Source organism: Odocoileus virginianus, chromosome 16 (genome assembly GCF_023699985.2).
Source record: "Odocoileus virginianus isolate 20LAN1187 ecotype Illinois chromosome 16, Ovbor_1.2, whole genome shotgun sequence".
Classification (NCBI taxonomy): Eukaryota; Metazoa; Chordata; class Mammalia; order Artiodactyla; family Cervidae; genus Odocoileus; species Odocoileus virginianus.
In genome coordinates this window covers 15658076-15729456 of record NC_069689.1, presented here as the reverse complement: position 1 = coordinate 15729456, position 71381 = coordinate 15658076, and the positions used below count along the sequence as shown (strand labels likewise).

The 71381-nt window shown below is 49.3% G+C and overlaps 1 protein-coding gene across 1 annotated transcript; it reads left to right on the top strand.

Moving 5' to 3' along the window:
* Positions 1 to 14950: 14950 nt before the first annotated feature.
* C16H14orf132 (chromosome 16 C14orf132 homolog) lies at positions 14951 to 67001 on the top strand. The gene is made up of 2 exons (XM_070477878.1): positions 14951 to 15219; positions 58912 to 67001. The coding sequence occupies exons 1-2, from the start codon at positions 15193 to 15195 to the stop codon at positions 59134 to 59136; spliced, it is 252 nt and encodes an 83-aa protein (XP_070333979.1). The 5' UTR covers positions 14951 to 15192; the 3' UTR covers positions 59137 to 67001.
* Positions 67002 to 71381: the final 4380 nt, after the last annotated feature.

The window sequence follows — 71381 nt, the reverse complement described above, 5'->3', positions numbered from 1 at the left end:
TCTGGTGCCAATTTCAATATTGAGTCAGATATTTCTGTTTCAAGGGATAGAACTCCAGTTTATTTTCTACAGGGACTGAAAAGTCCAGAGGTAGATGTGCCTTCAGGCACCTCTGGATCCAGGTGCTCAAATGATGATATTGGGGACTTTCTCTCTTCGTCTCTCCATTCTGCTTCCCTATGGGTTGGCTTTGGTAGGAAGATGGCTACTAGCAAATGCAGAGTCACATTCTACCATTTTAGTGACCTCACTGAAAGACAGCTTCTCTTTCCACTTAAAATTCCAAGAATAACGCTCCCTGAGCCAACTTGGGATTCCACATCCTCCTCTGAATCAAATTTCTTCATAGTGGGAAGTAGAAACAGCTCCAGCTGAGTCACATGGATAGAGAGCTGAGACTAGGGGTCGTCCAAGGACACCTGGACACTGTCACCAGGGGAAGGAGAAGGGATGATGGCAAGGGACAGAGAACACACACGCACTCTCAGTTTCCAGGCTTAAAGGCAGCTATTTCAGAAAAAACGAAGAAAAAAGGAATGGACAGTTCTGAGACACTACTGTGTGTCTTTCATCTGCTTATTTTTCCTACATCAATTCTGAACACCTGTTATTATAAATAATAATAGCTAATCCTTGTTATGAACCTTTTATTATTTGAATGTATTATTTTTTACTGGAGTATAATTGCTTTACAAGGCTGCGTTAATTTCTGCTGTACAAAAGTGAACCAGCCGTAAGTATACATACATCCCCCCGTTGAGCCTCCCTCCCACACCCTCATCCTACCCCTCTAACATCTAATTCTTGTATAACATCTGTTGTTTTCCAGGGTTCACCCTTAAATCATTCAAATCTCACAATTCTAGAAAGTAAGTACTATAATTATATCCCCATTTTACGAAACTGGAGCAGATGATTTAGTTAGGTATAAAGCTGGGTGTCTGGATTAATTTCCTAAGGGTGCTGTCACAAAGAACCCCAAACTGGGTGGCTTAAAACTGCAGAAATTTATTCTGTTAGTTCTAGAAGCTGAAAGTCTGACATCAAGGCATCAGGAGGGCCCTGCTCCCTTGAGACTCTGGAGAGAGCACTTCCTTGTCTCTTCCTGGCTCGTGGTGTGGTTGGCAATCCCTGTCTTTCCCTGGCTTGTAGTTGCCCCCCTCCAGTCTCTGCCCCCATCACCACGTGACCATCCTCTTCCTATGTGTTTCTCTTCTCTATGTGTCTCTTCTCCTCTCCTTATAAAGACACCAATCCCATTGGATTAGGGCCCAATGACCTTATTTTAATGTAAAACATCTTCAAGACTCTACTTTTAACTAAAGTCACATCATAGGTACTGGGGGTTAAACTTGAGCCTACCTTTGAAAGGGACACCTTTCAACCCACAACGGCCTCCAAGCCAGGCCTGGCTCCCGAGTCCCTGCTCTCTCTAGCTTCAGGTCCAGGACACAGTTCCTGGGGTCACAGTGGTGGGGAAGACGGATGTGTACACCCCAGGGGCTTTGCAGTGTAGGGAGACATGGTCAGTGTGGTGATCAGTGAAGGTGCTCATGAGGTTGATCACCGAAAGTCAGCACTACCCTGGCAGGGGCAGGCTCCTGGGGAAGCAGATGAGAGCATGGGGCCGTGAGGGATCATGGGGACGCAGGCAGGAGGGCAGGGACGGGAAGGGAGGAGTGTGTCCCAGGCAGAAGGAGATGCTGGGCAGAGACACGAGAGAGAGAGGGGATGTGGCATGTTTGGATCTGGCAGAAGAGTTCAGCGTGGCCAGGACAGTGATGTCAAGGCAGGGAGCTGGAAGAGAAAGCTGAAGAAGCTGGGGGCAGGAGTGGGAGGGTGGGGGAGCCAGGATGAGGAGTCCACGCTCTGTCTCCAGCACCACCAGGAGCTGTGGGAGGACAAGGGTGGGGTTCCAACGGAGCAATTGATGGAATCTTTGGAATCTTTGGAAATTGATGGAATCTTCACTGTCCTGTGAAGTTGGTGATAATAAGATTTCACCTTCCAGTACAGGGCACCCGGGTTCTATCCCTGGTCGGGAGCTAAGATGCCACATGCCTCTAGGCCAAAAAACCAAAACATAAAACAGAAGCAGTATTGTGACAAATTTAATAAAGACTTTAAAAATGGTCCACAATCAAATTTAAAAAAACATTTTATACAATATAGAAACCAGGGTTCTCAGAGATCAAGTGAGCTAGAAGAAGGCAGCCGGGTTCTGAATCCCCTCGTTGCTCATTTGCTAAGTTGTGCCCGATTCTTTGTGACCCCATGGACTGCAGCACACCAGGCTTCCCTGTCCATCACCAACTCCCAGAGTTTGCTCAAACTCATGTCCATCGAGTCGGTGATGCCATCCAACCATCTCATCTTCAGTTGTCCCCTTCTCCTCCTGCCCTCAATCTTTCCCATCATCAGGGTCTTTTCCAGTGAGTCTTCTCTTTCCATCAGATGGCCAAAATATTGGAGCTTCAGCTTCAGCATCAGTCCTTCCAATGAATATTCAAGATTGATTTCCTTTAGGATGGACTGGTTTGATCTCCTTGCTGCCAGGGACTCTCTAGAGTCTTCTCCAGCATCACAATGAAAGCATCACTTCTTCGGTGCTCAGCCTTCTTTATGGTCCAACTCTCACATCCGTGATTTGGGATGTGATACTGATTTTTCTGTGATACCCAGGATCACATAACTTTGACCATATGAACATTTGTCCATAGGAAGTCCCCTAGGGACCCTTGTACTCCTGGGACTTGGGATATGAGGCAGTGACAGAGGACAGATCACCAGGCCAGATGCTGAGTTCAAGTCCTGCCCTTCCGCTCATTAGCTCCTGACTTGAGGGAAGTTGCAGGTCTCTGAACGGTGACTCTAACACGCATGGCCCTGGCGGGGCTGCTATTGAAAGTGGCCAAGAAGTGGGCACAAAAGGATTTGGGAAATCAGCGTGCAGGACAACCAGAGCTGCCTGGCAACCACGAGATGACTATCACCAGTGTCATCATTACTGCATTTGTTACAGGCAGACCAGTGGACATGGCTGACCTGGGCAGGCAGAGCTGGAGGAGGAAGGCCCTCCCGGCGTCATAGCCCTGCCGCCCTCCCCAGCAGACCTGCACAGAAAACACCCCCAACTGTTCCCACTGATGCCGTCAGTGTTTTAATTAAAATGAGTTCATCAGACTCTGGAGGAGCAGCCAACAAAAGAACCAAAAATAGCAATTACCTTCTGGGGACCAGGCCTGGAGCCTTGGAAGTTTCCTATGAAGAGAAGCAAGTGTGGGTGGCGGTGGAAGAATTCAGCTCGGCGTTTGGGGAGAGGGACATACTTTCCTCAGTGTATGGGAGATGCAGGCAGGTGGGCGTGGATTTCTGGGGGCAGGGGGGAGCATGGGATTTCTGAGGCTGAGCCATCCACACCCCAGCTCCCTGTCAAGGTCCCTGGTCTGAGCAGCGTGGAGCAGGCTGTTATCTTCCCCAGATCATGAAACGCCTCTCTGCTTTTCTGCTTGGGAAACAGGAGAATGATTTAAAACTGTCCCCTGGCTGGCGCACTTTGTCTCCTTTCCTGCCTATGCGTGTGTTAGTTTCAGCTGTGCCCTCCTCTTTGTGACCCGATGGACTGTAGCCCTCCAGAGCCCTCCCAGCCCTCTGTCCATGGGATTCTCCAGGCAAGAATACTGGAGAGAGTTGTTATGCCCTCCTCCAGGGGATCTTGCCAACCCAGGGATCGAACCCGTGTCTCTTATGTCTCCTGCATTGCCAGGCGAGTTCTTCACCACTAGCGCCACCTGGGAAGCCCCAGTATAGCATAAAACAGCCACAATATTGTCATTTCAACATGTAATCAATATAAAAATCATTACTTTGTTTAATACTAAGTCCCCCAAATCCTGTATTTTATACTTATAGCTCAGTTCATATTGGCCATATTTTAAATGTTTCGTAGCCACATGTGGTCAGTAGCTACCATATTAGACAGTGCAAGTCTGTACTGTGTTCCACTGGGTGATAGTCTTGTCTCCATTTACAGACTTGGTACATTTTCCTCCCATGGAACTAAGGCCCAGTGAGGCTGTGGTTCACCCCTTCAGGGAGACTTGCATAGACCTGGCTCTTGGTAGGAAATTAGGAATTGTTTGAGAGTGGGTGAGTGAATGTAGGAAGGTCTCTCTGCTTTTGTATTAAGAAGTGATGCTGGGGGAATTCCCTGGCTGTCCAGGGGTTAGGACTTGGCACTTTCACAGCTGCGACCCCTGGTTCAATCTCTGATCGGGAACAAAAATTCTGCAAGCCGCAAGAAAGGGCAAAAAAAACCCCAACGAAACAAAACAAAAAATAAAACCAGAAGTGACGCTAGAGGAGTGTTGCTAGTGGGCCTCTAGCTCTCTGTGGAGTGGCAATGGCCCAGGAATCCAGCTCCAGGTTTTCCTTCCATGCCGTAGGAGCCCCTGGCAGCTGAGCTTCTAGGTCTGGCCATCACTCATTTCATATATCGGCCCTGATGTATGTGCATGGGCAAAGGAAAGCAGGTGAGGGGATATGGGGTGACGTTTTACTTCCTACCTCCTCCTCCTAAATTTCATCCATTCATTTATTCAACCATAAGTGCTTATTAGCACATTAGTTTATTCATTTGGGAAACATTCCCAAAGCACTTTGTTTAAGCCAGGCAATTGCTAGGTGCTGGTGCATTTCGTGGATAAGTAAGAAACCATTCTTCCTCTCTCTCCTTCTCTGTAATCCCCTGGAGTACTTGTTCTAGCAGAACATGTGTTTAACTAGAATAAACATAAGCAAACGCACAATCTCTGTATCAAACCAACACTCTCCCCTCTCCCCATGGACTTGAACTAACTTTCCTTCCCTCCTTCCATGGACAGAACACCTACTGTCTGCAGGTTCAGTGCTAGGCACTCCTTCCATGATCTCAGTCAGCACCCCACTTTTAGAGGAGAAAAAACTCTGGCTCAGAGGAACCTGGCCGGCCACAGTCCACAGGGTCGCAAGAGTCGGACACCACGTAGTGACTTATTCACTAGTGACTATGCCAGCAGCCTCAGGTGGTGCCTGAGGTGGTAAAGAACCTGCCTGCTAATGCAGGAGACTTAAGAGACGTGGTTCATCCCCTGGGTCAGGAAGATCCCCTGGGGGAGGGCAAGGCAACCCACTCCAGCCTTCTTGCCTGGAGAATCCCATGGGCAAAGGAGCCTGGCAGGCTACATTCTATAGGGTCGTAAAGAATGGGATATGACTGAAGTAACTTAGCACCCACGCACATAAAATAGGGAACTAATGAGAACCTACTGTCTAGCACAGGGAACTCAACTCGATGCTCGGTGGTGAATTAGATGGGAAGGAAATCCAAAAAAAGAGGAGATACATGTAACCATGTCACCCAATCACTTTGCAGCACAGCAGAAACTAGCATAACATTGTAAAGCATCAATACTCTAATGAACATTTTTTAAATAATAAAAATAAATAAAGAGGTGGGTCCTGGGCCATATTCACCCCTGTGATGTGCTGTAAATAATTTATCAGGTGGCTTAGTGAGAAGTTCATGAATTCTTAAATCATTTGTAACGGCCTCCCAGGAAAAACAGCATCTGCTCCAGGGTCTCCTGGCCCCTCCCAATCCATCTGGGTCCCAGATGAAGCAAAATGACTTCAAGTTGAGAGTCTTTTAAGGAATGGAATGTTCCTCCCCCACGGGATCCCAAGTTCTCTGTGCTCATGAATTATGCATTCAGTACTTGGCAGAACAGCAGTCAGGAGACTATTCCTGGAGCCCAAATCCTCTAAGTGTTCTGTGCAAAGACTCATCCCCTAGCCTTATTCCCATGCCAAGCTTCCAGGACCAAGAGCAGGCAGGTGGCCTGAGGCTCAGGACTCTCAGAGCCCATGGTAGACTGCCTCTCTAAGCAAGTTGTTGTTCAGCTTCTAAGTCGTTTCTAACTCTTTGCAAGATGGACTGCAGCACGCCAGGCTCCCCTATCCTTCACCATCTTCTGAAGCTTGCTCAGACTCATGTCCATTGAGTTGCTGATGCCATCCAACCATCTCATCCTCTGTCATCCCCTTCTCCTCCTGCCTTCAGTCTTTCCCAGCATCAGTCTTTTCCAGTAAGTCAGCTCTTCACACCAGGTGGCCAAAGTATTAGAGTTTCTGCTTCAGCATCAGTCCTTCCAATGAGTATTCAGGACTGATTTCCTTTAGGATGAACTGGTTTGATCTCCTTGCTATCCAAGGGGCATTCAACAGTCTTCTTCAACACCACAGTTTGAAATCATCAATTCGTCAGTGCTCAGCCTTCTTTAAGGTCCAACTTTCACATCTGTACATGACTACTGGAAAATCCATAGCTTTAACTATACGGACCTTTGCTAGCAAAGTGATGTCTCTGCTTCTTAATATGCTGTCTAGGTTTGTCATAACTTTTCTTCCAAGGAGCAAGTGTCTTTTAATTTTGTGACTACAGTCACCATCTGCAGTGATTTTGGGGCCCAAGAAAATAAAATCTATCACTGTTTCCACTTTTTATCCATCTATCTGCTATGAAGTAATGCAAATGAATGCATTCAAAAAGGGAGAGATGCTATAAGGGAAAAGAGCTGTTTTTATTTTAAGGGTGAGTTACTTAAGGTTGGCAAGGCTTCCCAGAGGAGTTGATTTTTGAAATGAACCCTGAACCATCAAAAGAAAGATCTGGAGAAAAAGAGTTCCAAGCAGAAGGAATGGCAAAGTCTGTGTCTGGGAAATGTACTTGGTGTGTTGCTGAGACAGAAATACAAAAAGGCCCGTGTGGCCAGAGCACAGTGAAAAAGAGGGTTGGGGGGTTGAGACTGAAATACAAGGAAGAGAGGACTGAAGGACAACTCCTGCATCTACTAGGAGGCCTTTGGGGGAATTAGCAAAGGCACGCCTTCCTTGGGACAGATGTGGCCTCTAACCCATGCACAGGATTCCACAAGAGAAATGTGACTGGGTTTTACCCCACCTGCCTCTCTGCTTGGCACTCTTGTGCAGTGTGCAACATGCACAACAGTACATGGAGGACCTGGGTAGAGCCATTACCTGCTTGTGATGGAGCCCTGTGGAAATCAGAGCTCAGTGATGGCAAGGTTAAATCTGAGATGCCATTAGCCACCCAGGGGGCTTCCCTGATAGCTCAGTTGGTAAAGAATTCGCCTGCAATGCAGGAGACCCTGATTCAACTCCCGTGTCAGGAAGATCTACTAGAAAAGGGATAGGCTACCCAGTCCAGTATCCTTGGGCTTCCCTTGCAGATCAGCTGGTAAAGAATCCACCTGCAATGAGGGAGACCTGGGTTCAATCACTGGGTTGGGAAGATTCCCTGGAGAAGGAAGAGGCTACCCACTCCAGCATTCTGGACTGGAGAATTCTATGGATAGAGGACTGGGTAGGCTACAGTCCATGGGATTGCAGAGTTGGACATGACTGCATGACTAACTTTCAACTTTCAGAGGTCGTGGAACAGACAGTTGGATGGGCCCATCTGGAGCTCAGGACAGAAGTCTGGGAGTTCTCACTGGATCATTACAAGCCTGCATGTATTCGCCCAGGGAGAGCTATAGAGTGTTACTTCTAACGTGCAGATCTACCTGCAAGGTGCTTAATCAGTGGGTGAAGCCAGCAAACTGCCTAGGAATTAAAATTTAAGGAGACCAACTTAAGGTCCCACAAGTACAAAGCTGACACATGCCACTTTCAATTTTGTGTCTTCTTTAATCTATTCCTGGCCTGGGGTAATTCAACAGTGAAAGGATAGTTGGTGGTGCTGGCACAAATGAAAATTCATTTGGGAACAAAATAAAAAATATCCTCAACCTTTATTTCACATCATACATAAAAACAGAAACTAGATCATAGATCTAAACACAAAAGCTTTAACTATAAAACCTTTGGTGGCGGGGGCGGGGGGTGGGGAATGGAGAAAATCTTCATGACCTTGAAATAGGCAAAGATTTCTTAAATAGGGCACAAAAAGTATAAACCATAATTGAGAAAAAAAAAGACCAAGTGGATTTTATCAAAACTCAGAATTTTTCTTTGAAAAACAGCATTAAGAAAATTTAACAAATCACAGGCTGGGAGAAACCATGTGTAGTACATACATCTGACATAGGACTTGTACTCGAAACACATAAGGAACTCTTACTATTCAGTAGTAAAAAGACTCAGTGGACATGAGTTTGAGCAAACTCCCAAAGACAGTGAAGGACAGGGAGGCCTGGCGCACTGCAGTCCATGGGGTCGCAAAGAGACAGACACGACTTAGAGACTGAATAACGACAACAGTAAAAAGACAATTGATTCGATTTTTTAAAGCAGAGATTAGAATAGACCCTCCCTTCATAAAAGAAAATACACAATGGCCAGTAACAAGCAAGTAAGAGAGGGTCAACATTACCGAGGAAATTCAAATTTAGACTGTAATAAAGTACCACTTTATATCTGGTAGAACAGCTTAAGTTAAAAAGGATGGAAATATCAAGTATCATGACTTCCCTAGTGGTCCAGTGGCTAAGACTCCCAATGCAGGGGGCCTAAAGTTCAATCCCTGGTCAGGGAACTAGATCTCACATGCCACAACTAAGTGCTCCCATGCCACAGCTAAAGATCCTGCATGCCACGACAAAGATCGAAGACCCTGTGTGTCTCAACTAAGACTCAGTGCTGCCAAATAAATAAAGAAACAAAAATAAATATTTCTTTAGAAAAGAAAATAGCAAGTGTTGGTGACAATATGAAGCAACTGGAATTCTCATACACTATTGGTGGGAATAAAAATGTGTGAAACACTTGGTAAAACAGTTTGGCAGCTAATTATAAACATACAACTAAGCAGTTCCAGTCTCAGGTTTTTACCCAAGAAAATGAAAACAAAATGTCTATACAGCGACTTGCGCACAAATGTTCACAGGTGCTTTATTCATAACAGCTCACAGCTCAGCCAAGAAGAATGGATAAACAAGCTGGGGTACATCCATACATAAGATGCTTTTCAGCAAAAAAATGGAACTACCAATCCATGCAACACTATGGGTGAGTCTCAGAAACGAAGGAAGTCCAATAAAGAAAAAGAGTACGATCTGTGAGATACCATCTGTAGAAAAATCTAGAAAAGACAAATCTGACCTGCAATTATGGAAACATGATCAGTGTTTGCCTGAGGCTGGAGTTGGGGGCTGGGGGTTGACCGCAAAGAGACAAGAAGGAACTTCTAGGGGAAAGTGGAATGTTCTGCTTCTTGATCATCATTGTGGTTACACGGGTGTGTATCAAGATTCATCAACCTGTGTATATAAATCAGGTACTTTCATGTAAGTTACACATCAATAGAGTGTCTTAAAAACACTTTTATAAGCCTGACTTAAAAGTTCAGGCTTTTCAATCTATAGATTCAATGAAATCCCTATCAAGCTACCAACAGTATTCTTCACAGAACTAGAACAAATAATCTCACAATTTGTATGGAAATACAAAAAACCTTGAATAGCCAAAGCAATCTTGTGAAAGAAGAATGGAACTGGAGGAATCGACCTGCCTGACTTCAGGCTCTACTACAAAACCACAGTCATCAAGACAGTATGGTACTGGCACAAAGACAGAAATATAGATCAATGGAACAGAACAGAAAGCCCAGAGATAAATCCACGTACCTATGGACACCTTATCTTCGACAAAGGAGGCAAGAATATACAATGGAAAAAGATAACCTCTTTAACAAGTGGTGCTGGTAAAACTGGTCACCACTTGTAAAAGAATGAAACTAGAACACTTTCTAACACCATACACAAAAATAAACTCAAAATGGATTAAAGATCTAAATGTAAGACCAGAAACTATAAAACTCCTAGAGGAGAACATAGGCAAAACACTCTCCGTCATAAATCACAGCAAGATCCTCTATGACCCACCTCCCAGAATATTGGAAATAAAAGCAAAAATAAACAAATGGGACCTAATGAAACTTAAAAGCTTTTGCACAACAAAGGAAACATTAACCAAGGTGAAAAGACAGCCTTCAGAATGGGAGAAAGTAATAGCAAACGAAGAAACAGACAAAGAATTAATCTCAAAAATATACAAGCAACTCCTGAAGCTCAATTCCAGAAAAATAAATGACCCAATCAAAAAATGGGCCAAAGAACTAAACAGACATTTCTCCAAAGAAGACATACAGATGGCTAACAAACACATGAAAAGATGCTCAACATCACTCATTATCAGAGAAATGCAAATCAAAACCACAATGAGGTACCATTACACGCCAGTCAGAATGGCTGCTATCTAAAAGTCTACAAGCAATAAATGCTGGAGAGGGTGTGGAGCAAAGGGAACCCTTTTACACTGCTGGTGGGAATGCAAACTAGTACAGCCACTATGGAGAACAGTGTGAAGATTCCTTAAAAAACTGGAAATAGAACTGCCATATGACCCAGCAATCCCACTCCTGGGCATACACACTGAGGAAACCAGATCTGAAAGAGACACTTGTAGCCCAGTGTTCATCGCAGCACTGTTTATAATAGCCAGGACATGGAAGCAACCTAGATGCCCATCAGCAGATGAATGGATAAGAAAGATTGGTACATATACGCAACAGAATATTACTCAGCCATTAAAAAGAATACATTTGAATCAGGTCTAATGAGATGGATGAAACTGGAGCCTATTATACAGAGTGAAGTAAGCCAGAAAGAAAAACACCAATACAGTATACTAACACATATATATGGAATTTAGAAAGATGGTAATGATAACCCTATATGCAAGACAGAAAAAGAGACACAGATGTATAGAACAGAATTTTGGACTCTATGGGAGAAGGCGAAGGTGGGATGATCTGAGAGAACAGCATCGAAACATGTATATTATCAAGGGTGAAACAGATCGCCAGTCCAGGTTGGATGCGTGAGACAAGTGCTCAGGGCTGGTGCACTGGGATGACCCAGAGGGATGGGATGGGGAGGGAAGTGGGAGGGGGGATCAGGATGGGGAACACATGTAAATCCATGGCTGATTCATGTCAATATATGGCAAAAACCACTACAATATTGTAAAGTAATTAGCCTCCAACTAATAGAAATAAATGAAAAAAAAAATAAGTTCAGGCTTTTGCTGACAACCCGTCCTCTGATCATCCATGTCACTATGAGTGTGGTAACAGAAGAATGTATTCTTTCGTCAAAGGACATGGTGACTAAGTAGTTCTGTTCACATCCAGGATATGGTGGGTGTTAAAAATGGACACAAGAGGGCTTCCTTGGTGGTCCACTGGTTAAGAATCCACCTGCCGATGCAGGGGACGTGGATTCAATCCCTGGTCTGGGAAGATCCCACATGCCTTAAGGCAACTGAGCCCTTGTGCCACAACTGCTGCGCCTGTGCTCTAGAGCCTAAAACACAACTACCGAGTCAGCCCACCACACCTCCTGAAGCCCCCCTGTTCTAGAGTCCATGCTCCACAATAAGAGAAGCCACTGCAATGAGAAGCATGCACCCTGCAGTGAGAGAAAGACCACACGCAGCAACCAAGACCAGGTGCAGCCAAATATAATAGCTAATAAATAAAATAAATAATAAAAAATATAAAATGGATGCAAGATTGGTGGGTCCATGCCTGCTCTTTTGGTTAGAAGTGAAGGGACTAGGGCCCAGAGAGCAGGAGAGACTCATCCGAGGAGACACGCTTGATGTAGGTATGGACTACAGGGTGTCCTATCTCTCTTTTTCTTCAGAGCTGAGTCCTGGGAGAGGTCTGTGTTCCCCTGAGCAAGGCCATGCCTATAGGTAACTGCACAAACCTTTTGTCTGTAGGGCATCTTCTAGATGAGCCGCCGGTCCAAGTGTTACCTAAAGAGTGTGTGGATCTGGCTGCTCACCGCTCAAAAGCCAATAAACAGGCCAGGCTGATGAAAAGGAAAGTTTGTTTTATTTCAAATGCTGGCAACTAGGGGAGGGGAAGGGTGGCAGACATCTGTCCAAAGGTCAACTCCCCTCCACCTGGCAACCAGTGGGGTGGGAGCTCTTATAGACAGAGTGTGGGGGGCGGGCTATATGCAGAAATAGCACAGTCATCTCTGACAGTCATCTTCAAAATGGTCATTGGTGGTCTGAACAGCATCATCTTGGTTGTTTTAGGTACAGTTAATCACCAGTTCCAGGGTCTATTTTTACCCCATTTCTCTGAGGCCAATTCTGAGAACTGTGGCAGTTCATGTCCTGAGTACAGTTTGGCCAACATGCAGTTAATTTCTCCACCTGGAGTTTTAGTATGTATAAGACAGCTCACAGGATATGGCTCAGAATATTATCTATAGCCCTTGAGAAAGAATTAAAGGTCCTTAACTGTGCTTAATGAGTACATTATTATTAGTCTCCTTTGAATGTTCTCCTTTGTTTTCCCATTTCTCACTTCTCTTGATTAAATTTATTCTTTGACTAAAGTTTCCCACAGACAGAAGGCAGTCAGAGGACATGGTATGGAGGGGCAAGGAACATAGCGTCCTGTTCTGATCACAGGTACACCATCATCATGGAGCAGTGAGGGTACAGGATCGTGAACCCCACTTTTCAGCTGGCACCACCTCATGCTGGTCTCCCCACCTTCATCATTGCTTTGCTTGCCTCCTGGGGCCCTCATGAGAACAGGGAAACATGGATGTCTGCTCCCAGCACTCTTACTGAACCTAGATGTCTGGTCAGGGCTATGAGGCACAAAGCAAGGAAATAAAGAACAAATAGATCAGAAAGGAATAAATAAAATGGTTCCTATTTGCAGATGACATAGTTGTCTACACAGAAAATCCCAAGAAATGTATACACAAAAAAATTTCAAGAACTAATAAGTTCTAGGTTCTAGGATACAAGACAAACATAAAAAAATCAATGATATCTTTATATATTAGCAATGAACATGTGAACAAAAAAATTAAAAGTACAATACCTAAAAATTTACAATCACTAAAAAAAGAAAAGGAAAGGAAGAAATGTTTAGGTGTGCGTTTAACAAACACATCCAGGCTTTGTATGCTGTAAACTACAACACTGGTGAAAAAAATCAAAGAAGGTCTAAATAAATGGAGACACAAAATGTCTACATGGACTGGAAACCTCAACATAGTAAAGATGTAATTGCCCCAAAATCTGATACAGAATAATGTTTAATCAGTTATCTCAGCATCCTATGGCCCAGGGAAGTTGACAACTGTGGTCAGAATAGTGTTACTGTAGGGATAGACAGGGAAGCCTGGCATGCTACAGCCCATGGGGTTGCAAAGAGTCAGACTGAACAACAACAAAAGAAGTAGAAGAGACAACCCATAAACACGCCCACACCTGGACAGAAACTTGCCAAATTTGGTGTCACTGATCATCACCAATCAAATCAGGCTGGACTGGTTCCTAAAAGGGATGGGGTAACAGATTATTAATATGGGAAAGGTGAAACTTCTGCCTTAACCCAGACCAAAAAATAATCAGTAAGAAAAGGGCTGAAATATGAAAACACAAAATTAAAAACTAGAGTATCTCTATGGCTTCAAGTTGGGAAGGCATTTCTTCCACAAGGGTCAACTCTAAAGTTGAATGTTAATAAACTCAGTAAAAATGAAGAACTGTTCTGGGGTCTCTTCTTATAAGGGCACTAATCCCATTATGAGAGCTCCACCCTCATGACCAAGTGACCTAATTACTTCTCCCTCACCTCCAAATACTATCAGATTGGGGATTAGAGTGAACTTTGATGGCACATAAACATTGTCAGTGGATCTTCCCTGTAGCTCAGAAGAAGACCCAGGTTTGATCCCTGGGTTGGAAAGATCTTCTGGAGAAGGGAATGGCAATCCAATTCAGTATTCTTGCCTGGAGAATCCCATGGACAGAGGAGCCTGGCAGGCTACAGTCCATGGGGTCGCAAAGAGTCGGACACGACTGAGCGACTAACACTACTACTACTGAGCATTGTCAGTAAGGTGCTGGTTGCATCCCCTTGCTAAGCTGTGGTCTGTTCTGCTGCCACGGGGTAGGGGTGGGGGTGCGGTTTGGGTCCTGCGCAGGCAGCTGGACCAGAAGCAGCAGCAGCAAGGACTAGCACAGGTGGCAGCACGGGTAACACACAGCCTATTCCCGGCCAGGGAGCCCTCTGAGAAGGACAAAACTCCCACCTGCTCATCTGTGGCCCAGCCACCAGGTCAGGGTATCACACAGACATGCTCACATGGGCGATTAGCCCCTTCTGGCACCTCTGCTATCGTCCTCATCTGAGCTACTCAGATGAGCATCTGCTCAGTTTGGGATATTGTTGAAGGTAAGGAAAGATAGAGCCTTAAGCTATCAGCTGTGCAAGCTGCACACTGCAATTCCAGAAGGCATCATTCACAGCTGAGTCTCCGTTCTGCTATTAGCCGCGTTGAAGCTCACATTTATTGAACACACTATGTCCCAGATACATGGTCTCACTAAATTCTCGGCTTCTGTTTTCTTCCTTTTACAGACGATGAAACCCAGGCTCAAAGAGCCACTCCCTTGCCCAAACGGCAAAAGCAGAGCTAGGATTTAAACCTCCTGCTGCCCAGCTTCAGGGTCCCCAGGACACCGGACTCTGAGCACAGGGTTGGCACAAAATCTGTTAACCCTAACCCTGGCAGGCCAGATCCATGAAAGCCCTGCTGGCCGCCCCTGGGGCCTGGGCGCCACAGCACGGGGCAGGGCGCCCATGGCGCTGGACTCGGATTCAGGACTGGCTCTTCTAAGGACCAGACAGGAGACCTCGGGCCTCAGCAGGCCGCTGCGCCCACTACTCCGCACCCCTCCCCGCAGGGAAGCGAGTAGGAGCGCTCCAGGGGTTCCGCCGAGCCCCGCCCTCGGGGGCGGGGCTGGGAGCGGTCACGGGGAGGGGCGTCCAGTTCCCCCGCCCAGTCCGAGCCCCGCCCCGCCTCCAGGCTCCAGGCCCCCCACCCGCCCTCCGCCAGCCGATAGCGCAGAGCCGGAGCAGGGCACCGCGCGGGCTCGGTACCGGACGCCACCCCCAGCTGCCGAGGGTGCCGCGCGGTTTCAGGAACCCCTGCTCGCTGCGTGGCCTTTTCCGGCCAGCTGTGCGGGCGGCTGGACAGCGGCGGCAGCGAGAGCGAGGACTCGAGCGCGGGCGGCAGCCACGACACCATGGATCTGTCTTTTATGGCCGCCCAGGTAAGGGGGCGCCTTCCACGCGCGCCTCGGGCCGCCAAGTTTGAGCAGGTTCGGGGCCACGGTCTCGCCCTCTCCTCCGGGGCTGGGCGCGCCGGGAGGGGTAAGGCCAGGAGGTGGCGCCCGCCGGCGATCCGAGTCCCGTTCCTTTGTCCGGAGCTGGCATCACCACCTGGTGCGCGCGTCTGGGGCGGCGAGCGCGGCTCCCGGGGGTGGGGCCGGCCTGAGCTCCCCGCGTCGACCTGAGGTCGGGGTCTTGGCAGTGGTCCCCTCCCGGCCCATCCCCCACCTGCGGGGTCCCCCTTTCGTTGCCCCAGAGCCCGTCAAGGCGAGGCAGCCCCAGATCCGTGCGAGCCCGGGTTGGGCAGGCGACCTGGCTTTTCCCCATTCTGTTTCTTTCCGAGGCGCCGGGTAATCTGCCACTTGCTCTGACCTCCGGCGCCTCCCACCTCACTTTTCTCGCCTTTGATGGAGACCGCAGACCCGAGGAAGGCGGCGCGACCCGCTATGTGACCCGCCAGGCGCCGGAGCTCAGAGCACAGCAGCGGCTCTGTCCTTGTTTTGCTTCGTGCTGAGTCTGTAGCGATTGTTCTTCCCTCGGCAAGGAACAGGTTCCCAGTGGCAGAAAAAACAGATGACCTCTCATCGCTTGGTTTTGCTCCAGGAGAATCCCCCCGGAGCCCTGGTTGTGGAGTGATCTTGTCGTTTGGTGCCCTAACTCTGGAGCCAGAACAAAGGCAAACGCCTGCTTTCCAGAGCTGTCTCTGGCCTTTCAGAGATGCAGTCTGGCTCTCGGGAAGGTTCACCGCTTTTGGGTTGGGGGAGTAAGTCCCCACGAGTTCAGACCTTGCACCTTCTGCCAGGATGGTTACATTGAGACTCCAGTGGCAGGAAGGACCCCCAGGTTCCCTCTGTTCCCTGGGTGTGTGGCAGGAGCCCCGCTGACTGCTATTTACTCTTCCAGGGAATGGCGTTTCAGAGGATACCTCCCATTCCCCCCAAACTTCGCCCTGGTGGAGGCCTCTAAAAAGTAACTGCACAGTCTAGACCATGGGGACAGTGATTCCCCAATGCAGGCGAGAATGGGTGCAGAATTCCCCAAGTTGGCTTAAGGGAACCCAGATTCCAGCTCTTGGCAGCCTCTTTATAGGTTTTCCATAATGCTAATTGCTTTCATGAGCCATGCTGGTCTTTTTTTGCCTAATTTTCTATCTCTTATTTCTAAACGCATGTTTAGAAATATTGTCTCATGGACATCATTTTAGGGAGTGGTGATGGTAGCTGTGTGGTGACTGAAGAGATGTCACCAAATTTATTTCTACAGAGGAGAGGGGCTCACACAATGTCTACCTCTGCCTTCCCCCTCTGGTGGTTTGCTAAGTGGTGTCTGACTCTTGCGACCTCATGGACTGTAGCCTGCCAGGCTCCTCTGTCCACGGGATTTTCCAGGCAAGAATACTGGAGTGGGTCGCCATTTCCTCCTCTAGGGGATCTTCCCGACCCAGGGATCAAACCCTGGGATTGAACACAAGTCTCCTGCACTGCAGGCAGATTCTTTACCCACTGATCCCCTCTAGAGCCCACCAAACAGCTGACGTTGCCATGGTTACAGGATAAATTGATTACTGCTAACCCTAGGACTGGCTGAAGCTTCAGGAGTTGCTATGGTAACTTGACAAAATAAACTAGGGCTTTTCAACACCCATAGGCAGAGCCTGCTCAGAGGTTGAGCTCTGTTTTTTTCTTTTTTGTTTACAATTCATGTTTAATGTGGTCATTTTATTTCTGTGGACAGATGTTTGGGCATTGATTACATGCTCAGTCCTGGGCTAGCTGCAAGGACAGAAACATGAAGTGCCATCAGATGTGGAAAGACATTTACTGAGACCTGCTCTGTGCCAGACGTGGACACTTGCATACTTGACTATAGTAAATTCTAACACGTCTGGCAAGTCTGTGACGTTGGTATTATTATCCCCATTTTACAGATCAGGATACCACACTTAAGTGAAATAAAACAATTTCATTTAAAAAACATTTAAAAAACAGCTTCATTGGGTTAGCAGTAACCCAGGACACATTATTAGCAAGGAGGAACATGGGTTTCAAACCTGGCTCTGAGGATTTGCAAAGCTGCTAGGTTTTCCACCTTATTGCTTCCCCCTGAGAAAGACATAACATAAGGGACCAGGCGGACATATTTAAAGGTGGCTTATCTCTTCTCTAAGCATCCCAGGTAGCTCAGTGGTAAAGAACTCATCTGCCAATGCAGGAAGCATAAGAGACACAGGTTCGATCCCTGGGTCGGGAAGATCCCCTCAAGAAGGGCATGGCCACCTGCTCCAGTATTCTTGCCTGGAAAACCCCAAGGACAGAGGAAGCCTGGCAAGCTATAGTCCATGGGGTCTCAAAAGAGTTGGACATGACTTAGCGACTGAACAACAACTGCAGCACTTATGCTTGGCCACAGTACACGCTCAGCACAAACTATGGGTGTGCAGTGACCACCAGGTGCATGTGACCAAGCTGCTGTCCCCACACAGCAGCAGGGGGCAGTTGAACAGAGACACGTGAATGCTTCCATCCACTTGTTCGGCTAATGCTGAGTGCCGGCCTTACGCCAAGCTCCGTGTCAGGCACCAGGACAGGGATGCTGGGGGACAGTTGGATAGGATGTACATTTTGTTTCTGGACCCTTGGAGAAGAGTGGAGATGACAGACCAGGCCATTCCTAGAAAGGGTGACCAAAATGCCTGGCATATAGTAGACCCTCTGTAAGCATCTGTGAGATGATTGGATGAGGGTAAAACAAGATGTATGTACTGGAAAAGACAATCAGAGGAAAAGACAGTGAATTTGAGGTAACACATGCCCCTGCCCGAACACCTGCTCATCAGTTCTTGAGGCTGGAGGTTCTGATGGATGAGAACTAGAGGCAGATTCCCTCTGATGGGCCTGGGAATAAAGGTATTTTAAACAGAGAGGCATGGAACTTCCCTGGTGATCCAGTGGTTAGGAGCTGGCACTTTCACTGCCATGGGCCAGGGTTCAATCCCTGGTCAGGGAGCTAAGATCCTGAAAGCCATGTGGTGTGACCAAAAAAAAAGCAGAGAGGCATGGAGGTAGGAAAGCCGGAATGTATTCACAGAATCCTCCAGGAAGCTGGAGGGTAGGGGACACTGTAGAATTGGGAGAGAGAGGCCAGGACCTGATGGTAGAAGGTACTCACTGCCTGAGATGAGAAGTTCACACTGAAGCAGGAGACAGTGGGACCCATTGTAGGTGACTGAGTGCGAACAGTTTCTAACTGAAGCAGCGCCCTGGGAAGACCTCAGCCTCAGCAGAGCCCAGAAGCTGGAAGGATGGATGGAGTAGGAAGTGCACACCTGTTTGATTCACTGATGGAGTAGAAGAAACCACATCCTTGTGACTCCAAACCCCAAGTCTCTGTCCCTTCACCAAGTTGTGAAATATGACTTCTCTTTGTGGCTTAAAAAATGTTTGGAGAATACATGCCATTTTAGATAGACACCCCTCTCAAAAGTTAAGCATCAAAAAGACGCTGTTCTTGGATGTACAAGAGTGGACATCAGTTATCCAGCAGATCCTCTTACGCGGATGCACCCTCCCTAGTGCATGTACACGGGGCTGTGGGTCTGGGTTTAGAAGATGCTGTGGGTGCTGAAGACATAAAGACTCAGCTCGCTCCTGAGCCTTGGAGGCACTCTGCTGTCCTTTTTCCCAACCCTGAAAACACCCCAGCCCCTCTCTACACAGTCCCCGGGTCCCTGGAGATTCTAGAAGGTTGAACGGTGAACAGGGGTATATGTTTTTCTATGGCCAGAGATGGCCAGAAGGGCAAGGCTCCCCAGACCCCGGGAGCCGGGAGGAGGGGAGAAACACAGATCTTGAGGACCGATCCTCAAAGCCCTGTGTTGTCATTGGGGTAGCCTGTCTCCAAAAATGGCCCCAACCATTCCTTCCCTACCTCTGAAGGTGCCTGCTGGCTCCCCATTAGGGGATGGGAGATCTGATTCCCCTCCCCTTGATCTGAGCCTGGCTTTGTGACTTTTCTGACCAAGACAAGTAGTGTGAGTGACATTCTGAGATTAGCTTGTAAGAAACCTACAGCTTCTACCTGGGACTCTTTGAGCGCTTGCTCGGGGGTAAGTCCGTGAGCTTCCATCGTGCATGAAATGTGGAGAGCCTGAGACAGCCAGACTGAGGAAAGGGAAGGAACATTTAAGGGACCTACTGTGTGCTGGGCCACACATGGGATGAACTCGAGGTACAAGGACCCCTGTTCACATGTTTCTAGGTTGTGATCCCCTATGGAAAAAACAGGCCTAGAGCCTAAGATGGAGAAGGAAATGGCAACCCACTCCAGAAATCTTGCCTGAGAATTCCATGGACAGAGGAGCCTGGTGGGCTATAGTCTGTGGGGTCACAAAGAGTCGGACACTAATAAGTGACTAACTTTCACTTCACTTTCAGGACATAAGACTCACTCTTATTTTTGTCTTCTGTTGTCCCTACAGTGATGAGTCTAAACCCAGGAGTTCCCAAATGTTGCCACCATTTGAATCACCTGGAAACTTTTAAGAGTCCTGCTGCCTAGGTCCAGCCCTAGACATTCCCATCTGAGTCTGGAGCTGGGAGCCAGCATCAGTATTTTATTTTCATCCCCTAGTTGATCCCAGTGTGCGATCAAGGTTGAGACCTAGACCTGAAACCCACACTGTAGGGCCATTCCCCTCCCACTTCTCTGGATGGAGCAAGTCTTTGGCTCTCTGGTCCCTGTTAGGTCATATAAAGCCATGTTGTCCCTGGAAATCACTCCAGTATCAATTCAGCAAATCCAAATGTTGAGGCCCAGAATAATGGGAACTTGCTCCAAAATAGAGATCCTTATTTGGGATTGGCAGATGCAAACTATTGTGCAGAGGATGGGTTAACAATGAGGTCCTACTGTTATAGCACAGGGAAGTATGTTCAATACGCTGTTATAAACCTTAACGGAAAAGAATATGGAAAAGGATATCTGTCTGTCTGTCTATCTATCTATATGCCAGTCATTTTACTGTACAGCAGAAACTAATACAGTATTGTAAATAAAATTTAAAAGAAGAAAAAAGAAAATCGAGGTTCTCCCTTCTTCCAGATCACACCTGCCGCAGGTGGGAAACTTGGAGCCAGAGTGGGTCCTGTTATTATTCTCAGGGCACAGACAGGGAGGAAATGGAGAGACGGAGCGGTTCGGCTGACAGGCAGGGGAGCCAGGAGGGGAGCCTCATCTGCTGACCACAGGCCTGTCCTTCCTGTCCCAGAGCAGTCCAGATGCTGGGGGACAAGGGGGAACCAGGACCCTCCATGGATCAGCTTCAGGGAATCATCAAGCCTCCAGGGGACATGAAGTATCATGATCAGGTACATTTTGAAACAAGTTCCTAAATCTGTATTCGTTTTCTAGGGCTGCTGTAACAAATGACCACAATTCCGGTGACTTAAAACAACAGAAATGTAAATTCTCCCAATTCCGGAGGCTTCAAGTCCAAAGTCACGGTGTCGACAGGGCTGTGTTCTCTTCGAAGGCTCCAGGGAGGACAATCCCAAACCTGTCTCTTAGCTTCATGGTGTGGTCTGCAACCACTGTGTCCATGGCTGGCAGCCACACTCTGGTCTCTACCTCTGTGGTCACCTGGCCCTCTCCCCATGTCCCTGCGTCTCTTCTCTTCCTCTTCTCAGCACAGCAGTCATATTGGACTAGGGCCCACCCTTCTAATGTCACCTTCACTTGTTAGCATCTGCATAGATCTTATTTTCAGTTCAGTTCAGTTCAGTCGCTCAGTCGCGTCTGACTTTGTGACCCCACGGACTGCAGCAAGCCAGGCCTCCCTGTCCATCACCAGCTCCCGGAGTTTACTCAAACTCATGTCCATTGAGTCAGTGATGCCATCCAACCATCTCATCCTCTGTTGTCCCCTTCTCCTCCTGCCCCCAATCCCTCCCAGCATCAGGGTCTTTTCCAGTGAGTCAGCTCTTTGCAGCAGGTGGCGGAAGTATTGGAGTTTCAGCTTTAGTATCAGTCCTTTCAATGAACACCCAGGACTGATCTCCTTTAGTATGGACTGGTTGGATCTCCTTGCAGTCCAAGGGACTCTCAAGAGTCTTCTCCAACACCACAGTTCAAAAGCATCAATTCTTCGGTGCTCAGCTTTCTTTATAGTCCAACTCTCACATCCATTCATGACCACTGGAAAAACCATAGCCTTGACTAGATGGACCTTTGTGGACAAAGTAATGTCTCTGCTTTTTAATATGCTGTCTAGGTTTCAAGTAAGTTCAAATTCACAGGTCCTGGGAGTTAGGACTTCACTATATCTTTGGGGGAGGCATAATTCAACTTATAATAGCATATTTTTAAAAAATTTATTTATTATTTTTTGGTTGCACTGGGTCCTCGTTGCTTCATGGGCTTTCTCTAGTTGCGATGAGCTACTCTCCCTTGTGGTGCCCGGACTTGATTGTGGTGGCCCCTCTTGTTGAGAAGGCTCTAGGCGCATGGGCCTCAGTGGTTGTGGCCTGCAGACTCTGGAGCATGGGCTCAGTAGTTGTGGCCTGTGGTCTGAGTTGCTCCCCAGCATGTGGGATCTTCCCAGACCAGGGATCGAGTCCTTGTCCCCTGCATTGACAGAAGGATTTGTATACTCTGTGCCACCAGGGAAGCCCTAAAATAGGGTCTTAAGATCCCTAAAGAGTGAGATCTTGGTTCCTGTGTTAGTGACCACTGGTCTTTGAAAGGCAGTGGACAGATCACTTCTCTAAGCCTCAGTTTTCTCCCCTGTGAAATGGGTACAAAATGGCCTTCCTCGTGGAACTGTTCATCTAGTCATTCAGCAAACATCTCCCAAGTGCCAGGTCCTCCCTCTGTGGAGCGCTGAGAGGCAGAGGGTCATAGGCCCTGCTGTGTGTTGATGTGACTGGCTGGAGTAAGCGCAGTTGCCCTATACCCCAGAAGAGGCACCTCCCCCAGCTTAGGGGTTCAGGGAGGCTTCCGGAGGTCCGAATTGAGCTGAATTTGAAGGAGGCGTAGCGCGTTATGTAGACAAAGGAGTGAGGACCCTCCAGGCTGGGGCAATGACATGACATAGATGGGACTTGAATGGTGTCTATTGTTGGGAATGACGGGTGCAAGCAGTTATGTGTTTGGGCCGAGCGGCAGGTCGGGGGGTAATGGAGATGAAGCCGGGGGCAGGGAGGGGGCACTGGGGCCAGGTAGGTGGACTCATGGAGTGGAGCACGATGGGAAGGGCACTGCGGTGGCCCGGGGCGCAGGGGCCTGGCCTGGAGGACACACGGGCAGCGGCCCTGAGCTCCAGGAGCGAGCACGTGCCGTGCAGACACAGGCCAGGAGCTGCAGGCGCTTGTGGGTGTTTTAAGGAAACTGAACACTCCGATGCTTCCAAGCAGTCTGGATTTTCTGATGTTGACAGCTAATGAAAATCTTTATTTTTTTTTAATTGGAATATAATTGCTCTAGCATGCTGTATTAGTTTCTGCTATACAACGAAGTGAGTCAGCTACGTGTGTACATATATCCCCTCCTCCCCTCCCCTCCCCGCCCTGCAGGTCATCACAGAGCACCGAGCTGAATTCCCTGCGCTGTACACAACAGCACCGGGGACTGGCTTCGTGGAAGACCGTGTGTCCATGGATGGGGTGGGCGTGGGGGCTGATGCCGGCGGTGGGGAGCAGCGGGTGAAGGTGTGAAGGTTCGCTCGCTCACCCGCCGTCCACCTCCTGCCTTACAGCCCGGGTCCTAACAGGCCGCGGGCTGGCACTACTAGGCGGCAGGTTCCCACTCGCTGTCTGTTTTACACATGGCAGTGTGTTTATGTCAGGCCTAATCCCCCAACTCAACCGAGCAACCACGAAGTGAGCTGTTTTAATTACTTATTGCTTTCCCCGGTGGCTCAGCTGGTAAAGAATCCGCCTGCAATGAGGGAGACCTGGGTTTGATCCCTGTGGTGGGAAGATCCCCCGAAGAAGGGAAAGGCCACCCACTCCAGTAGTCTGGCCTGGAGAATTCCATGGACTGTATAGTCCATGGCGTTGCAACAAGTCCGACCTGACTGAGAGACTTTCACTTCAGTATCATTTCATCTAGTTAGTGGCTTAAAGCAGTCATTTCTTTCCTGGGACCAGAATTCTGGAAGAAGTGGGCTGGGCAGTTTGTGCTCCAATGGTGTCAGCGGGGCCACGGGGCTGAAGTCTAGACGTGCATCACAGCTTCCCTTGTGTGTCTAACACCTTTGTGCAGCCTGACCCTTCTCCGCTTGGACTTTCATCCTGCAAATGTTTCTTTAGGCAAGTGGAACTCCCCCCTCCCCTCCCCACATGATGGTCTCGGGGTCATTGCCTGGTACTGCCTTCCCTCTCCAATCAGCATTCCCAGGGGAACCCTGCGAAGTTTCTTATGATCCAGATTGGGAAGTCCCAGAATGTCACAAACTACACATTCATTTGGTCAAGAAAATCCTGAGCGCAGCCCAGATTGAAGGACAGGAGAATCAGAGTCCACCTCTCATGCAGGATGCAGCACGCACACCCGGGGAGGGAAGGATGGATGGCAGGCATCTTTGGAGGCAGGCTACACCTAGACCAAACAGAATAGGTCTGTGGACTGGATTTCTCCTGGGGCTGCCAGTACAATAAGGATCTCTAGCCTAGACAGGTGTGCGTAGAGCTTGGCAACACCTTGTACATTTCCAAGCCCAGGAGAGAAGTAGATTATTACTAAGGAGCTAGACCAAAACTTAACCAGGCTGAACCATGTGAAGTTGCTGATACTTGGCCATTTTGACCTACAAAGTGACAATTTCTTATCCTTCAACTTATTAGGTACCAACTAGAAAGACAGTAAGTTTTTTTGGTTTGTTTTGATATTATTTATATGCTAATTTTATTTTATATATTTATGTTAATTTTTAAAATTAATGGTTTAACTTTTTATTTTGCATTGGGGTATAGCCGACTAACAATGCTATGCTAATTTCAGGTGAACGGTGAAAGAACTCAGCGCTACATGTACATGTATCCATTCTCCCCTAAACCCCCTCCCATCTAGGCTGCCACATAACATTGAGCAGAGTTCCGTGTGCTATACAGTAGGTCCTTTTTGGCTATCCATTTTAAACATAGCAGTGCGTGCCTGAGCTTTCCAAACTCCCTATCAATACCTTACCCCCATCCTTCCCCCAACCAGCGGTTTGTTCTCTAAGTCTGTGAGTCTCTCTCTGTTTTGTAAGTTCATTTGTATCACTTTTTTTTTGGATCCACACATAAGATACCTCATCACAGTGTTTTTCTTTCTCTGACTTATGTTTTTCTTTCTCTGACTCAGTGAGACAATCTCTAGGTCCATCCATGTTGCTGCAAATGACGGTCAGGTTTTTTTTTGCATTATGGAGGGAAAAGGGCTGTGAAACCTAGGAAGGGAGGGTCACTGCCTGCTGGGGAGACCTGAGCGGGCTTCCTGGGTTTAAGGAGCTTGGGCCTCCCCACCGCTGTCTCCCTCCGTAGCCCAGCTCTTAGAAGCTTGGCCTTGCTGGTGGGAAGACACAGTCACATCTGGCTGGATCTTCCATTGGGTGGGTCTTTCTAGAAGACAGACGCATGGTCTAATCATAGCTGGGATGCTCTTCTCACACCCTGCCTCCCCTGGGACCTGGAGATCCTCACAGTTAGTTTGTATTTTAATCATTTTTCACAGAAGGGGAAAAAAAAAAACCCACAAAAGGTTTCTGGTCAAGCTGAAGAGATGAGTCTGTTATCTCTTGAAATGGTCGTAGCTGTACTCAAAGGCCTGTGGGGAGCATTCTGAAAGATCTGCAGGAAGCCAGCAGAAGTTTCCCCTCCCCAGAGGAAACACCGCACTGCCCAGAGAAGTCTAGGGAGTCTGGCAGTCTGATGCTTAGAAAATGTTTTCCCCAGCCAGTGACTGTTCCTTTTTCTTTAAGCAAGAATTATCATTAAAATACAAATTGTCTATTATCTCAGATGTTTTTAACCAAACGGCTTGTCTTCGTGTGCTTTGAATTCTCATTTAAAAGATTTAAATATTTTATTATTCTAATTAGACTTGCCTCAGGAGAGCATATAGAGCTATAGTTTTGCAGCGGTGTAATGAGAAGTTAAGGAAGATGTAAAAATCTGTAATAAGTTTTGTAGACCAAATTTCTAGATAGTGTTTTAAGAGTCAGGATATTCCATCTGACTTGAAACAATTGCTCCTCCCAGAGCTAAGAGAACCAGGACACTTGGAGATGAACTGCACATTTCCAATGGAATACTTCAGTGTTTGTGGAGCACCTGCTATGTGCTCCGCCCAGCTTTGGGGGCTCTGAACCCAGCTCTTTCTACTCTGAGATGATGGAAACCCATCTCTGTTTACCCCACCCTCACTCTCTTCTCTCAGGATGTCACAGTACCTTCCCATCTTGTGCTCAGTTGCTTTACATTGCTGCCCTTTATCAAATGGTCAGGAAGTACCAGGCAGACCCTGGATTGAATAATACGTAGAATCTCACTTCCTAATCCTATGACAGCCCTAAGGGATAGGCAATTTTAAGATCCATTTTATAGGTGAAAAAACTGAGGCTTAGTGAGGCAAAATCACATGCCCAGGGCCCACTGGAAGAATTCAAACCCAGATCTCTGTGCCTCTTCAGCTTATTTTTTTAAATCCAGTCTCATAATCTCTGCCTTCTGACTAGAGTGTGTGTAAACCACTTATATTTAATGTAATTGTCTATATGAAAAGTGAAAGTGTTAGTCACTCAGTCATGTCTGAGTCTTTGTGACCTTGTGGACTGTAGCCTGCCAGGCTCTTCTGTCCGTGGAATTCTCCAGGATACTGGAGGATACTGGAGTGGGTAACCATTCCCTTCTCCAGGGGATCTTCTGGACCCAGGGATCAAACCCAGGTCTCCTGCACTGCAGGCATATTCTTTACCATCTGAGCAACCAGGGAACCCCGATCGTCTTTACAGTTGGGTTTAAATGTGCTGTCTGACTGTTTCCTACTGGTCCCTTCTGTTCTGTTCCCCTTTCCCTCTCTGTCTTCCTTCTTTTGGATTCAATGAGAGTTTTTAATTCTCCCGCGTTATCTCCTGTCTTGACTTATTAGCTGTAACTATTTTGTTATTTTGATGGTTGCTTTAGGATTTATAGGATTTATCTTTAGCTTATCACAGCCCATCTACAAGTGGTATTATGCCACTTCACATGCAGCATAAGAACCGTATAACACACTTCTATTTCTCCCCTCTCAGCTTTTGTGGTATTAAATTACTGTTGCACATTTCATTTCTACATGTGTTTTAAACTTCATGTTACGTTGTTATTATTTTTTTTTAAGTCAATTACCTTTTAAAGAGATTTAAATGGTAAGGAAAAAACTAAAATATTTTCCCATATGGGTACTATTTCCAGTGCTCTTTATTGTTTTGTGTGTATCCATATTTCTATGCGTTATCATTTTCTTTCTGCCTAAAAGAGTTTAGCATTTCTAGTAGTGCAAAACGCTGGTGATGGATTCTCTCAGCTTTTGTATGTCTGGGAAAAAATGTCTTTTTTTGACTTTCATATTTGTTTTAATTCATTCATTTATTTGGCTGAGCCAGGTATTAGTTGCCAGGTGTTAGCTGTGGGATCTTTGACGTTTGTTGCCTCATGCAGGATCTTTAGTTGAAGCTTGTGAACTCTTTAGTTGCAGTATATGGGATCTCTTTCCCTGATCAGGGGTTGAACCAGGGCTCCCTGCATTGAAAGTGCAACGTCTTAGCTGTTGGACCACCGGGGAAGTCCCTTGGCTTTCATATTTGAATACTTATTTTTTACTGAGCATAGAATTCTAAGTTGACTGTTTCTCAGTGTTTTAAAATATTGTTCCACCATCTTCCTGCTTCCACTCTTTCCACTGAGAAATCTGCTGCCATCCGTATCCTTTTCCTTCGAACATAATGTGCCTTTTTCACCCCGTTGACTGTTCACAGTTTTCTCCTGATTGATTTTGGGCACTTTCATTATAATGTACCTTAGTGTAGTTTTCTTCATGCTTCTCATCTTTAGGCTTTGGGAGCTTCTTATATCTGTGAGTTTATACTTTTCTTCACAATTTAGAAAGTTCTCTGCCATTCTTTCTCTCCCCTCCTCCCAGTTTTATTGAGATAGTTGGCATATGACATTGTATAATTTTAGGGTGTACAACACAATGATTTCATACATGTATATATTGCAAAAAAGATTAGCACAATAAGTTTAGTTAACATCTGTCAATTCACATATTTACAGTTCTTTTTATTTCTTGGGATGAAAACTTTTAAGATCTACTCTCTTAGCAACTTTTGTATATACAAGGCAGTATTGCTAACTATAGTCACTGTCCTTTACATTATATCTCCAGAACTTATTTATCTTATAACTGAAAGTTTGTACTTGTTAACTAACTTTATCCAGTTGCCCAACTCCCTGCCTTTGGAAAACACCAGTCTGGTCTGTTTATATGAGGTGTGTTTTTTTTGTTTTTGTTTTTAAGATTCTATGTATAAGAGAGATAATACAGTATTTGTCTTTCTCTATCTGGTTTGTTTCACTTAACATGATGCCCTCAAAGTCCTTCCAATGTGTCTCAAATGACAAGATTTCCTTCTTTTTTAATAGCTGAGTAATATGTATAATTAATAATGTATATACACACACATGGGGCTTCCCAGATGGTGCTAGTGGTAAAGAATTGACCTGCCAATGCAGGAGATGCAAGATATGCAGGTTTGATCCCTGGGTTGGGAAGATCCCCTGGAGTAGGAAGTGGCAACCCTCTCCAGTATTCTTGCCTGGAAAATTCCATGGACGGAGGAGCCTGGGGCTGCAAAGAGTTGGACGTGACTGAGCGACTCAGCACATAGACACACACATTTGTTGTTGTTCAGTCACTAAGTTGTGTGTCTGTCTCTTTGTGACCCCGTGGACTGCAGCATGCTACCTTCCCTGTCCTTCACTATCTCCTGCAGTTTGCTCAAACTCATGTGCACTGAGTTGGTGATGTTATACAGCCATCTCCTGCTCTGTCGCTCCCTTCTCCTGCTCTTGGTCTTTCTCAGCATCAGGGTCTTTTCCAATGAGTCATCTTTTCACATCAGGTGACCAAAATATTGGAACTTCAGCTTTAGCATATTCAGGGTTGATTTCCATTATGATTGACTGGTTTGACCTCTCATACACACATGTTAATAAAAATGATATTTCTTTATCTGTTCACCTGTCAATAGAGACTTAGGTTGTTTCGGTGTCCTGCTATTATTGTAAATCATGCTGCTGTGAACGTGTGAGTGTGGATATCTTTTCAGGATAGTGATTTCATTTCCTTCAGGTATACACCCAGAAGTGGAATTGCTGGGTCATATGCAGCTCAATTTTTAATTTTTATTTTTAATTCTTGAATCCCTATGCTGTTTTCCATAGTGGTTGAACCAGTTTACATTCCCATTAGCGGTGCACAAGTGACCCATTTTTTCCACATCTTCACCAACACTTGTTATTTCTGTTTTTGATACTAGTCATTCTAATAGGCACGAGGTGATGTTTTACTATGGTCTGATTTTCATTTCCCTGATGGTCTGTGATGTCTAACACCTTTTCATGTACCTGTTAGCCATTTGAATATCTTCTTTGGAAAAATGCCTATTCAGGTCCTCTGCCCATTTTCAATTAGATTATTATTTTTTTATTGCTGTGTTCTGAGATTCCTATTATTTCTTCACACATTTTTCTGTCCCTCCCTCTCTCTTTTCTCCTTTGGGATTCTATTTACGTGTATATTAGGCTGACTAATATAGTCTCACAACTCCCTGATGACTGTTCATTTTTTTAAAATCTTTTTTTCTGTTTGTGCTTTCATTTTAGATAGTTGTTATTGACGTATCTTTAAAGTTCACCAACATTTTTTTAAAATATCTAATCTTTGCTAATCCCGTCCAGTGTATTTTTGACCTCAGACATTGTAGTTTTCGTGTCTCGAGGTTTAACTTGGGTCTTTCTTTTTATATTTTCATCCTCTTCTTAACATGTTCAGTTTTCCCCAAGCTCTTTGAACATATGGGATACCATTATAACAATGTTCAAATGTCTTCATATACTGATCCTAAATCTGCTTCCGCTCTGGGTTGGTTTTGATTGATGGCTTTCCCTTCTCATGAATCACATTTTCCTGCTGCATTTCATGCCTGATAATTTTTGATTGGATGCCAAACATTGTGAATTTTACCTTGTTGGATGCTAGATGTTTTCGTATTCCTGTAAATGTTCTCAAGCTTTGTTCTGAGATGCACTTATATGACTTGGAAACAGTTTGATCCTTTCAGGTCTTGCTTTTAAGATGCGTTAGGCAGGACCAGAGCCGTCTTTAGTCCAAGAGTAATACTTTCCCATTACCGAGGTCAGGCTGCTCTGTGTGTTCTTCTCAATACCCTGTGAATTATGAGAGTTTTCAAAATGGCTGGCGGAAACAGGTACTATTTCTGGCCTGTGTGAATGCAGGGCATTATTCCCTGTCATCTTTTCTGGGTTTGTTTTTGCCGCCTTGGGTGTTTTCACCACACCTGTGCTCACCAGTCCTCTGCTAAATATCTGCGTGGGCTTTTTACAGATCTCTGTCCAGCTCTCTCCTCTCCACCCTCCGCCTCCTGGTTCTCCAGCTGCCTCCAGTCTCCCCAGACATTCAGCCCCATCCCTTCAATGCCTGAGTCCCCCAGCCTCCGTCTGGGTTCCCCTTTCTTGCTCCACGGCCTGGCAACTTCCCAGGCAGTAAACACAGTCAACGACAGGGCTTTCTTGCCTCGTTTCCCATCTCTCAAGGGTCATTGTCCCTCACTGCCTGATGTCCAGTGTCTTGAAAAACCTTTCCCTGTGTTTTGTTCTTTTTTACTGTTTCCCTTGGGAGGGTAAGTCTAGTCCCTGTTGCTCCATCTTGGCTGGAAGCAGAGTTTTCCTAACCCTGTGTTTTTAACAGGTATGTTTCACCCCTACTCCTTTCCTCCCATTGGGGGAAAAGGAATATAGTGCCAAGTCTGAATCTGGTCCACTGCCTCCCCCCTCCCCGCTGTGGACCTTGATCTGCACTTCTCTCTTGTGAATGCTGTAAACGTAACCTCACAGGTGAGTCTCTGATACCAGACTTCGCCAGAACGTGCCTGGACTGCCCCAGTTCCTGTCTGCACTGCACTCCCGCTTGCCCTCCTTGAGCGAGTCCTGTGGCAGAATACTCCGCGGGGCGTTGAGAGAGCCAGGAGTCATCCAGGGCTCGAGTCTGGCAGCGGGGAGATGGGCGGCCTCGTGGGCAGGGCCGGTTCCCTCGCCTCCATCCCAGGGACCTAGACTCGGAGGAGCCTCCTTCCCCGGGAGGATGAAAGTGAGGCTGTGGGGAGCAGGTTGCTCCGGCCCCAGGCCCACCCAGGGTGGCAGCCAGCAGCTGGGACCATTAGTCCTCTCCAGACCCCATTACAGCTCCTTATCCATCTCCTCAACACGGAGGTCTGGGAGGTGATTAGAAATGTATTAAGGCATGGCTTCCAGCAGCTTTGAGGGGGACCTCAGGGAGGTGACTAATGCCTTTCCCAGCCCCCTGCACCCCCGCCGCTCTGCCCTGAGCTGAGGCTCTGCTGCCTGCATCTCCTGCCCCCTCCCTGTCATCCTGCCAACCCTACTTCACTCCCACCGGAGATTCCACCTGGCCCCGCTGCGTATCCCAGCAACCACATCAGTCGGGTCTAGGGGGCGGGTGGGATGCAGGCAGCATGCCATGGAACATCTCCCGTGCTGTGGTGGGGGATGTCAAGGAGCCAAAAAGAAGTTATCACCAGCCTCTGTCATCTCTGTCACCCTCACCAACATCATGTGAGCATGAATTAAAAACACGGGCTTCCCTGGAGGCTCAGATGGTAAAGAATCTGCCTGCAATGCAGGAGAACCCAGGTTCGATCTCTGGGTAGGGAAGGTCCCCTGGAGGAGGGCGTGGCAACCCACTCCAGTATTCTTGCCTGGAGAATCCCATGGACAGAGGAGCCTGGCGAGCTATAGTCCATGGGGTGGCGAAGAAATGGACCTGACTGAGCAACTAACACTTTCGCTTTCACAAGTCTTTCACGTTCAGTCTCAGCTCACAGGTGAGGCAGGAGCCACCCTCGGATGGAAGAAGGGGCAGGTGGTGCTGGTGAACTTGGGCACCTGCTGAGGGCCAGGATCTGTGCTGCATGATGCCCCTATGAGAGCAGGGCTATCACGTGCCCATTTCAGAGAGCCCGAGGGTCTGGCCCAAAATCGCTAGGCAGGAAGCACTGGGACAAGCCGGATCTGAGCCCAGGGCCCAGGTGCCAATGCTGAGCGGCAGCTGATGGATTCCAGAGTGTTGCAGCGGAAGGTGGAGGGGGACCCGAGCCCCAGGCAGGTGTGATTCCGTGTCACAAACCTCCGCAACCCAGCCCTCTATTAGCCTGGGTCTTCCTCCCCAGTGGCCTGTGTGGACAGAGTGGATTGTGGCTGAAGCAAGCTCTTCCAGAGCTCAGACAGGCTGGCACCAGAGGCGAAGGCAGAGCCCACAGGAGCCTGAAAGAGCCTGCGAATGGCTGGGGGCAGGGGGGCTTGCTCCCTCTGGAAGGGATCAACCCTCCTTCTTCCTCTGAGCCCCCCGAGACCCCATGTTGGTCTCCATCTGAGCATCCCTGTGTCTGAGGTTCCCTGAAGCAAACGTTTGTATCTCATTTATGCCAGGTTGCTGCTGCCTAGTCCCAGGGCCAGAGCTGGTAAATAAATAATAAATGAATCAAAAGAGAGCAAGGAATCAATAAAAGCCTGAGCTGGGTAGAAAACCATGTGCTGCATCAGCCTCTGGGGCCTTGCTTCTTGGTCTGCACCGTACTGTCCCCAAAGGTTCCGGTTACTGACAACACCCAGTCTTGCCACTGCACCCTACACCTTGTCCTTCAAACTCCCAGGCCCCAGCACCCTCCCTGGGCCCCTGCAGAGTGTCTGCCACCTGTGGGGCCCAGGACTAGGGTTTTCCATTCAGCACAAGACATCCTGTCTTAGCCCTTCCTGCCTGGGTGGCTTTGGGCCAGACCCGCCGGCTCTCTGAGCCTCGCTGCCCTCTCTGAAATGCGTGTGTGATGGGCCCTCACAGAAGGCTTGTGCAGCATAGCACCCTCAGCAGGGGCTCAAGTTTATCTTCAAGTGCATCCGCCACCTCCTTCTTCCACCCCAGGGCGCCTCCTGCCTCAGCCGAGTGCGTGCGAGTTCTCGCTTGTGTGTTTGCATCGCTCTAGAACCCTGGCCAGGTAACCTGGGCAGATCTGCCATGAAACGCCAGCCTCCCTCCCCAGCATCCCTGGGAAGATTGAGTCACCCTCTGTGTGTCTTCATCACGGGGAGCTCACACCACCTCGCGAGGCAGTGACTTCCACGGGAGGCAGGTAGACTTGGGCTCCGACATGGAGCAGCCACTGTGCATCTGGGGAAATCACTCCGTTTCTGCGAAGCCCTGGTGTTCTCAGCTGTGCAACGGGATGACGGTCATTGTGATAAGTTATGATCAGTCAGGATTTTGGGACTTCCAATATGGTAATGTGGCACCAGGTAAGCGGTCAGTAAATGGGCATTCCTCATTATGAACTTCCTCTCTTGAGTCAAAAATCTTCCCTTTAACTCTGCCCTTTGGTCCTCAGAAGAGAGTCTAATCCTGTCTGCGCTTGGTAGCCTGTTCTGACTGCCTAGGGCCACAGGGAGCATCTGAGATGGGGAGGCCAAATGCCCGAGTTCCAGGGCTAGCTCTGCCCCTCATGACTTGCAGTGAGATGCTTAACTTCTTAGAGCCTCAGTTTTTCTGTCTGTTAAATGGGAGTAGTATCATAATCTCACAGCATAGGCAGGAGAATGAAACAAGATGATGGATGTAAAACTGTATAGGATTGCATAAGTCCCAATAATAATTATTATGTTTGAACCATCATCCTGTAATCCTCCTCCTGCAGCATCCTTTTTTTTTTTTTTTGTATTAAATGTGGCCATTTCCTTCAACTGTTTTTCCAAATGACTTATCTCTCTGGAATCTTGACAAGGTCAGACTTCTTCTCAGAACAAGATATGATGCTCTAGAATCTATCACCTCCTTGGATCTAGCTCTGATATACCCATTAATATGGCCACTGGGCGCTGAATCTTGCCCTGTGCAATGCTGTATCTTTATCTCATGCTAATGACAGGTCCATCTTTCCTGAGTGCTGCTCTTCAGCAGTTCTCCCTTCCAGAGTTCGTGCAACTGATTTTTTTGAACTTCAGTACAGATATGTCAAGAGCTGTGAAGGGTCTGAAATTTTACCTTGTTTGCAAGCTAGCCTGCCACAATGTAAAAGATGCTGACCCAAGATGTGAGCCTTCCAGACAGGGGGCTTTATTGCTCACAGCACAGTCAGCAGCATGACCATCACGTTCACCTCGGTGCCCCGCAAGGCCCACAGGGGCCGGGCAGAGCCCTGGTGGATTCTGTGCAGTGGGTTTGTGTGACAGTGAGCAGCCCCATGCTTAGGAAACCCTGCTCTTTCCAAGGAGCTGCTAGCGAACCTGCTTAACCTTTGTCCTTCGTCTCAGAGGGAGATCTGATTGTCTCAGAGGGGGATAATCATCCTGGTTGGGGAACAAATGTTCTCTCTGCCCCCAAGGGGATGCTGTTGTTGTCTCTTTCATAGGAGATTAAGCTTGCTGTTCAAATATCATTGCTGTGCAGACACTGAAAAGATAGTCCGGAACAAGAGCTGGCATGCCTTTACTGAGAAAGCAGGCAGAACACGAAGACTCAAGAATTGTCTCACAACAATGTGTTTATACTTATCCCTAGAAACTGCACAGATCTGGGCTTGCATCTCCCTTGGCCATTCCAGAGCTGCTGTGCCACCTTGAGCGAATTCCTAGCCTCTCTGATCTTCAGTTTCTATAGCCAGAAAAAGGCATAATTCCTACTTTCCCAGAGTGCTAAGGAATTTTTTGTAGTGGTATCTTCAAAGCACCCTTGCTGTGCCTGGCATCAAGCCGACCACAGAGAGAAGTCACCGAATCCGCAGTCACCATTATCTGGAGGTCTTCCTTTCCCCTCCATCTTTACCATCTCCCACCCCCTACCTAGTCCTCAGGGCTTCTGACAGATGGGATAAAGTACACAGTCCTAGCCCTGAGCCCATTGGCCAGTGGCGAGGACCTGGGAAGCTGGGGATGGGGGGTCTGGGGCAGAGAGCAGAGCCTGGATCACATCAGGGCTCCAGGATCTGAATGGGTTAGTGTCTGAGCCTCAGCTTCCTCGTCTGTAACACAGAACCCACCTCACGGGACTGAAGGAAGAACAAAAGGAGGTGATAAATGGAGTGTGTGGAACACATGTGTCAAGCGCTCAGTGGAGCCATTAGGATGCCTGTTCCTTTCAGTAGCCTGAGGCTGCCCAGCGCGGTGTGGGGCTGAAGACAGGAGCTTGCTGCCTGGTGAGGAAAGGGGCCCCTGAAGCTGCTCCTTGGAGGGAGCTGATGAGGAAAAGCAAAACAAAGAAGGCTGGGGGTGTGAACTTATTTTGCAGGCTCCTTGCAGATTGCTCAGCATGCCAGCAGCACTCAGTAGCCGTTTATGGGCATTCACCAGGGCAGGACCCTCCGTGCTCTGCCTCCCGCAGTGGGTACACTAACTCCCGAAGGCATCCTTCTGTGGGGCCAGAGTTGAGGAGCTTGAAACTGCAGAGACCTGCTTTCTGGCCTTGGTGGTGGAGACCTGTTCACCTACTGTGTGACCCTGGGGTGGGGTGATTAACACCCCCTTTCTGGGCTCCATTGAGGAACTCAACGTAGCTTGATGGTGAAGGGTTTGAGATGCAGAGTCAGGCAGACCTGGGTTTGAATCATGAGTTTGAAGCCAGCTGGAAGATTCCAACATGTCATACGGTTTCCTGAGCCTCAGTTTCCTCATCTCTAAAGTGGGATGATGATGGCCTTTCCTGCTTTGAGGAGTCTGATCCTTGGGAGGATCAGACAAGGCTATGTGGAGCCAGGTCAGGAAATGGTGCCTATTATGAGATTGCGTTATTTTCTGTTTCTTGATCTAGGAAAATGGGATGGGAGGGTAGGACTACAAAATCTCTTACTAGGTGGAGAGATGGAAGACTCTGGAATCAAGGTCAAGGGATCCTGGTCCAGATTCTCTTTAGCCTTCCTGGCTGTGTGTGACCTGGACAAGGCGCTTTAGTTCTCTGCACCGCACCGTGAGTGATACCAACCTGTCACACCTCTTTCCACCATGTTCGGTGAAAACACTCGTCACCATGCCTGGCCCAGGACTCTGGTCAGTGTTCAGGGGCCCTCCCAGCTCCCAGCTGGTCAGTCAGCAAGGCTGCTGGCTTTAGAGAGGGCCCTGTGTATTGAAGATGTAGCAAGTAGAGACCTAACACACTCGGGATATTGGGGGGACCAGAGGAGCACGCAAGGTTGTTAAAGTGGGCTGCAGGCAGGTCCCGACGGCTGGAGCTGCCTGTTGCTCTGTCCCTGATCCGGGGATTAGTCCTTGGGATGTTCTCGGAGCTGCTAGAGTAGCTCAGGCGCTGGACCCTGTAGCTCATGGCACCCCAGTGGCAAGCAAGGTGGACCATCCCATGGGCAGACAGGAAGGAGCAGCATTTCTGCAAAAGCAAAATCTTCTCAACTCCTCCTGACAAATGATGTTTACTGGGTCCGCGGGGAGCCAAGTCCATTTTTCATACTTCCTGTCGGGAAAATTAAGTGGATAGTCTGGGGAGTGGGGTTGCGGGGGATGTGGCCTCCGTGTCCTGGATCCATCACAGAGGAGATTCATTCTGTCTCTCAAGCCACATGACCTGGGCTGGGGAAATGGACCGTCCAGGAGCTGGCAGTCCCTTGGGTCGCTGTGACTGTCCTGACCATGATAACACTTGCTGTTTGCCAGGTGTCAGGTTCTTGCTGAGAGCCTTACCTGGATTAACACAGCCAAGGCTCACCATCAAAGTCTCAAGTGGAAATTCAACTCTGCCCATTTTTCAGATGAAGCAACTGAGGCTCGGGGAGGTGAAGTAAGTAGTGGACTGGGATTTGAACCGGCCACTAGGCAGCCGAGGACTCTTTCTCTTGGCTTCCTCCCTGGGCTCAGCAGCTCTGCAGTTGGGCCTGGTTGGTTTTTTGATCTGAGCTCAGTGCAGAGAATCAGAGCGTGGCAACAGTGGGTGACCTCACATTTCCACCATGATTTGCAACATAGAGCTTGGAGTCCAGAGAGAGGGAAGCAGGGGTTACCACCTTTGTTTTCAAAGCAGAAACCAAGGTATGGAGGGGAGAATTGGTCCCCCTCTAGACACACAGGCTGCCATCTCCAGGCCAGGCTGGATCCCAGCCATTCTGAAGGGTGTAGACAGGGATAATAATGGAAGCAGGTGGGACACGCAGGGAGCCGCTCCGTGGGAGCTGAGAAAACGTCTGGCGAGTGCCCGGGAAGGTTCCTGAGCCGCATCTGAAGGGTGCGCTCTGCGTGCAGAGAAGGAAGGGGGCTGGCAGACGAGAGCTGGACTGAGGACAGAAGGCAGGACACGTGTGGGTCCTTCGGACAGGTCCCCAGGCCTGTAGAGCAGAGGCACTCGGACCACAGAATAAGCTGAAGATGCCACTCGGGGCTTCCTGCCGAGCCTTGTTTTCATTCCTTAATCCACTTAACTCATTCAACGGTCATCCCCTGGGCTTGGCGGGCTCCCTGCTGGGAATTGAGAGAAGAGGCGGTGAGGACAGGCTTTGTCACCAAGGCCAGCCATGCGGAGGGAGAGCGGAGGGGCCAAGAGAGCTGACAGTACTCAGAGAGAAGGGTGGTGGACCGCAGAGCAGAGACACCGCAAGCAGCCTCTAGGAGGGCTTCCTGGAGGAGGTGGCATCTCAAGCCTGCCGTTACGGGGCTTCCTCTCCTGCTGCTCTGCTTCTGGACACTGGAGCCCTCCTTGTAGGTGGCAACAGCTCTGGTGTGGTCACAGGCTCGGGAGGGAACAGGCTGGCCGGTCCCCGAGCTGTGTAATTTCTGGATTCCAGCCGGTTCAGGTTCAGTGTGGTTTGGAGCACCCAAACATTGACACTGGGGCAGTGAGGGCTCCTCAGCAAGGAAGGAAGGAAGGAAGGAGGGGAGGCCGGGACAGAGGTGAAGTCTGGGTTGTCCCTCCCATCTTCTCCTCCCACCGGGTGAGGCTCAGAACCCCTTCCTTTGTCCCCCTCGCCGTCCCCCTCTGTAATGCACAAGGCCCACTGTCAGAGGCCAGCTCTGAGCCCGGGGGCCCTGTGCCCACCAGGTTCACTCTGGACTTGGCCTGAGCTCTTGCCTGAGACTCTGGGTGTCTGCTCTGGGGCATTTGCCTCCTGGGAGCGTTGGTTCTCCAATCAGGCAGGAGGTGCGAAGAGGGAGAGTGAGACAGGAGCTCGGGTTGTGCATCACACGCTTGCATGCATCCTGCTGCCCCAGGAGCGGCTTGGTCTGGGGGCTGCATCCACAGAGCCAGCGCGAGTCCTGCGGGTGACAGCTTTGGGGTTGCAGGGCTGAGCCCAGGGCACGGTGTGCCCCCTGGGTGGGAACTGGCCTCTAGAAGAGGTGCTGCCTTAGGCCACCTGCTCCTCCTCTACCTTCTTTTCGTCAACCTTGACAAGGGTCCCATGCTCGCAGTCCCCTGGAAAGCCTCCGGTTTGGGGGAACATGTTGCTCCCCTGCATTTCCTGTCCCAGCTAGGCTTCTGCTTTTGGAGGAAGATGCGCCTGCCTTCAAATTCTGGTTCCACCATTCAGGCTGGCACATGCCTTGAGCCGCCTCGGGCTCCACACGTGTTTCCTTGCCTGCACAACTGAGCAAGTGACTTTGGTCTGGAAGGGTTGAATGCAGATGAGGAGGATCAAGGGTCCAGCTCCTGGCATAGACCTGGGGGTGAGCGTTATCTAGAAGGGGGTGACAGAGGATGAGATGGCATCATTGACTCAATCAATGGACATGAGTTTGAGCAAACGCCAGGAGATGGTGAAGGATAGGGAAACCTGGCATGCTACAGTCCATAGGGTCACAAAGAGTCAGACACAACTTGAGCACTGAAAAACGAAGGAAGGGATGCCCAGGGATGGGAAGGGTGGTGTGCCATCACTATTTCAAGGATACAAACCCATAGCATTGGGCTCACTCATCACCCACGCTTGGACCTGCTGACTGCCCTGTGCTCCCTCTGACCAGCCGGACCCCAGCTTCCCCCTATACAGGCCAGCCCCTCCTCCCAGAACATCATCTTAAATACCATGATCAGTTCCCATTTTTCAGCTCCTTCTGGAGGTCAAGCGTGGTGCTGTTGGAAGAGTGAGAATCAACATTGCATTTGAAAGCTCATCTGTCAGCCACACTATTTTACTTGCAAAATAATTGTGTGCCAGGCAGCAAAAGCTGTTAGCTGTGGTCCTGATTTTAATTCAAGCAGCACCATCCCCACTGAGCTCATTCTTACCAGTTTAGGAAATTAGCCATCAGCAGGCTACTTACAGCTGGGTTGGTGCAAAAATCCTTCTGAAGCAAAGAGTTCATAACCTTGGGTGCCCACAGTTTTCTACAGCAAATATTCTAACAAATGATAACAAATATCCATGGACTCAAGGTTATAGATCAGCAGTCTTTAGAACTGTGAAAACAAGAGTCATTATAACAGCAAAGCTGGCAGCTTTTCTTGGTAAATAGAAGCTTGACTTTTTGAGGACAAGATACAAGATCGGTCCAGTTTTAACTTAAATATTATGGTAACTTACGTAAATATTAGGTAATCTTTTATCTGTTCAAATCACGATTAGAAGCCCAGTGTCTCTCAAATTTCATGCAGACATTTGCAGAGTCTATTTTATTGTTTGTTTCTGGGTTTGTTTTTTTAATTGAAGGATAACTTATAGGCAATACGGAGCATGACTCTTAAGCGCCCAGACCAATGAATCTACATCTTGTGCAGATAATTTACATAGCAAGCCTGATTGCCATCCTGGGAAAGCTTTGCTTACAAAGTTGGCCCTGGGTCGGGGTCTCCATGATTCTGACTGATAAGGATGGTTCTCTGTGCCTACGCTGTTCATGCAAATAATACAGATTGTGTGGAATGCCTGCTTTCCTTCTGGGAGTCTGGGATTGGGTCCACCCTGGGCACTAACTTGAGTTGACCACTTCTTAGATGTTTCATCACAACCTGTTGCTGGGGAATTAGGATTGTCTTGTGTGACTCCACTGGGAGGGAGGCCTCAAAGCTTGTTTTGATTTCCTGTGACCTCTTCACTCCACGTGCCCTTTCCCTTTTCTGGTTTGGCATTGAGTCCTGTGCTGTGGGGACCATGCCTTCTCCCAGAGAATCACTGAATGTGGGTTGCTCTTGGGGATCCCAACATACAAATGTGAGTTGCTCTTGGGGATCCCAACATACATATGTAGACACCCCCGTAACTGCCCCCCAGATCAAGAAGTGGAACATTTCCTTATGTCCTCTCCCGGATAGTGTCCCCCAAGGACTTGATCCTTGTTACCCGCTACTCTCACTGTCCCCCCATCCCTGCCAGTGGTTCTTGGGGTACATCCTTCTCACTCGACCACTTCTCCGCATCCCTGTTTCACACAGAAGAGTTAGCCCCCCTTTTTTGCACACAGCTTACTCACATCTTTTGTCTTCTGGAAATAAATAGCTGTGCTCTGTTCCAGTAATGCTTTATCCACTAATGACATCATCGCTGCCTGTGTCTCCCCTGACCCCCAACCCTTAACTCTCCCTTCTGACTTTTAAAAGCCTTGTGAATATTGGTTTGTCGAAGACTATGCAACTTATTAAAATGCTGCCAGGGGTTTTAAATGTCTGTCTCCTTGCTTGAGACTTCTTAAAAGGCTCTAATCCTTCACCTGCTCTGAGAACACTTTAAAGCAGAGCAGGATTTATTGGAACAGGTTTTAATCGAAGTTAACTTTTAGTTTTCCCCACACAGCCCGGCACTCAAGCACGCTGCAGAGATTTCCATGTGATGCTGGAAATGCTGGCCCGTGGGATAACATCCCAATACTTGGGCTGACCCTCCCTCCTTATGAGTAGACCCAGGCAGCCTCTCTCACCTGGGGCCTCGCACACACCTTCCTGGTCCCTGCTTCAACCAGATGCTGCCCAAACCCTTTGTGCTTTCTCCGGAATGCCCCCTGCTTCAAGGCCAGGTTCAGAAACCATCTCCAGGAAGCCAGGTGCCCTGAACCCCGAGGCAGTGCTCTCCTGTTCCATCAACTTGGCGCTGCTCATTCCCATCGCTGGGCTGGCATGGCAGGCAGACATCAGGGGTAGCCCCCGTGGCCCAGACTGTGTCATTCTTTCCAGCCTATCCCCAGGGCGGGGCATGGGGATGCCGTGAAGGCAGAAGTAGCGGATCTGGTTCTGAGCTGCACCCCACCACCACCACCACGCTCATTGGGGCCCTCAGGCAAGTCCTTGTCCCCCAAAGCCACTGTCTCTTGGCCGGTACCGATGGAGAGTGGCCCTGTGTTACACCATGAGCACTGAATGAGCAGAGCCAGTGGAGATGCGCTTTGCAAGGTGTAGAAGCTTCTAGTGTTGTACGTGCTTGTTGGTCTCATGGATAAACAGTAAGTAAGTTCAGTCACTCAGTTGTGTCCAACTCTTTGTGATCCCTTGGACTGCAGCACGCCAGGCTTCCCTGTCCATCACCAACTCCTGGAGCCTACTCAAACTCTCGTCCATCAAGTCAGTGATGCCATCCAACCATCTCATCCTCTGTCATCCCCTTCTCCTCCCATCTTCAGTCTTTCCCAGCATCAGGGTCTTTTCCAATGAGTCAGTTCTTCACATCCAGAGAAGGCAATGGCACCCCACTCCAGTACTCTTGCCTGGAAAATCCCATGGATGGAGGAGCCTGGTGAGCTGCAGTCCATGGGGTCACTAAGAGCGACTGAGCGACTTCACTTTCACTTTTCACTTTCATGCATTGGAGAAGGAAATGGCAACCCACTCCAGTGTTCTTGCCTGGAGAATCCCAGGGACGGGGGAGCCTGGTGGGCTGCCGTCTATGGGGTCGCACAGAGTCGGACACGACTGAAGTGACTTAGTAGCAGCAGCAGTTCTTCCCATCAGGTGGCCAAAGTATTGGAGTTTCAGCTTCAGCATCAGTCCTTCCAATGAATATTCAGGACTGATTTCCTTTAGGATGGACTGGTTGGATCTCCTTGCCATCAAAGGGATTCTTAAGAGTTTTCCCCAACACCACAGTTCAAAAGCATCAATTCTTCAGTGCTCAGCTTTCTTTACAGTCCAACTCTCACATCCATACATGACCACTGGAAAAACCATAGCCTTGACTAGACGGACCTTTGTTGGCAAAATAATGTCTCTGCTTTTTAATATACTGTCTAGGTTGGTCATAGCTTTTTTTTACAAGGAGCAAGCATCTTTTAATTTCATGGCTGCAGTCACCATCTGCAGTGATTTTGGAGCCCCCAAAATAAAGTCTCTCACTGTTCCCATTGTTTCCCCATCTATTTCCCATGAAGTGATGGGACCAGATGCCATGATCTTAGTTTTCTGAATGTTGAGTTTTAAGCCAACTTCTTCATTCTCCTCTTTCACTTTCATCAAGAGGCTCTTTAGTTCTTCACTTTCTGCCATAAGGGTGGTGTCATCTGCATATCTGAGGTTATTGATGTTTCTCCATAGGGTGAATTTATTCCAGCAGCTGGTTTGAATCCCCTACATTCTCTCTTGCTATGAGCAGGGAATTCGGAGCTCTGCTTGCCTTCTGTCTTTCTTCCCCTCCTCCTGCCTCACCCACACACTTACTTTCTGCCCCGGCCAGGCATCTGTTCCCTCCCCCTCACCGCCAGCCTCAGGGAATCTGCCCACCACCAGCCAATTAACACACATCTGTCCAAAGAGGAATAAACCCTCCATCCCATCCATCCCCCAAACATCAGAGGGTCCAAGATGCTCTCTGGGGGAGGGAGTGAGCCAAGGGTTCCCGGATCCCCCAGCACACCCCTCAAGCCCATTTCCCCAGCTCATTGCTTGTTTGCTACAGATTCTAGAGTTGGAAGGAAAATACTGAGCTTCTAATTCCAAAGTTTGAAAAAGTTCTTTTCAGAGATGCACCATCTTAAAGTAGTAAAAATAAAGTAGCAAGAACCACCAACTACTACTGCTAATAATAGTAGTGGTAACAATCATTGCTAGAAAGTCAGTTGCTTATTAAATTAGTGACCACGTGGTGCCAGGTCCTGTGCTTGACACCCTGGGCCAAGCATTGAGCTCAGGTCTTTATATCTAAAAGCTCATGAAGTCCTCACAGCATCCCACGGAGGGAAGTGCATGCGTTGGCCCCATCTTACGGCTGAGAAAAATAGGGCTCAGAGAGGGTGAGGGATTCGTCTCTGCTCACACAGCTCTTTGGTAGCCAAAGCGGATGTTGAAATCCGGACAGCCCGAGTCCATCCTGCCCTTTCTGTCTGCTGGGGTAGCTGAGATGTTATAATCTTGCCATTGGGCCTGTGTGTTGTCGCCCCAGGTATAAGTCGGTGAGTTCACTTAAAGAGCTGCCTGTTCTTGCTTAAGTGACAAGCAGCAAACGGGGCCACAGACAGCCCAGAGCGTTGGTCGCTTGGGCTGGGTGTGAGGAGCATCTAAGCTACAGAAGCAAATATGATGCTTGTGGGTGTGTGTTTAATTTACTGTGTTTTCTTTTAAGTAGAACCTGTTAGCCACAGTGTAGCCAGTATGTAACAGATGACGCCTGCAGGTGAACAAGATTTAAAGAAATAAACGACTGGCGCAATCCCCCAGCTTTCTCACTGGTTCTCAAAGAGATAATTCCTCCACCACTGAGTCTTCTGTCTCTGTAACAACACATCTCCTTAATGAGAAAAGTGAAAGTGAAAGTCGCTCAGTGTGTCAGACTCTTTGCGACCCCATAGACTATACAGTCCATGAAATTCTCCAGGCTAGAATACTGGAGTGGGTAGCCTTTCCCTTCTCCAGGGGATCTTCCTGACCCAGGAATCAAACTGGGGTCTCCTGCATTGCAGGCAGATTCTTTACCAACCGAGCTATCAGGGAAAATCCCTGGTGATAAATCCTCTCTCCAGCTGCCTTGGACCTCTGGCACCTTTTGAAGTCAAAAGCCCTGGCAGGCAGCTTTGTTATCTGCTCACTGCTTCTCTCCAACAAGTCACTTCCCTTACTGAGTGCTTGCTGTGTATCTCTGAACTTCCGCATGGTCTGGCAGTCCGGGGTGGCCCCACAGGTCAGGTGAAGAAAATGGGCTTGGGGCAAGGTGGTATGCCTGTGGCCACACCCTCCATGGGAGACAGAGCCTGAATCTGCACCCCTGCCCAAACCCCAGCCCTTCTTCCCACTTCACTTATGTGATGAGTGTCACAGTCTTTGATTGTTCCCAATTCATCAGGACAGAAAGCTAAAAGGACCAGGGGTCCTTTGTCTTACTCACCCTCTCATTTATCTGCTCTTCTTTCTTGCCTGCATGTTGCAAAAGCTGACATGGAGATTACAGTCACCCGTGTGATTCTTTAGGTTTCTTAAGTGGCTCAGTGGTAAAGAATCTACCTGCCCACGCAGGGGCTACAGGAGATACAGGTTTGATCCCTGGGTTGGGAAGATCTCCTGGAGAAGGAAATGGCAACCCAGTCCAGTAATCTTGCATGGAAAATCCCATGGACAGAGGAGCCTGGTGAGCTACAGTCCACGGGGTCGTAAAGAATCAGACACAACTGAGCACATGAACCTGTGTGTGTTTTTACATTTCTCATTTGAAACAAGAGGACTGTCTTTTTTGATGGAAAAGGAGGCATTTTCTGCTGCTTCTTAGAGCAAATTTCCTCCTCCCTGTCTCCTCTCTTCCCTCCAGCTGCTGGTGACAATCAGATTCTCTTAACACTAATCCTCAGAGTGGCATCCTTGTCAGATCTTGCAGGAAATAAGCCCAGATCCCTTTCCTAAGCTTTTAAGCTGAAACTGAACCAGGGTTTTTCCAGGGAGGACTGAAATGCTTTCTTGGGACACCCTGGCCTTTGTTAGCCTTGGAGTGTCCTTAAATACTCTTGGGAAGAATACAAACTCATTTCTAAGATGACTTCTCTCCAACAGACAGGTTTCCTGTGGCGCGTAATACAGACTTGATTTTGCCCAAACAAGCCAGTGAGTATTTATTGAGTACCTACTATGTGCAAAGCAGGAAAAGATAGCACAAGTGCTTCTGAATCTCAAAACAAGAAGGTGTCAGTACACAGTAAAACCATGACTGTTAGCGCATAGAAAGAAAAAATTTTAATCTACTGTTTAAAAAAAAAAACTGTGGGAGGTTATGAAGCGGCAGTCAGGAGGTGAGAGATGTTTGTTTGTTGAGCTGAAGCCAGAGAGGTTCTTAAGTACCTGTTGATTTGCAGTTGTGGACAAGGTCCCAGCTCTTCTGATCCCTGCGAGCCTGCGGATGGTGGATGTTACCCTGGAGGACAGAGGATCAGGATGGAGTACCTCTTGACCATGCCAGCTGATCAGGAATTAAGCTTCCTTGTGAGCAGTTAAAAAGTCCTCTTGATCCAAAAGCAGGACGGTGGGGACTTTGGGGGAATGACAGAAGTCACGCCTGGGTCTAGACTTGCTTTCCTGGCACTCTGGGACTCTGCTCAGGCCACTCTGGACCTGCCACGCCCTCTGGAAGGAATTGGGCATTTTGCTTCAGCCTCTTATATTTTTGACTTCCCTGGTGGCTCAGATGGTAAAGCATCTGCCTGCAATGCGGGAGACCCGGGTTCGATCCCTGGGTGGGCAAGACCTCCTGGAGAAGGAAATGGCAACCCACTCCAGTACTCTTGCCTGGAAAATCCCATGGATGGAGGAGCCAGGTGGGCTACAGGCCATGGGATCACAAAGAGTCGGACATGACTGAGCAACTTGACTTTCACTTTCTTATATCTTCTCTGCCCTGTTTCCTTCACAACACACTGGGCTCCCTTTCTCTCCTTTGCCCAGGCAGGAGGCTTCGACACGGCTTCTCAATGGATGAGAAGAGACTTTGTCTTCAGACAGGAACACCTGTCATCGCGGCTTTACGTGTCCTGAGTGGGCTGGTAGGAGCCACCGCCAGCTTTCCAAGATGGTACCCAACACAGTCAATGAAGGATGGGATGGGATTGCTATGAACTAGTTTCTATCTCATAATATCAGAAGAATTTGGACAGATCAATCCTTCTTTCTCTCTGCCTGACAGACTCCTCCCTGTCCATCTACTAGGACCCGTATCAAGGGACAGCTCCTCGTGAAAACCTTCTGGAAGCTTCTCAGGACGTTAGTCATGCCTGGTCTTGTGCTGTGTCTGACCCTTTTTCCTGCACACACAGGTGTCCCTGGGGAGGAGGGGTGTGGCGATTCACTGGGACCTTTATAGGTTGAAGGAGACTCTGATGCCTTAAAACGTTAAAAACATGCCATGGAGATGCCAGTCTCTCCTGCCAAGGCTGTTGTTATTTGTTTCTTGTTGTGAGTACTCTGAAAATGATTTTGTCATTTTGTCACATAGAGGAGGGGAGGTTTTAAAAATCATCCCAAAGGACCCACTTAGGGGGGTAAAGATGCTGGTGTGCTGTCGCCCCATCCTGCCTTCTCTGCGGTATGCACGCGCTCCCTGATGTAGAACGCACGCTATTCAAATTTTATTTCATTAGTTAATTCTGTCCCTGCCTCTCTCCCTCCCTCTCTTTCTCCCACCTTCTCTCTCTTTCCCTTTCTCCTTCTCTCTTCCTCCAAAATGGGGATCACGTGTTTTTTCTCTTTGCACCTTAGGCTTTCACCCCTGTCCCCTGGCAAATAGTAGATGCTTGTTTAGCCAATGAATGAATGAATGAATGAACAGTAGCATAAATTTCTTGCCATCACTCTCAGGCCCTGAGATTTTATTCTACTGGATAAAGAGAATTTGATAGATGAAGGCCCCCTCAGGGAAGGATGTGGGCCCCCACAGGGGACACTCAGTTGATTGTTGAGATGCTATGGAGTTACTCAGAAGATGCTATTGAATTCACTGGGGCAGAATAGGTACTAATTTATGACAACCTTTGCCTGCTGTTCCCTCAGGGACAATTTCAAAACTCCCCATTGTTTTGTGTTTGCTTAGCTGCAAATAGTAAGGTAGCATCAACTTGAACTGGTCTTGGCTGTTTCTCCTTAAGGTTCTTAGCCAGCCTCCTCTAAAAACAAGTGATGGCCTCTGAGTTCTCACTGTGGACAGGGTCCCAGAAGTCTGGAACCCCACAATGCTGTCTGGTTTTTCTGCCTCCAAGGCAAGTGTTCTCTTTATTCCTCGTAATCAAAGATGATGGGTTCTAACGAGACAGTGTTTTCTCCTGCTGCGTTGTGCTGAGTTTCTATGGCAACGGTTTCAAAGATGGTGAATTTGATTTTTCCTCTTGATTCTGTAATGCTTTCAGGCTTTCCAAAAATATCCTTATTTTCCTGGGCCTTCTGTGGGTCTAGAAATATTCAGCCACAGCCTGTAGAACCACCTCGCCCCCCATGTAGCTATTGTCTCAAAGAGTGCAAGGTGCAGCAAGTAATTGAGAAAATATTTTTTTAATAAAAAAAATAGTTTAAGCATCTAGTCTCTGTGAATTGATGTGCTTGGCACCGGGGATTCAAAGAGAAATTAAACTCAGCTTGTGTCCTTAAAAAGTTCACAGCCCTTTAAGAAAGACACACAAGCACACAGCTAGCCATAATACAGTGTATTGCTAGTATACTGAACTTAACATTGTGTACTATAATGTAACCCAAGTACAAAGCTAACTATAATATAATGTAATGTGCTGTAACATAACATGATGTAATGTGCTAAGTCTTGTGGGCTAAGTCGCTTCAGTCGTGTCTAACTCTTTCGACCTCATGGACTGTAGCCCGCCAGGCTCTTCCGTCCATGGGAATTATCCAGGCAAGAATACTGGAGCGGGTTGCCATGCCCTCCTCCAGGGGATCTTCCTGACCCAGGGATCAAACCCACGTCTCTTACGTCTCCTACTTTGGCCTACAGGTTCTTGACCGCTAGCGCCACCTGGGAAGCCCTCATGTAATGTTAGTACATAGCTAGCTATAATATAATGTAATGTAACATGATATAATAAATAAAATATAGTGTAATAAATGTAATGTAACATAACAAATATTCCATCAGCTGTAGGAATGAATTAGTGTGGGGCCCCAGTGGAGAGAGCCATGCAGCCCAGAGTGATAACAGGGGTTAGGAGCTGGCAGATGTTGCTGGTTTCTGATCCGTTACTGATAGCTGTGCAAGCTCAGGGAAAAGACTGACCCTCTCTGAGCCCCCAGCCAGCCCCCAGCCAGCCCCCTGCTGCTGGGCTGGTGTGAGGGTGAAATAGCTCTTCGTTGGGACTTCTGCTCATCCCTGCTGGGCCCCTGGGTGCTCAGGAGAGCCTCAGGAGAAGACATGAGCCCAGGTGGAGGACCTGTAGGCAGGTGGGCAGCCTGAGCCATGAGGCGGCTTCGTGAAAATGCCTGGAACATCGAGCTCGGGGTAAGGAAGGACAGTGTGGCCCCTGCAGTTGGTGGGATCTGACCCATCACCATCCCTGGTCAGGAAACTTTTTGAGAGTCACCGTTGCACAAGACTAATGTCACAGCGGTCCCGTGCTGTGAGGGAGGCTGCAAATAAACAGAGGTTGCTCTTAAAGTCCTCAGCGTGTCGGAACTTCCCTGGTGGCCCAGCGGTTAAGCTTTCACCTTCCAGTGCGGGAGGAGCAGGTTTGATCCCTGGTTAGGGAACTAAGATCCCACATGCCTCGAAACCGAAAAGCCAAAACAGAAAACAGAAGAAATACTGTAATAAATTCAAAGAAGACTATAAAAATCGCCGACGTTAAGAAAAAAAAAATCTTAAAAAAAAAAGTTCTCTGTGTGCACTCAGCACTGGCCCGGATGGCATTGTGCGTGGTCACATTTCCGGGTGCCGCAGGGCTCCCTTCTCTCTTTGAGGGAATAAAGCATCTCTCCTCTTGGTTCTGCACAACATCAGCACCCACGTACGGTGGCTGTGGAGTTGGCTGTGGGGCGATGCTCACCCCTCGCCCCCCTCTCAGCACCCGCCTCCCTTTCCTCTCCTTGCCTATCAAACATACATGATGATGGTACCCAACCCAAAGGGTTCATTGTTCATCATCGAAATGCAACCATGCCCATGAGACGCCCAGGGCGTACCTGGCATAGAGCAGGCTCTCCATAAATGGTAGCTACGATTTTCATTTCCTCCACTTTGTCTTTAATTAAAAACGCTTCAGTGTATAAACACTAGCCAAGAGGAGTGGCAAATATTGCCATTAACTTCGGCCTCCACGGAAGAAACACATAGGGAGCTGGGTGGCTGGCTGTGTACTCTCAAGTTTGATGAAAGAGCAAGACTGCTTTTTTTGCCTTGTGCTCTTTGAACAAAAGAGCCAAGTGTGGAGGCCAGTTCTCTGCCGGGATGGCATCGCCAGGTGTCACGTGACTTCATGAGATGGCCCTTGGGCTTGGTGGTCTGGAGGCCTGGATGCCGGTCCCAGGTGTGCGATGCTCATTAATGGTTTTAGACAAGATGCCCAACGCCTGGGGCTCGGGGCGGTCACTGCAGACCTGGTGCTGGTCCTGACCCTGAGCTTCTGTGGCAGGAAGTGGAGCCCTCTGGCTGGTACCTTCCTGGGAAGGAGAAAAGGATTTCCACTTTCCAGGGAGCCCAAAGCAGGTCTGCTTGGAGCTCTTAGTTTCTGCCTGCATCAGAACAAGCACGTGTCTGGGGTCACGTGGGGCATCTGCTGGTTGGCACGGCTGGTGGAAAAGGTGGGCAGAACACAGCCGTGGTTATTAGTCCAGTTAAATTTGAATGTCAGATAATTTTTTATGACAAATATAATTTTTTTTGCTCAAAGAATGTCTAATACAATATTTGAGATATACCAAAATCATTTAGGGCTTCCTAGGTGGTGCTAGTGGTAAAGAATCCACCTGCCAATGTAGAAGACAGAAGAGATATGGGTTTGATCCGTAGGTCCGGAAGATCCCCTGGAGGAGGGCATGACAGCCCACTCCAGTATTCTTGCCTGCAGAGTCCGATGGACAGAGGAGCCTGGTGGGCTACAGTCCCTGGGGTCACAGAGTCAGACACGACTGAAGTGACTTCACGCACACACACACACATACACAAAATTACTTTACTCAGTTCAGTCCAGTTGCTCAGTCGTGTCCGATTCTTTGTGACCCCATGGACTGCAGCACACCAGGTCTCCTAAGTCCATGACCAACTCCTGGAGTATTTTACCACTGTTATACGAAAAAATTATTTTGTTGTTTATCTGAAATTCAGATTTAACTGGGTGCCCTGTATTTTATCTGAGGAATATTTATTTTTATTAGTTTATTTTTATTAGTTGGAGGCTAATTACTTCACAACATTGCAGTGGGTTTTGTCATACATTGACATGAATCAGCCATGGAGTTACATGTATTCCCCATCTGAGGAATATTTTTAAAATGTTATTGGCATCCAGTTGATTTACAATGCTGTGTTCATTTTAAGTGGACAGCAAAGTGAATCAGTCATATATATATATATATATATCCTCTCTTTTTTTAGATTCTTCTCCCATGTAGGCTATTACAGAATGTCCTGTGCCATGCAGGAGGTCCTTATTAGTTCCGAGGACTTTATCTAAGTGATTATCTGACAACCTCACCACTCAGGCTCTCACTTTACGGCCATTTATAACTGACTCTGGGCTTCTTGGTATCTGCCAGACTCCTGAGTGCTGGGCTTGAACCTTGGCGATGGCTCATCTGAGCTGCTTCCTGGTGAATGAGGCTTGGAAACGGGGGCAGGGCTGCAGCAGCCAGACCCCAAGTCTCCTGGCCCCAAAGGGACGTAGGACAATAGAGATGTTTTTGTGTGTTAGTCGCTCAGTCGTGTCCGACTCTTTGCGACCCCATAGACTGTAGCCCGCCAGGCTCCCCTGTCCATGGGATTCTCCCGGCAAGCATACTGGAGTGGGTTGCCATTTCCTTCTCCAGGGATCTTCCTGGCCCAGGGATCGAACCCTGGTCTCCTGCATTGCAGGCAGATTCTTTACCCTCTGAGCTACCAGGAATGTTGTTAGTACAAATTTAACTTTTACATCCGCAGTGTTGGGGTCACCGTGTGGCACGCATGGCCGAGCATGGTATGGACCGGCTCCAGGAGGGCGTGGTTGCCGTGGGCACTGGGGCCCCGTCCTGCAGAGTCTAGTTGAGTCTACATGTGCCTGGGCTGGGACCCTGCAGTGCCAGGGCCCTGAGGAGGGCCTTCTGGGGGCAGGGTCCCGTGGAGCCCAGGGTACGGCCAGCAAGCTCCCTTCATGAGCCACCGCCAACAAATGTCCCCTACTCTGCAAGGTGCTCGTTATTCAGGAAAGAGTCTGGCTGGGCTCTGGTGACCGCTCTTTGAAGGTTTTCTTTTGAAAGCATCTTCTGTTCCTTCCCCTGGAGGGGCCCAGCTGAGGGGAGATTTGTGTCACTTCTGACTCCTGAGCAGAAACAGAAGGGACCTGGAGGCCTTGCCTCCACAGAGCAGAGCTGCTGTCGGGGATGGGGTGGGCGCTGCGTGGACCCTGGGGGATGGGGCCCCAGAGGCCACGACAGCCACGCCCTCCTGGAGCCCTTGAATGCTGTGATGGGCCTCACAGGCCACACAGTGACCCCAACACGGAAGGACGGGCACCCCAAGGCGGAGGCACCATCCTGGCTCCCCAGGATGTCTGGTCCTAACCATCTCATGGGTGGTGTTCTCCAGTGTTCAAAGCATTGAACTGATGTGAGGAAGTTTAAAACACCAGAAGGCGACAGACATCCATATGCCCACCAACCAGAGCAGACCCCTTTTAATATTTAATCATGCTTCCTCATCTTTCTTTTCTTAGAGTAACATATTACAAACAGTCTCGTTCCCCCCATCTCCTCCTTTCTCAGATAAATTACAGCTGCTGCTGTTGTAAATCTGGCTGATACATTTACCACCCTTGTCTGTGCATTTACATGTATGTGGATCCATGCATATTATATAGGGTTATTTTTAAGGCATGTTTTTAATTTCAGGGATGATAACTAAGTTTATCGTGAGACTCACTTTTTCCTCCCCAAAAGTGTTTTTCACATAGTATAAGGCCCTCTTGGCATCTCCCTTCTTCTATGAGGCTGTCTACATTTTTTTCCCCTGTTTTAATTTTTTTTAATTAATTTATTTTTGGCTGTGCTGGGTCTTCGTTGCTGTGCGCGGGCTACTCCCTAGCTGTGGCTTCTTATTGTGGTGGCTTCTCTCGTTGAGGAGTACAGGCACCAGCGCAAACGGGCTTCAGTAGTTGTGACTCTCCGGCTCTCGAGCACAGGCTTCAGTAGTTGGGGTGCATGGGCTTAGTTGCTCTGAGGCATGTGGAACTTCTCTGACCAGGGATCGAACCCGCATTCCCTGCATTGTAGGCAGATTCTTAACCACGGGGCCACCAGAGAAGCCCATCCCCAGTTTTAAATGAAAAATCTGAACCTCAGATTAAGAAATGGGTCTTAAGCCCCAAAAAAGTGAAATGTTGGCTCCAGGCCCAAATCTCAGCATGCCTGTGGGATTCTTGGCCGAGGGCCCTAGAATTCATTCATTCACCAAGTGTTCTAGTTTAGAGTGTTTGCTCTGTTCTAGGCTCCAAGATACTGTGGGAAAGAGGGAAGTTCCCCGCCTTCCTGGCAGTTATGGTCAGGGAATCTGTGCAGGTAACACTGACCTTGAACACTCTGTTCTGGTACCCCCGCTTCAATAAGCCAACAAGACTTTTTCTGATCTTGACAAGATCGTCTCTGATGAGGAAATGCTCCCACCCCCATCCTCACCGCACACAGTGTCCTTCTGACTGTTAGCATCTAACTGAACAAGGGGCTTCCCAGGTAGCTCAGATGGTAAAGAACCCGCCTGCCAAGCAGGGGACTCGGGTTTGATCGCTGGGTTGGGAAGATCCCTGAAGAAGGAAATGGCAAGCCACTTCAGTATTCTTGCCTGGGAACTTCCATGGACAGAGGAGTTTGGTGGGCTCCAGTCCATGGGGTCGCAAGAGGGCTGAACACGACTTAGCAATGGAACGACTGAGCAAGAGACTTCTCTTGTTCTTTCTGCTCAGGCCTTGCTCTCTTCTGCATGAGGGACCTCCTGGTGTTTGAAGTTAGGAATCATCACTCCCAGATCTGAGCCATGACCTCATCCAGGCCACTCATCCCCTCCCCAGGGGTCCAGTGATGACACCTGCCCGCGGGTGTCAGAAGGCCCAGTTACTCATCTCCATAAGGGCATGACATCAGTTCCGAAAAGCAGCTTAAAATCAGACCTGGCTGCCTGGAGGGGCTTTCAGAAAGACCTGCCAGGGGCTTCTGGGGTCACCTGACTTTGAAATGACTTCAGCCACCGTTCCCTCATTCTTACCATGAGTCACTTTCTGGTCAGATCTTCCCAACTCCCAGATGGTGGAATTGAGGCCAGCCTTTTTTGGTTTACTTTTCATGGGATTTTGCTGTCTATAGTTATTTTCATGTCTCACCTGGCACTTTGAAGTAGACTGTGTTTCACAAAGGGGAAGAATCATCAAAACCAACAAAGCTGGGGAGATGGATTGAGCGACCCTGCGGGCCGGACTCAGAGCATCTCTTGGTCTCGACAAAACCTGTGGGGGCGTGGAGGGTGGTCTGTACAGTCACAAAGGAGCATCTGATTAATCGATTGCACAAAAACTCACATCCGGAAAGGCCAGGTTCTCAACCCCCTCACTATAGCGGAAGCAGCTGAATAAGAGATACACATCATGCTCTTGGTTTTGAATTACTACACAAACAGGAGGAGAAAAGAATATTCGGAATGACTGAGTGACTGGTGCCACCTTTTATTTATCTCAGATGACCTGATTCCCTCCTTGGGAGAATCCAGCGGTTCCACCGTATTATCTCCGTCACTTACGGGGAAGGAAATGGGGGCGAGTTGGGTAAATGATTCGCTCAGCTGCACTCTGTAACGAAGCAGGGTTCACCCCCCAGACTTTCTGACACCAGAGCTCACCCCCTCCCCCACACTCTGAGGCGGCAGAATCAGACACGGGCTGTGACCCTGAGGTTTAGGGCAGAGAGGGGCTCACCATGGAGAACGAGCTGTCCCATCGCCCAGGAGCTCTGGGATCAGGGATCGGCAATCGGCCGTCTGCTAATTTCAAGTTCAATAATTCCACACGGTCGTCCTTGTGGCCTTTTTTGTGTTACGAATGGGGGTGAGGGGGCCTGAGATAAGTGGGCCGTGGCCTTGCCTTCACGAGTTCCCCATGTGGTGGGAGATCCACCTCCAGTTCGCCAGGCCTGTGGTGGGCACCTTCTGTGGCCAGAGACCTTGTGGGCGTGAGGAAGGGTAAGGGTCTTGAGATGGGAAGTGGCCTGAGGGAGCCCAGTATAATGAGTGCAGTCAGGCTTCTGACCCCCAGAACTGTAAGATAATAAATGTGTCTCATTTTAATTTTTTATCTGTGCCACACTGGGGTGGGGGTTGGGGGCAGGGATTGAACCCACGCCTCCTGCGGGGGGAGCGTGGTGTCTCAACCACTAGACCACCAGGAAAGTCAAATGTGTGTCTTCTTAAGCCTCCTAGTTTGTGGCAATAGGAAACGAAAACGACATTAACCACCCGCAGAGCTGGATGGGGCACAGCGGAGGCCTCTGGGGGAGGAAGTTAGCAGCCCCTTTGCAAGCAGGCAGCAGGGCTGTGTCAGCCTGGGGGGCGGCTCTCTCCTTCCCCCACCAAAGGCTCTGCCCGGTGCCCCACCTTTTCCCCCAGTGATTTGGATGAAAATACCCACTGTACCTCCATATGCCCTGAAGAGGGGAGGCGGGGGAACAGGCTAACATCCAGAGATCTCAACAGAAGTGGAGTCAGGGGGCGGGGAGTGGTCTAAAAACCCAGGGCCCTGGGGGGTTGGGGGAGGGAGAGGCTGAGATGGTCGCTGGGCAGAGGACAACGGGTGTGTGATTAATTCCGGGGAGGGGCGTGCAGCAGCGGTGTCAGGGAAGGGGGTGAACCAACCTCGAAGTCCAGGCTTGCTCGGAAGGGAGAAATTCAGCTTCTGGCCTGGCCTGAGCCCCACCTCTAAGAGGCCACCAGCTAACAGTGTCTGCGGCCTCACTTGAGTGATTCTTCGCTGTGGGCGGGTCAGATGAAGACCCTAGAGAAGGGGGGTGCGTGTCAGGGCTGCTGGAGGCGAGGATACTCCCCCAGGTAGGGGTGGGATCAGTGGGGAGATGCTGGAGGGGTAGAATCGGCCAGCAACATTGTGGGTCCAGGGTGAGGGTGGTTGTCACTCATCTGTCAATCAGCAGGATTTATCAGGCACCACTGTGCCTACGACACGAGCAAGGCTCTGGGAATTCCTCGATGAGAAGTAACTTGTCTGCTCTCCCCTCCAAGCTTCCAGACCATTGGGGGATGCAGGTAAGAACTGCATCTTGGGACAGGAACCCCAAGGCGTGGTTGTGGTCTTGAGAGTACACAGGATGGAAAACTATAGTGGACGGGACCTTTTGACTGAGATCCAAAGGGCTAGTAGGTTTCATGGGAAAGCCTGGGCCCCTCCCTGCAGGACAGTCCATCACTGCCTCTGCTGACCCCCTAGGATGGATGTGCGTGATTCATCCGTAACCCGTCTCATCTATATCACCAGTTGAGGGGCAAAACAAGGTCACAGCTCTTTTATTTAAACTTCTGATTGTATTTTTAATAGAAGATATGTTGATTATTATTCTCATTTGTGTTTGTCATATCTATTAAAATATACTAAGTATGTTAATTTAATACACTGTTAGACACATGTAAGGGGGTTATTGTTTAATCGCTATGTCGTGTCTGGCTCTTTGCAACCCTATGGACTGTAGTCCACCAGGCTCCTCTGTCCATGGAATTTCCCAGACAAGAATACTGGAGTGAGTTTTCATTCCCTTCTTCAGGGGATCTTCCCGACCCAGGGATTGAACCCACATCTCCTGCATTGGCAGGAGGGTTCTACAACACCAAGTCACCAGGGAAGCCCAGAAAGAAATATACGTATAAGTAAAGAGATCATGTCAGTTAATCCCACTGTTCAGTTAACCAGTCACATCTAGTATCTTTCCAGATTTTTTTGATGCACATGTACATCAATGTATAGGGCTTCCCTGGCGTCTCATACAATAGAGAATCTGCCTGCAATGCGGGAGACCTGGGTTCGATCCCTGGCTTGGGAAGATCCCCTGGAGAAGGGAATGGCAACCCACTCCAGTATTCTTGCCTAGAGAATCCCCATGGACAGAGGAACCTGGTGGGCTACAGTCTATGATGTTGCAAAAAGTTGGACATGACTGAGCAACTAATGCACACACACACACACACACACACACGTATAAATATTTTTACAAAAATATCATACTGTTAATACCATTTATAATGTTATTGTGGTATCTGTATTTTACTTGACCTGCTTATAGGTCTGTATCATTAAGACTGTGTAATCTGCTGGATAGATACACCAGACTTTATTTAATTCCCTCCACTGAACATTTTGTGTAATATTTAGACAAGATCTTTGTGTATCTCTGGTATAATTGTTTCCCTAGGATTACGTTCTAGAAATAGAACTGCGAGGTCAAAGAAAGGAGGACCCGTATATAAATTCTCACAAAGTGAACCCACCCCTGTGACCTGCACCCCCGTCAAGGATCAGCAGGAGGCCCGTCCTCGTCGCCCCCTGGTGGCCTCTGTTTGTCACTACAGCTCCCCCGTTGACGGGGTCTGGTCCCACCTAAAAAGGACCGAGCTGTGCTGTGGATGGAATGCTGAGCTCCTCTGAGCGCGAACCGGTCAGAGACTGCTGTTTGCCTTCCACGCAGATGCTGAAAAGCACCCGTTGCCCCAGGCATGGGGCATCCTTTAAAAAGAGGCACTGAGATTCAGAGCAGGCCGCACACAGAACCGCCTGCAAGTGGCCTCTCTGTGTGAATTCGCTAATGGTTCAGGTTCCCTGCAGACGTTCTTTCTTTTTTATTCCATCCCTCCCTCCTGCCCCTCTTTTTTGCTCCTTCTCCTTTCCTGTTCTCATCCCCAGCTGGAGCGTGGACCCCCAGAAGCAGGGCCCTCCCAGTCTGGCTCACCGCTGCAGAGTCTAGAACTGTGGCCCCTAATTAACAGTCCCTAGTACAAGTCAGACGAGCGGCTGAGTGAGGCAGTCTCCGCTCTGCTCCTGTTTCCCCCGGGCGGTACACAGATCCCCGCTGGAGCGTGGTCCCAGGGTGCAGTGACTGTGCCGGGACCCAGTACTGAGTCTGATCCAGGAATCGGGAAGGCTGTGGACATAACAGGAAGCACCCTGGCCCCACAGTCAGACACACTGCTCTCAGACTTGACCCTGGCACAGATGAGTGTAGATGAGTGCAGTGGTCTTGACCTTTACTTACCCATCTGTGAAATGGGGATACCATGGTACCCTGCAGCTGGAGAACTGAATGATTAAATGAGAGTGTTTTAAGATCTCCAGCACATTCCCTGACCACAGCTGGGTCTCTGTACGGGCAGTAGTAGCAGTAGGTCAGTAAACGTTATCCAAGGAAGGCTTAACTGTCTAGTGCTCATTCATTCACGTGCCATTAAAAAAAGTTTTTTATGGGCCTAAAAGTTGCCAAGGGATTTCCCTGGTGGCTCAATGGTATAGAACACACCTGCCAATGCAGGAGACTCGGGTTTGATCCCTGGGTTGGGAAGATCCCCTGGAGAAGGAAATGGCATCCCACTCCAGTGTTCTTGCCTGAGAAATCCCATGGGCAGAGGAGCCAGGTGGGCTACTGTCTAAATAATAACAATAGCTGCCAAAGCCAACTCTGGCACTTAAGGCACATCAGCCTGTAAATGTGTCTGGAAGGGTCTGGATGGCCTGGACGTTGATCTGGACTGTATCCAGGGCCAAGCCCTCCCTTTGAGCAACCCACCTCCCCAACAACTCCCCCTGCCCCCTTCACCGAGTCTCAGGAGCAAAAGCCTTACAAATGGAAGGAGAAGCTCTGGTCCCTGGAGTGCACACGTGCGGCCTCTTCCTGGGCAGTAAAGCGGGGCCGGGGGATTAGTCACTCTTCTGAGAATTTTGTCCCTGAGCACTAGAAGCTCTGAAACAGCCATACCCCCCATTGACTGGGAAATTCTGTATCTGGGTCTGCTCCAAAAAATAAATATGCACGTGCAAGCATGTATGGATGCACAAGTGTATGCACAGGGATGTTTGTTGTTGTTCAGTCGCCAAGTCATGTCCAACTCTTCGTGACCCCATGGACTGCAGCACGCCAGGCCTCCCTGTCCATCACCACTTCCCGGAGTTTGCCCAAGTTCATGTCCATTGAATCAGTGATGCCATCCAACCATCTCACCCTCTGTCACCCTCTTCTCCTCCTGCCTGCAGTCCTTCCCAGGATCTGGATCTTTTCCAATGATCAGCTGTTCACATCAGATGGCCAAAGTTTTGGAGCTTCAGCTTCAGCGTCAGTCCTTCCAGTATTCAGGGTTGATTTCCTTTAAGATTGACTGGTTGGATCTCCTTGCTGTCCAAGGTACTCTCAAGAGTCTTCTCCAACACCACAGCTTAAAAGCATCAATTCTTTGGCGCTCTGCCTTCCTTACTGTCCAATTCTCACATCGTTACATGACTACTGGAAAGATCATAGCCTTGACTATCCCGACCTTTGTCGGCAAAGCGATATCTTTGATTTTTAACACACTGTCTAGGCTTGTCATATTTATAATAGGAAAACATCCAAGCTCCTAAATCTCCAGTTCTGGGGAAATGATTAAATTATGGCTTGTATTTAGGATAGAATATTATATAACTGTAAAATGGCATTTTGATAGGCTTTCTAATACAGGAGTATAAAGTGACATGTTTAAAGGTTTTCTCTCTCTCATACACACACACACACACACACACACACACACACAAGATTGAAAAGGAAGATTTCACAATATTAACAGTGAGTATCCCAAAGTGGTGAGATTGCGATTCTCTTTTTTTCTCTGCGTTTGTATTTTCTTAATGTTCTGTGCTGAGCCCATGTTACTTAGTTAGGAGAAGAATAAAGACAGGTGAGGATGTGTGCTGTCAGGGCGGGCCTGGGGTTTAGAAAGGGAAGGTCTATACATCCCAGTGAATTGCCAACTACCCAGGGGATTGTCTGCCGAACAGCTGGGGGCCTTAATATTTTCACCTGCAAGGTTGCCATGAACTTCTGCCTCAAAAGGTTGCTGTGAGCGCTCGTTTTTCTAGATGAAAGTACGCGCTGTCATTTATTTAAAAGGCCGGACGGGAAGCCCGGTTTCCTGCTGTATCTTCACGCGGGGCTGCCCCAGCAGGCAGCCTCCCGTCCGCGGGCGGCCCTCCAGCCCCAGCCCTGGTTAATTCTCTCTCTCTCCTTCTTCCCAGCTCCCCATGATGGGAGGCGCCTTCATGGACTCGCCCAATGAGGACTTCAGCACCGAGTATTCCCTCTTTAACTCCTCCCCCAACGTGCACGCGGCCTCCAACGGCCAAGGTCAGCCGGAGGAGCCGCCCAGGTCCTCCAACGACGCGGTCCTGCTCTGGATCGCCATCATAGCGACACTGGGGAACATCGTGGTGGTGGGAGTGGTGTATGCCTTCACCTTCTGAGCCTCGGGAGCTCGGGGCTGGCCCACCTGCGCTGGACTCACTGATGGCGCTGTCCCCGCTGGCCTGTGACCGCACCCATGTTCTAGAGCCAGGAGTTCTGACCGGGAGCACAGCCTCTCAAGCGGAGCGACCATGCATCCGGAATTTCCCCCAAGCAGCCCCGATTTCAAACCCCTCCCTGCTGTGGTTCTGCAGATCCAGAAAGTGTGGAAGCTTGGGCATCCGGCCCCTGGAGGCATGACAAGGCAAAATCTTCGAGCAACAGTTTGGAAAATTCTTGAAACTGCATTTCACAAACGTGAGATCGGAGGGAACAGCCAAGTTTGGTTTAAAATAACAGATGTGATTGGATGATCCCTTGCTGGCACTAAATCATCACTTATATGTCTTGTTTTTAGGCAAACATATTAATATCACACCTGGGGTGTGGGGTGCTGGGGCAAGGGCGGCCTTCAGGACCCGAGTGTTTCCACCCCAATCTGGTTTCCCACTCAGCCCCTTGGAATATTGGTGGTGGCCCCTGGAACGGTCATAGAACATTCCTCCTTTGACCTGAAAATGGTGTCTTTGATGCCAGACATCTGGTCCCTTATGGAACCCAAGGATGGGGGAGTTCCTGGTGACGTGGGTCTCAGGGGTGGTAGTGGTGGTGATTTTTATCTGCCAGATGGACTTTCTCGTCTTTGTAAAGAGAAGAGAAGGTGCCTTTAAAAATAAGACCTGCCAGGCGGAGAACTCTTCTGGCTACCTGCTCAAGAGGCTCTTTCTTCTCTGAGAAGTCAAGGAACTCTCGAGATGAGGTCTGTGCATCTCGTGAATTGGTGGGTGGGAGAGAGAGGGGCGTGACTTGCCTGTGGTCCCAAAGTATGGGACGGCAGGGGTCAGAGCAGGAGGGACATTTCCTGACTGTGATTCAAGGCTGTCTCTGCCCCACCTCAGCCCTTTCTTGAGCACATTCCTGCCTTCTCAGCTGCCCTGGGTGGGGAGGGAGTATCCAGATGGTTCTGAAGCTGTGTGCAGGGTGGGCAGGGCGTTAAGATACCCACGCTTTAGACTCCGCTAGGCTACTGTGCATTTCTACAGGTGTAATTGTGTTCTGCCTGAGTCAGTTTCCTGATATGCTTAAAAATCAGTGGCTGGGGAATCCTGGCTAGCCTGGGAGCCCTTTCATTAAGACCACAGGCCTGCTGGCCTTTGAGTGCACCCACATGCTGGGGGATATTCACACAGCAAAGGACTTGCTTTTCTTCCATCCTTAGGAAAGTTCATGGCAAAGCACCCGCCTCCCCAAGACAGCCCTCCCTGTCCCCCCAAGAGTAGGGGGAGCTAGGACACAGGCTGGTTTGCCCACAAGTCCAGAGTGGCTTTTTCCTTGCTTCCTCCCTGCAGTTGGACAAAAGGAAATAGATGGCATAAACTCCCTCTCAGTGGCTGAGACACTTCAAAGACTGGTAAAGAAGCCCTCATGTGTATTTGGGGACAATTGTAAAAATTGAATTTGTCGCTGTGGTCTCAGGAGAAAAGCACTCTTGATGACAGGCGAAGGGACATCTTAAATGTCTGGAGGTGGCCACTTGTGTCTGGGAGGTTGGCCCCGAGCTGCTGCGTTAATGGGGTTAGCAGCCTGACCTCCAGACGGCTTTGATCTTCACCTGACCTTCAGCTCAAGTGGTGGTCATGAGCGCTGGGCGTTAGTGTGGCCTTTGGGGATCGGGAGAAGGAATGTGGCACCGCCTCCCTGGACTCTTTCTGGAACCGCTGAGCGGAGCAGGCCTGGCTGTCTGCAGGCAGGACCAGCTTGGAGGCGGGGCTGAGTGGTGGCCGTTTCAAGCGCAGCATCTCAGTTGCTTCTCCAGTAGCCCCCTCTCTGTCAAGGCCTGGGCCCTGCCCCGTGAGCAGACACGTGTGCTCATGAGCAAACCCAAGAGTGAGGCCCAGAGCCAGGGTGGTGAGGCAAGCTGTCTTCATGGGGCTCACTCCCGTCAAAACACCCCCACTCTTTGCCTTCTGACCTCACATCCCCTGGAAGCCTGCAGGCCTGTCCAAGGCAGGTAGCAGGTCCCTGTTCTCAAATGGCCTATGGGGGTGGCCCTGGGAGAGAAGGTTCTATGTTTGGTAACATGGGGTTGAGAGGGGAAGAGAGGAAATGTTGACTTTTAGCTCTAAGGAGACCTCCAACCTCCCAGGGCAGCCCTGGGGGCGCCCAGGTTCACTAGGTGTTTCTGGGCACAGGAGTCTCCCCTATGAAGGTTTTCTTTCCCCTGACGTGAATGTTAGTTAAATTCAACTTTCAAGTCTCTCTCTTTTCTTAATGTCAGGGCCAGAGATGATCAGGAGTTTCAGGGACCTTCTTGTCCAAACTTTGCATCCATATGGATTGCGGTGTCTTGTCCAGGGTCAGCCCATCTCTATCTGCTGTGGTTTTGTTTATTTTTTTCCAGCTTCACTCAGATAACATCGTTGATTGACATGCCTGTTAATTTTTCCAGCCAGAGTGTGCTGTCTTCTCCCTCTGGCCACAGAAGGGAATCTGTCTTGGATGTTAAGTAAAGGCCATATTGCTTGAGTCTGTCCAAGCCTTGTGCCCTGTTAACAGGCACAGATTTAATCTTCAACATTGCCCTTGGTGGCGCTAGTGGTAAAGAACCCACTTGCTAATGCAGGAGACCTAAGAGATGGCGGGTTCAATTCCTCGGTCAGGAAGATCCCCTGCAAGAGGGCATGGCAACTCACTCCAGTATTCTTGCCTGAAGAATCCCATGGACAGAGGAGCCTGGCGGGCTACAGTGCCCGGGGTTGCAAAGAGTCAGACGCGACTGAAGTGACTGAGCATGCAGGCATTACTCTAGAGCATCGTTGCTCTGATGCGCAGATAAGGGACCAGAAGCTCAGAGGAGTAGAATAACTTGCCTGAAGCCACAGCAGCAAAGTGATGACCAGGATGAACCTGAACTATCTGGTCCGAAAGCCAGGCTCTTTCTGGAACGCCATGCTGCCTTTAGTGCCTGTGTGGCGTCTCTGGGCACCTTTAAACCAGGCCCTGAGTCTCTGGAGGTCATTTCCTGAGGTCCCACAGCATGGCGTGGCCCGGCTGGCTCTGACCTCTGCAAGTGGAAGTGTCTGACCATCCCTGCTCAGCCTCCTTGGGGAAGGGGTCCCTGTTGCCTGCCCACTTCTTTAAGTTGAACTCGAGTGTCTTTCCTTGGCCAGAGAAGCGCCCAGAGACCAGCGTTCTCAGGACACAAGCAGAAGGGCCCTGATTCAGCCCCACAGGAGGGCCCCCACAAGGAGGGGCTCACACAGCCAAAATCGATAAGGACAGTCCTGGGACAGTCGGCGCTGCAGGCTGGACCCCAACCCAGGGCTCAGGCCTTCCGCTGAGTGCCAAGACTCTCCTGAGCAAGGGGGACAGATGCTCCTCCCTTGGACCGCAGCCTGGGGCTCCCGTTCTGGCTTCTCCTGGGCGAGGTTGGCCCCTGAGCCCACCCTGGCTTGACAGGCCCATGCTGAGGAAGGAGGGACTTGCCTCTTTAGTGGCTAGTCCTCGGAGAAGGCATCCCACCTTTTCTGGAATGTTCTCTGTATATGCCCCTCCCCGTGCCCCTCCATTTCCCCTCCGCAAACTGTGAGCATCCCACATCCCACACCTGTGTGTGTTTCCATTTCACTGCGCACAGCAACACTTGCTTTAGGAGGGCAGGAGTTGCGGGCCCTGGAGCTTTGGAGGAACGGCCAGGCCAGAGGACCCTGGAGCCGGGCGTGTCCCCAGGGGATTCGTAGGCCCTGGGGCAGACGATCGCTCTGCGGGCTCCCGCTCTGTCATCACTGCCCTTTCCATGGGCCCAAGGTCAAGAGGCAAATGAGGCTCCCTTGGCCCCATCCGCCCGTCTACCCCCCAGAGAAAGAAGCTCGTATCTCCTTTAGGGAGTCCCGCGGGATCCAAGGGGAGAACTGGCTAGTAAGTACCGCTGGGCTCGAGAGGCAACAGGCCACTCTCCAGCTTGTACTAAATGGAAGGCCTGGCCGCCTGCCTAGCATCCCTTGGAAGCTGTCCTTGGAGACTGGAGAGACTTGGCTGTTTGCACTGCTGCCCGACTCCTTCCAGACAAACGGTCCTCTCCTCTTGCAGGAAACTCACCTTCTCTCCTTATTAGTCGTGATGCCACTAACCGTGGTTGTTCTTCCTGCTGTCAGCCTACGCACCTCCCTTGTGCTGTGAGCCATATCTCATTTACTTCTCAAATCACCCCTCGGCAGGAGTGAGGATGCAGAGGGGTGCAGAGAAGTGCACGGGGATTATTGTCACTTTTTTTGTAGAGGAAGCTGAGGCCGGGCTGTGTGGCTGAGGAGCTGTGATTCAGACTGTAGGCGCGCTGGTTACCTCGCGTCTCCCCGCGTCCACACCCTCTGTGATGAGCCCTCTGGCTCAGAGCAACCTCGGACGAACCTCTGAGGCTGGGCTCTGCTGGTCCTAGAGCGTGGATTTCGATGGAAGTCCTAGAAAGGGGCAGACAGCCATGCGCAGGTATTTGTCAGTCTCAGAACCTCGCAGCAGCAAGAGGCCTTAGAGAGTGTTTAATCTGGACTTTCGGGAGGTCAGCTGAGGCCAGGCTGGAAGTTAATGGAGAGCTGACAGGCCCCTGGATGGATGCCAGGCTGGGGGTGTTGTGCATCCGCCCGGGATCAGTGAGGGATCCCAGATTGCCTGCTCCCAGCCTTCGGGTGGGCATCCATCGTGTTCTCACCCAGCTGTCATCTGGCCCCCTTTGCCCCTTTGACTCTCCTCTGGGGCTTCCATCATGGCTCAGATGGTAGGGAGTCTGCCTGCAATGCGGGAGACCTGGGTTTGATCCCTGGGTCAGAAAGATCCCCTGGAGAAAGAAATGGCATCCCACTCCAGTGTTCTTGCCTGAGAAATCCCATGGGCAGAGGAGCCTGGTGGGCTACAGTCTAAACAATAGCAATAGCTGCCAAAGCCAACTCTGGCACTTAAGGCACATCAGCCTGTAAACGTGTCTGGAAGGGTCTGGACGGCCTGGACGTTGATCTGGACTGTATCCAAGGCCAAGCCCTCCCTTTGAGCAACCCACCTCCCCAACACCTCCCCCTGCCCCCTTTCACCGAGTCTCAGGAGCAAAAGCCTTAAAAATGGAAGGAGAAGCTCTGGTCTCTGGAGTGCAAATGTGCGGCCTCTTCCTGGGCAGTAAAGCGGGGCCGGGGGATTAGTCACTCTTCTGAGAATTTTGTCCCTGAGCACTAGAAGCTCTGAAACAGCCATGCCCCCCCATTGACTGGGAAATTCTGTATCTGGGTCTGCCCCAAAAAATAAATATGGAGGATCCCATGGACAGGCGAGCTTGGTGTGCCATAGTCCATGGGGTTGAAAAGAGACATGACAGCAGCTAACACAGACACACACAGACACACACACACACACACACACACACACACACACACACACACACAGAGCAAGTCCTGGATGCACTGCGCTGCGCTGACAGGGACACCCTCAGAGCTGCGCCCCTGACCCAAGGGAGCAGCGGGAGCCTGGATGTCCCATGTGCGCCCGTCCTGCTCCGCCTGCCCCACGGGGCCCTGCTCCTGGTCAGCAGTGAGAGGGTGGAGGACAGCCAGGGGATGGAGCCCGGGGAGCGCACGGGGGTGGAGTCGAAAATCTCCAAGTGGGAAAAGAAGCCCCTCCAAGAAACCCAGGAAATCAGAATTCAGCGGTGGCCGGGTGTCCACAGCAAGTCACTTCTGGAGGTCAGACCTTGGGCGTTTTCTTGCCCTTGTTTGGATGGGAGGAGGGACGTGGGCAGGGGCAAAGCAGTGCAGACCATAGTGGGTACGGGGAGGAACGTTCCTCCCAGAGTGAGAAGACAGCAGCTACTGGGACTGCAATGGAATGAATGGTCAAGCGTACCTGAAACTGACTATGTAAATTTTGGAATATAAGTCCACATGGCTCGCTCTGAGTCATGGTAAAAGTCGTACATTTTTTGTCAAGATAGAGAATGAAGGCAGAGAAGGCCCTTGGAGAGGTTGGTCGGGCTGCCCAGTTCCCAGGATGTGCGGCCCCTGCTTTTGTGCCTACCCTGGACAACTCGCGCCTGCCCAGACCTCTCCAGCCAGCTGTCTGATGAAGCCTTTCATCTACTCCTGGGCCCTTTTGCAAGCTGACTTCCTGCCTTCCCAGGAGGAGGTTTGAGACCCTGCTGCCTTGGGAAGCAGTCCTGACAAATGTATGAGGCACATCCAAAGGGGATTCGTGACTACTGGGGGGATGCAGAGCCTCCCCACCACCGAGCCCCCTCCACGTGGTGAGCGGCCACCAGCGGCCTCAGTGTCAGTTTCATCAGCTCTCTCTCCCCCAGTGTCATTATGAACCAGAGAATCACCACATGTATAGTTTAAAGAGCGGCCCAGGATGGGATGGTTAGATCGCATCACTGACTCAGTGGACAGGCATTTGAGTAAACTCCAGGAGATAGGGAAGGACAGGGGAGCCTGGCATGCTACTGTCTGTGGGGTTGCAAAGAGTCAAGACACGACTGAGTGACGGAACAACACCATCAACATAGTTTAAAGTATTGTCCCGGCGATCCAGATGGTCCTGACCCAGGCTCTGTAAGCTGGCAGGAAGGGACTTCCAAAATTTCACACTTTCCTCCAGGAAATCGAGTCCCCCAGAGGCTTGGTAGCATTGCCAGGTCACCTTGGTGAGCAGGAGAGTGGGGTCTGGAGCCCAGGGCTTCTATCTATGAAGCTTCTCAACCACTAGGCTGTGGTTCTCATCTGGGGGCCATTTCATCTCCCAAAGGACCATTGGCAATGTCTGGAGACAGTTTTGATTTTCATGACACGGGGGGTGTGCTCTGATAGCACCTAGTGGGTGGCAGCCAGGGATGCTGCTGACCAGCCCCCCAAGTGCCAATCATGCTGAGGTTGGGAAACCCAGCACTGGACCATGCCGTCTCTAGATCCCAGACTATGGGAATCTTCCAAAGTGCTTCTTTCCCCTATTGTGAGTCATTGAGTAAATCAGAGGTCTTCTGAGCTACAGAAGTGATCAGGGTTGCTGCCTCAAGTTAAAGAAAATTCCAGTTGGAGGGCAGCGAATTGGAATCTAGCAAGTTGTTTGAAAATCCACGTCCTCTCCTGTTCCATTGTCTCGGGCTTCCATGGGGAGTCACCCTCGATGGAGAACTCTAGAAGCGGATATGACAGTAGGTCTGAACTTGTCCGTGTTCCGCCTGAGCCAGTAACTGAGTCTCAGGACCCTGAGGCACCCGACCCCTCATCAGTGTATCTGAGATGCTTCTTGGGGAAAATCTTAGAAGAGGTAGAGATGGGGGCGCTGGCTAACAGCCTTTGGACAAATCCACATCCTCTCTTGTTTCTGACCTTTTCTCACCCTATTTCCCCCAGTTGAAAACATACCAACACTCTTTCTACTGTTTAAAGTTTCTGCTATTTAAAGTTTTAAACCTTATTCTTGGAACTAGCCACCGTCCAGATGCCGATTCTTCATGCTGAGAAAATCAGAAATATTTCTCTGTCTTACTAATGTTTTCCTATTCAACTTGTACTTGTAAGTAGTTTGCTTAATAAAAAGGTATTTTAACTATTCTCTCAGTCCTTTGCTACTGAAGCCCCTAGGCTTCACAATGGGATCACTAACTTTTACTACAGTGAAAAGGCTATTTCTTAATGTAAGGTTTCAATGTGCTCTTTTGATTCAAAACCTATAACCTTAATGGATGTAAAGAATGTGGCCATGTGGAATCGTGTCCCTTTGACCGTTGGCACTGTTGCTGTTGTCATTTTCTATTATGATAATTAAAACAAGAAAAGGAAACAGTTGATTCCTCTGTGTCTGAACCCAACCTGTGCTTTGTCTGAAGGATGCTGTCGGCTCATCTTTGAGAGGCTCTCCACCAGCGTCGTCTCCCTCCTGGTTCTCCTTCTCATAGGGACGGAGTAAAGAGGCAAAGTAGATGATTACACAGTCAGTCCCATTAAGGGATCACAGGTAAAGGAAAGAGTATGGGAGACCCCCGTCAACTAATGATCACTCGAGAAAGCAGATTTGCTTAACCACAACACCATGCAACAGAAGCAGGAGGCATGCCCCCCAGAACAGTAAAACGATGGTGGCCTGAGACCCACATTTTTTTAAAATTTATTTTTATTAGTTGGAGGCTAATTACTTTGCAATATTGAAGTGGGTTTTGTCATACATTGACATGAATCAGCCATGGAGTTACATGTATTCCCCATCCCGATCCCCCACCCCACCTCCCTCTCCACCCGATTCCTCTGGGTCTTCCCAGTGCACCAGGCCCGAGCACTCGTGAGACCCACATTTTGCCCAGGCGGTCAGTAAGTTAATGATTCCTACAACAGGCTTCTCTGCAGAAATTAAAAACAAAAGTGTAAGTAAAAGGTGACATTACACTGGAACCATTTGACTGAGGATTTTAGCACAGTCCACTGCCTTTTTGCTCATTTCCACTGTGCCACGACAGACTCAGTTTGACCTTGTAGAGACAAAAAACTTCCCCTGCCTGACATGGAGGAGGAATTGATGATGGAAATGTGACCTCTGGAAGGGTGACATCTACTCAAGAAGGAGGGAGAGGTGGTCTTCTCCTCCTCCCCACTTTTCCTTTGATTGTAAAACCATAGCCCATGAAGTTCTCAGGGCCACACTCTCTTGCCCATCCCCTTACAAGCCTCATGGGTGTGTGTGCTCAACCGTGTCCAGCTCTTTGTGACCCCATGGACTGTAGCCTGCCAGGCTCCTCTGTCTGTGGGATTTTCCAGGCAAGAATACTGGAGCAGGTTGCCATTTCCTTCTCCAGCGGATCTTCCTGACCCAGGGATCAAATCCACGTCTCTTGCATCTCCTGCACTGGCAGGCAGATTCTTTACCACTGCGCCTCCTGGAAAGCACAAGCGTCCTTTTCTAATGAATCACTTCTTACGTATCTTTTTGCCTCTCGACGAATTTGTTCTGCAGTGAGACATAAAGAACTGGAGCTACTCAGAGCCCCCCATCCCAGAAGCATTTCTGCCCCCCCCCCACTTCCCCAGGAGAACAGAGCCCCTCTTCCCCTGTCCTACATCTCCCCCTCATCACATCACCTGCAGCAAATCACAGAAGCTACATTCACTTACCCATCAGTTTCCCCACTCTGCCTCATCTGTAAGCAAAATTGATCTTACTCAATTTTTTATCTCCTGTGCCTAGCACAGTACCAGGCTTATGGTAAACATGAAACAGACATGCAGGTAATAAATGAATGGCATCTGAAGGACCAGCCCAGGAAATTTCAGCACTACCTGGCACAGTGAGTGTGCAGTTATATAACAGCTTTATTCATTCATTCACTGGTAACAGCAAACATGTGGGACTGACTAGGTGTTCTGTGCAGTTCTGAGCTCTTCCCATGTATATTAGCTCATCTGATCTCCACAGCAGTTGTATAAAGTAAGTACTGTTGTTACCTTGTCGACTGGAAAGAAATGTACAACCTAAAAGTTGAGAACTATGTGTTATTTAGCAGACAAAAGTGAGGACTCAAGCCTGGAAGAAAGCCTCTAAGATACCCCGAGGGACTGCTCTGAAGAGGGGAGGGGGGAGCCAGGATATACAGGAATTTTTGCCGTGAAAACCAGGTAGTTGAACATCAAAAGATTAATGCTAATTAAAGAAAACCAGACATTTCAAGTTAATAAATTTAGCACTTTTCTATGGACTGGAAGATGCAAGAGTGATTGAGTCATTCATTTGATGTGAACTCCAGCTGCCTAGGGTCAGTATTCTGCTTTTTTCCATCCTGAGTCCCCTGGGGTGCACAGCTGGGAACAGTTACAGTGGCTTCTTGGTTTCCCAGGTAGCGCTAGTGGTAAAGAATCTGCCTGCCAACGTAGGAGATGCAAGAGCCGCAGGTTCAATCCCTGGGTCAGGAAGATCTCCTGGAGTAGGAAATGGCGACCCACTCCAGTATTCTTGCCTGGAAAATTCCACAGACAGAGTCCATTCCATGGACAGCTGGGCTACAGTCCATGGGGTCGCCAGGAGTCAGACATAAGTGACTGAGCATGCATCGAGGCCATCCAGACATCCTAAGAGGGTCTACCCATGGGGCCATCACAGGAGGGGGCAGACCAGTCAAAATATTCATGGCTCAAGCATCGGGCTCTTCTGATCAGGAAGCCTTGGGCTGCAGAGGGTCCTCCTCCCTCAACCATCGCCTTGGACTGGTTCCAGCTCTTCTAGTCTGTCTGGCAGGAAGCGCCCTCCCAGGCAGGGTCATTCAGATAACAACACCTGTCGCCCTCAGGTCCAGTTACCTCATTTGCAGAACCCATTGAAGACTGAAAATGCAGAGCTCTTGTTCAAAGTTGTGAAGAATTTCAAGATGGTGACCGCGGGGCATTAAACCAAGAGTGGGGCCCTTCTGAGCTTGACGATACGGGTTACCTGCCCACTAGGCCGGGCCTGGCCACCGCTGCTCTGAACCCCACCCGCAGCCAGGGGAAGACAGGGGCAGACTAACTCACTTCACACCACACCGTGCGATCCTCTCCCCTAGGCTGCTCTTCAGGGAAACCCATGTTGACTGCTTGTGGGAGATGCAGAGAGGGCCAGAAAATATTCCCATGCCTGCATGCAAGCTCCTCTCCCAGTATGACTTCAGAGCTGCCCTATTCAGGGGGGCCCTGTCTCCCCAATATCTGACTCTCTGGACTGGCCTTGTGACCTGTGTCCACCAAGAGTGTTTGATAGGATGGTCACTGGGCCAGTCCTGGGCATGGGTCTCAGGAAGCTTTACAGCTTTCTCTCTTGATGACCTTGGAACCCTGCAGAGGTGAGGTTAGCCTGCCTGAGGAGGTGAGCCCAGGGCTCAGGTGCCCCTCTGTCCCAGCTGACAGCCTGTCAACTGGCCCGCAGGTGAGTAAGCCAAGGGAACAAAGGGGATCCAGAATGCAAGTCTGCATGGGCTCCTAAGGGGGCAAATAAAGCCAAATAAATCACAGAAGGCTGCCTGGAGGAGGCAAAATTCAACCTTGCATAAAATCTGGAGAAGCAGATCCTTCACAGGGGTCCATGGATCCTGGGGTGGGGGTGAGAGTTCAGGCTGGAGCCTGGAGGTCAAGGCTGTGATGGGGATCAACCCAGCTTGAAGGGGCCAGAATGTCAGGGTGAGGGTCATGGTAGGCTGCGGGCTGCCATCAGCTGTACCCAAGCAGGTCTGATCCTCAGAGAGAGGAGCACAGGGTCTGGAACAAGGCGGGAGCAGGGATGCTGGGAAAGAAAGTGAAGTCACTCAGTTGTGTCCGACTCTTTGCAACCCCATGGACTGTAGCCTGCCAGGCTCCTCTGTGCATGGGATTTTCCAGGCAAGAATACTGGAATGGGCTGCCATTTCATTTTCCAGGGGATCTTCTGGACCCAGGGATCGAACTCAGGTCTCCCAAAGTGCAGGCAAACTCTTTACCTCTGAGCCACCAGGGGATTCCCAAGATGCTGGGAAGTGACTCTTGATTGACTTTTCAAACTTGTACCTCCCACCATCTCCCCAGCACCTCCTCCTCCCCAGCTTGGGCCAGTAGCCTGGGGTCTTCCTTCCCCCTCCCACCACCCCCGTGCAGCCTGTGAAGACGGCAGCGGTTTTCACACAGCCCAACACACTGTGTTCTCAAGATGGATGAGTGTCACTTGGAAATAAGGAAGAAGGCAGGCAGCAAGATTTTTCAAGTGAAGGAGACACCCACAGTCCAAGCTGCTATATTTCCATTTCAAGAGGCTGCAGCCAGGCCGTGTATGCATGCTCAGTTGCTCAGTCATGTCTGACTCTTTGCGACCCCATGGACTGCAGCCCGCCAGGCTCCTCTGTCCATGGGATCCTCCAGGCAAGAATACTGGAGTGGGTAGCCATTCCCTTCTCCAAGGGATCTTCCCATCCCAGGGATTGAACCCACGTCTCCTACATCTCCTGTGCTGGCAGGCAGATTCTTTACCACTGAGCCACCTGGGAAGCCTGCAGCCAGGCCAGCCTTTACCAAAAAATGCCCCCACTGCCCACTGCCACCCCACTCCTGCCAGCCTGTATACTAAACTTTTGGTTTAACAAATTTGGTTGGTAAATGCATGCATTCACATTCTATTTGCCTGCTACCAATCAGCTCGATAGTTTAATGGTCTGGTAATGGGTTTCCTGGGGCAGAATGTCCAG

Coding starts and splice junctions, on each gene's coding strand:
- C16H14orf132 (XM_070477878.1), top strand. CDS start 15,193: ATGGATCTGTCTTTTATGGCCGCCCAG. Junction 15,220..58,911: donor TGTCTTTTATGGCCGCCCAG/GTAAGGGGGCGC, acceptor CCTTCTTCCCAG/CTCCCCATGATGGGAGGCGC.